General features: G+C 36.2%; 1 protein-coding gene across 3 annotated transcripts; it reads left to right on the forward strand.

Annotated features, from left to right (window-relative positions):
* Positions 1-16,344: 16,344 nt before the first annotated feature.
* LOC127863582 (DNA primase small subunit-like) lies at positions 16,345-55,961 on the forward strand. Of its 3 annotated transcripts, XR_008041103.1 has the most exons (14): positions 16,347-16,546; positions 18,087-18,244; positions 19,911-20,017; positions 25,417-25,490; positions 28,970-29,106; positions 33,465-33,523; positions 33,737-33,849; positions 39,119-39,219; positions 40,387-40,519; positions 47,927-47,996; positions 52,090-52,151; positions 52,874-52,972; positions 53,673-53,799; positions 53,912-55,961. XR_008041103.1 is itself a non-coding variant. In XM_052403146.1 (13 exons), exons 1-13 carry the CDS (start codon positions 16,435-16,437, stop codon positions 53,690-53,692), a joined length of 1,245 nt encoding a protein of 414 aa, XP_052259106.1. In that variant the 5' UTR covers positions 16,347-16,434; the 3' UTR covers positions 53,693-55,961. The 3 variants fall into 3 exon arrangements, 2 of the variants coding, with proteins under 2 accessions (XP_052259107.1, XP_052259106.1); XM_052403146.1 differs by having other exon boundaries at positions 53,673-55,961; XM_052403147.1 differs by lacking the exons at positions 47,927-47,996; positions 52,090-52,151; positions 52,874-52,972; positions 53,673-53,799; positions 53,912-55,961 and adding an exon at positions 47,478-47,614 and having other exon boundaries at positions 16,345-16,546.
* Positions 55,962-72,089: the final 16,128 nt, after the last annotated feature.

Here is a 72,089-nt window from a genome sequence, read left to right on the forward strand (position 1 = left end):
CCACAGAGAGAACTGAACAATGAGAGAACATAATGAAGTTATACGCGATTATTGAGAGAAATTAGGTTACAACTTAGTTAGAACTTAACACGCGATCACAGAGACAAATTAACACGCGGTCAATAAGGGAATTTAACACTGAAAGAACTTAGCTTACTTATACGCGATAACTGAGAGAACTTAAGACGCGATAATTCAGAAAACTAAACATTTAGAGAACTTAGAGATCTTATACGCGATCACTGAGAGAACTTAACTGCGAGGAGAACAAAAAAAACTTATACGCGACCACTGAGCAAACTAAACAATGAGGGAACATAATGAACTTATACGCAATTATTAAGAGAAATTAGGTTACAACTTAGTTAGAATTTAACACGCGATCACAGAGACAAATTACCACGCGGTTAATGAAAAACCTAACACTGAGAGAACTTGACTTACATATACGCGATAACTGAGAGAACTTAAGACGCGATCATTGAGAGAACTAAACACTGAGAGAACTTATACGTGATCATTGAGAGAACTTAACACTGACAGAACAAAAAAAACTTAAACGCGACCACTGAGAGAACTGAACAATGAGAGAACATAATGAAGTTATACGCGATTATTGAAAGAAATTAGGTTACAACTTAGTTAGAACTTAACATGCGATCACAGAGACAAATTAACACGCGGTCAATGAGAGAACTTAACACAGAGAGAACAAAGAAAACTTATACGCGACCACTGAGAGAGCTTAACAATGAGAAAACATAGAGAACTTATACGCGATAATTGAGAAAAATTAGGTTATAACTTAGTTAGAATTTAACACGCGATCACAGAGACAAATTAACACGCGGTCAATGAGGGAACTTAACACTGAGAGAACTTAGCGCACTTTTACGTGATAACTGAGAAAACTTAAGACGCGATCATTGAGAGAACTTAACACTGAGAGAAATTAGAGAACTTGTATGTAATTACTGAGAGAAATTAAGACACGATCATTGAGAGAACGTAACACGCAATCGCAGAGAGAAATTAACACGCTCTCAATTAGAGAACTTAACACTGAGAGTAATTAAAGAACTTATACGCGATAACTGAGAGAAATTAAGACGCGATCATTGAGAGAAAATAACAAACAATCACTGAGAAAACAAACACTGAGAGAACATAGAGAACTATACGCGATCACTGAGAAAAATTAAATGCCATCATGGACAGAACTAACACTGACAGAACAGAGAGAACTTATACGCGATTACTGAGAGAAAATAAGACGCGATCAGTGAGAAAAATTAAAACCCTATTATTGAGAGAACTTAACACTGAGAGAACTTAGAGCACTTATACGCGATAACTGAGAGAACCTAAGACCCCCAAATACCCCAAAAACGACCCACAATACCCAAAATAACCTGCCCAATTTATGAGTATTTGGGTTTTTGAGCGATTTGGGTGTATTTGGGTGCATTTCAGTTTTTTGGGGTAACTGAGAGAACTTAAGACGCGATCATTGAGAGAATTGAACACTGAGAGAACTTAGAGAACTTATACACGATCACTGAGAGAACTTAACACTGAGAGAACAAAGAAAACTTATACGCGACCACTGAGAGAACTGAACAAGGAGAGGACATAATGAACTAATACGCGATTATTGAGAGAAATTAGGTTACAACTTAGTTAAAACTTAACACGCGATCACAGAGACAAATTAACACGCGGTCAATGAGAGAACTTTACACTGAGAGAACTTAACTTACTTATACGCGATTACTGAGAGAACTTAAGACGCGATCATTGAGAGAACTAAACACTGAGAGAACTTAGAGAACTTATACGAGATCACTGAGAGAACTTAACACTGAGAGAACAAAGAAAACTTATACGCGACCACTGAGAGAAATGAACAATGAGAGAACACAAATACGCGATTATTGAGAGAAATTAGGTTAAAACTTAGTTAAATTTAACACGCGATCACAGAGACAAATTAACACGCTGTCAATGAGAGAACTTAATACTGAGAGAACTTGGCTTACTTATACGCGATAACTGAGAGAACTTAAGACGCGATCATTGAGAGAACTAAACACTGAGAGAACTTACAGAACTTATACGCGATCACTGAGAGAACTTAAAACTGAGAGAACAAAGAAAACTTATACGCGACCACTGAGAGAACTGGATAATGAGAGAACATAATGAACTTATACGCGATTATTAAGAGAAATTAGGTTACAACTTAGATAGAATTTAACACGCAATCACAGAGAACTTAACACTGAGAGAACTTAGCGCACTTATTCGCGATAACTGAGAGAACTTAAAGACGCGATCATTGAGAGAACTAAACACTGAGAGAACTTAGAGAACTTATACGCGATCACTGAGAGAACTTAACACTGAGAGAACAAAGAAAACTTATACGCGACCACTGAGAGAAATGAACAATGAGAGAACACAAATACGCGAACAATGAGAGAACATAGAGAACTTATACGCAATTATTGAGAGAAATTAGGTTAGAACTGAACACGCAATCAGAGAGACAAATTAACATGCAGTCGTAGAGAGAACTTAGCGCACTTATACTTAAGACGCGATCACTGAGAAAAAATAAGACGCGACCACTGAGAAAACTTTACAATGAGAGAACATAAGAGCACTTAAAACGCGACCACTGAGAGAACTAAAGACGCAATCATTGAGAGAACTTAACACTGAGAGAACACAGAGAACTCATAATCGGTCACTGAGAGAAATTTAGACGCGGTCACTGAGAGAACTTAACAATGAAAGAACATACGAGATTCTATACGCGATTACTGAGAAATTAAGACGCGATCACAAAGAGAAATTAACATACGGTCAATTAGAGAACTTAACACTGCGATCACTGAGAGAACTTTAAAATGAGAGAACATAAGAGCACTTATACCTAATAACTGAAAGAACTAAAGACGCGATCACTGAGAGAACTTACACTGAGAGAACATAGAGAACTTATAGGCGATTTCTGAGAGAAAATAAGACGCGAACACTGAGAGAACTAAAGACGCGATCATTCAGAGAACTTATCACTGAGAGAACAAAAGGAACTAATACGCGGTCACTGAGAGAAACTTAGACGCGATCACTGAGAAAACTTAACAATGAGAGAACATAGAAAACCTATACACGATTACTGAGAGAAATTAAGACGCGATCACTGAGAGAACTTAACACGCAATCACAGAGAGAAATTAACATGTGGTCAATGAGAGAACTTAACACTGAGAGGACTTAAAGAACGTATACGCGATCACTGAGAAAAATTAAGATGCAATCATTGAGAGAACTTAACACTCAATCACTGAGAGAACTTATAACTGAGAGAACATAGAGAACTAATACGCAATTACTGAGAGAAAATAAGACGCCATCACTGAGAGAAAATAAGACGTGATGGCAGAGAGAACTTAACAATGAGAGAACATAGAGAACTTATACGCGATAACTGAGAGAACTTCAGACGCGATCACTGAGAGAACTTAACAGTGAGATAACATAGAGAACTTATACGCGATTACTGAGAGAAAATAAGAAGCGACCACTGAGAGAACTAAAGACGCAGTCAGTGAGAGAACTTAACACTGAGAGAACAAAGAGAACTTATACGCAGTCACTCAGAGAAACTTAGACGCGATCACTGAGAGAATTTAACAATGAGAGAACATAGAAAACTTATACGCGATTACTGAGAGAAATTAAGACGCGATCACAGAGAGAAATAAACATGCGGTCAATGAGAGAACTTACGCGATCATTGAGAGAACTTAACACGTGATCACTGAGAGAACTTAACACTGAGAGAACATAGAGAACTTATACGCCATTACTGAGATAAAATAAGACACGATCACTGAGAGAAATAAAGAATAAAGATTTTATCATAAAGAGAACTTAACACTGTTAGAACTTAGCTTACTTATACGCGATAACTGAGAGAACTTAAGACGCAATCATTGAGAGAACTTAACACTGAGAGTACTTAGAGAACTTATATGCAATCACTGAGAGAACTTAATACTGAGAGTACTTAGAGAACTTATATGCAATCATTGAGAGAACTTAATACTGAGAGTACTTAGAGAACTTATATGCAATCACTGAGAGAACTTAATACTGAGAGTACTTAGAGAACTTATATGCAATCATTGAGAGAACTTAATACTGAGAGTACTTAGAGAACTTATATGCAATCATTGAGAGAACTTAATACTGAGAGAACAAAGAGAACAAGAGAGCTTATACATAATCACTAAATGAAATTTAGACACGATCACTGAGAGAACGTAACAATGAGATAACATAGAGAACTTATGCGCGATTACTGAGACAAATTAAGATGCGATCACTTAGAGACACGCGATCACAGAGAGAACTTAACACTGATAGAACTTAAAGAACTTGTACGCGATCATTGAGAGAACTTTAGACACGATTATTGAGAGAACCTAACACGCAATCACTTAGAGAACTTAACAGCAAGAGCACATAGAGAACTTATACCTGATCACTGATAGAAAATAAGACGCGATTACTGAGAGAAATTAAGACGCAATCACTGAGAGAAATTAAGATGCCATCATTGAGAGAACTTAACACTGAGAGAACTTAGAGAACTTATACACGATCACTGTGAGAACTTAAAACGCGATCATTGAGAGAACTTAACACTGAGAGAACAGAGAGAACTTATACGCGATTACTGAGAGAAAATAAGACGCCATCATTGAGAGAAATTAAGACGCCATCATTGAGAGAACTTAACATGCAGTAGTCAATTGTATTTAGTAGTCAGTTGTATGTAGTAGTAGATGTGTGTAGTAGACTCCGAAAAGCCACAATAGCTCAACATGAGCACTTTCTGCTCAGATGAGCAAAACACAAACATGACTCCCATGACACCAAAGAGAGCTTCAATCCTAATGAATTATCTCAAATAGTCCGAATCAGCAATCTCGTGGTAGCTTTCTTTCTTCATGAGAACGTGCACAAGATGATCAGGCTCAGCTCACAGCTACTGGTCTTGGTGAGACAGGATCATGTTCAATCAATCCAACTTGTCAGCTGCATATCTGAATCAAACATGTGAACATGTGAACATGGATATGACAAAACAACACCTGAAATAATAGGTCAAACATTATGTCCCTAAAACAGCAAATAAAGCAGTCGCAGTGGTGTAATAGATATAGTGTCCTCCTAGCGACCGGGAGGTCATGGGTTCGATCCCCACTGTGGGTGCGTTCTTTAGATCTCTCCCAAAAGACACCAAGTACTGGTTCTAGGCCCAGGAAACGGACTCTTAGAGCCTTTCAATAAGCCTGAGGCTTTCAATGCAATCGAGCTAAAATAAATATGTTTAAACTTATCATTTAAAGTCTCTTAAACAACATTACAAGTGTCAACAATCCTTTTACTGCCATTCTTTTCAACACTCAAGACTGTTACGGCAATTGCCTATGTATCGTGAACAAAATTAAATAATTTCCTATTAAATAACAGAATTAAAGTCTAAAAAAATGTTTAAAGTCTAAAAATCTTTCTTGCATTATTTATCAGACATTGAATGATACTCCAGTTCAAGTTATTTTATGGTCAAATTTTAAGTTTGCATTTGCCTAGGTATGAACATGTATAATACAGCACCATCATCAGGCATCAACTGCAGCAGCAGCATTTGACTGTCATCAGCAGCAGCATCACCACCTGACACCAACTGCAGCAGCAGTGTGTATGTCATCATCAGCAACATCATCACCAGGCACAAACTGCAGCAGCATTTGGCTGTTATCATCAGCAGCAGCATCACCAGGCATAAACTGCAGCAACAGAATTTGGCTGCCATAATCAGCAGCACCACCACTCTCTGAGTCACATCCTAGGCATAAGGCAGGTCAATAAGTATTTTTCCTGCTTAACCCATTTATGCCAAGTGGACTCTCCCATCCTTCTAAATTTGATCATTTTATTTCCAAAATTAGGGATGTCTAGTATATAACACAGTATTATGTGAAGTTGGAATAAGACATCAATTTGGGAATAAATAGAGTTTTTTCCACAGTTGTATTTATTTTGTTTTACAAATTATAATTAAAATATAAACTTGCATATATAATAACATCATTTAAATTGATTTTACTACAAAACTGGATTTTTATTGATTTTTTTAAAATCCGTATAAAATGAAACTGTGTCCATGTGGCGCATGACCACAGTTAAAAAATACGGTTCAAATTTTAAAACAAGAAATGTGTTTGTGAAACACGATGTCCCCATATATTGGACCTATGACCTTGAAGGATGATCTTGACCTTGACCTTTCATCACTCAAAATGTGCAGCTCCATGTGATACACATGCATGCCAAATATCAAGTTGCTATCTTCAATATTGCAAAAGTGTACATTAAATGAGCAATGTTGACCCATACATTTGACCTTTGACCTTGAATGATGACCCAAACCTTGACCTTTCACCATTCAAAATGTGCAGCTCCATAAGATACACATGCATGCCAAGTATGAAGTTGCTTATTATCTTCAATATTGCAAAAGTTATTGCAAAATGTTAAAGTTGTAGCAAACAAACAAACAAACAAACAAAGCAACAGACAGGGCAAAAACAATATGTCCCCCACAATAGTGGTGGGGGGTCATAAAAAACAATCACTGTTAATGAAAAAGTCATAGAAAATTGCTTATTAAGCTTGAAGTATAGATAAAATAGCACAAAAATACATTTAGATCATGAAATGAATAGTTTTGTTTGAAAAAATCACCAAATTGATGCCCATTCCCAGTTTGATGTCTTACTCCCAATTCACATAATACAGTGTATATATTTATTTCTATAATTTAAGATATTTTTTACATAAATTCCTGTAAGCAAACAGCGCAGACCCAGATGAGACGCCGCATCATGCAGCGTCTCATCTGGGTCTACGCTGTTTGCAAATGCCTTTTTCTTAGGCGCTTTTTGCAATTTAATAAATATCTCCTGCTCTGCTTTGTCACCATTGTCTTCAAATGCACTTAGATAAGAGTGCGGATCATCTCTTTGACATTTAAACTTCATGTCAATGACATATTTTATGTTGCAATTAACATGGCTTGAGAAATGTGGAAAAAGTTTGCTCCACAAACCTTGCACCCAATGTGACCTACTAACATAAGTGGGTGGGTCCAATATATATTTATGAAAGTTGATATAGATTGTCAAACAGTGCATCAATTCATCTACAACTGCTTTCCAAACTACTAACAAAGTACAGAAAATGTAATTAACAAAATTAACTACATGAATGTGTGCAAAATCAGGGGCATAGACAGGCGTACTCAAGTACTCAGTGAGTACGATTCGTTGGCATAAATGGAAAAATCAAGTAGTCAAAAAATGCAATAAAACATTAACCTAAGAGGGTCAGGTCCAAGGCATTCAATAAAGTCAGTAATATTCGACAAAAGTCACATGTTTTAAAGATCAGGTATTAATTCATTATTTACAATTTGCTCCATTCACTTAAAAAAAAAACACACACTAACCTACTGTAATCGTATGCGATTAAAGGGGCACAAACTGTGTTAATTAACGCGTAATTACTAATAAAATGCTGGTAGATCTATCTTTGTTACGCCCCTTGTATCCAAAAGTTTTTCACGCGGCTTGTAGTGTTTAAGGCGAAATGCTTGAACCGACTACTTATTGGCTGATATTAATGATTTAGGCTTAAACACTACACGGCAGTCTTCAAAATAGCGGATGAACACAAGCATAGCCCGCTGTATTGTGATGTTTTCGCAGAAGATTCCCGTACAAATGAAGAATTAATAAAGATAGGTTTTTTGACGAAAGAATGGACTGACATGCTACATTTCACATTTCCTACAAGGTAGATTTCTATTTTAAATAACTGAAAAAGTAAATGTAACAATTAATTGTCGCCAAACTTACGCCTTTAACCACAATTTTATCACAAGATCAACCTGTCCATGGAATGTTTGATTTACTGTAGCATAAAAGTAATTGTAGATCTATTACATGTTTTTTTTAATTACAATGTTGAATTAAAACTAGTCTATTATATTTTAATCATTAAATCAAAATATGGTTAAGCTGGGTTTTTTTAATTATATCAAGCATTTGATTATATATTGATTTAATTTTTTTTCTTACACAATTGCTTCTATGGCCCAGTGGTTAGAGTGGAAAACTAGTAATCTAGCGATGTGAGTTTGAATCCTACCACAGGCATATATTTTTAATAAAGGAAAATCATGTTTTTAAATCGAAGATAAATGGTATCATATCAGAGTTTATTACGCCATATTTTGTACGATAATATTGTCTGAAAACTCTAGAATGCACGTACAGCTATGAAGAGATAACACATTTCCGGACCCCCCTACCATGCAGTTTGCGTACACTGAAAATCAGCCCAGCTACGCCACTGAAAATGCAATGACAATGACCAGCATTTGGCTTCTGTACATATAACAACCCTTGATGTTTGACCAATTATTGTGTGCCTGTATTGACATGAATAAAGCATTTTGTTTAAAATTAATTGCTTGTCAGTTATTGGACCAGTTTGAGAAGTTCTTTACCATAATGTGACCCAATTCTAGCATCAAACTATGTTGTTTGACAAGTACAATAACACATATTGGTGAGAAGGGGCGGATACCCATCATAAGACTGGCCCGTTAAAGACCAGAGCGTCTGAAAACAATCTAGGGTAAGGCTCTGGCATTATATACAGTTATTGTTAATACAGGGAAATACCTTAAAATGAAAAAATATTGAATAAAACTAAATAAAATGAAGCATTTAAATGTCATGTGAAAAATATTTTATTTAAATGTGGTTGTATTGATAATTAAAAACAATGTTTGTCGATACTAATACATTTAGGCTAAAAACTATTATGATTTTCATTCTTTGTTAGTCTCAAACTCACAGTTTCAGGTACACTTATGTGTAGAGCAAATAAGGTTATGATGTGGGTCGCCATCATAACGCTGAAATTTGGCTACTCATTTTTTTCCTTAGCGCCAACCTTGAGTATGTAAACAATTTCGGTGTAGAATGAAAACATCTAAACAAATTACAGTACTGACTATCATTTGCGCATTTATAAAACTCTGATTTTTTTAAATTGAGGATTGTGTATCAAATATTGAGTCCTGTGCATCGTTGTGAGATGTTGATTACAGCAAAGTTTCATTGACGGTCGAGTCTACTGACGTAAACCTGGTTCATTTAGAGGCAGATTATCCTGCCGGACATGAGGCTCAGAGTCCTGATTAAGACAGTTCATACTTTCAAGCACAGCGTAAGTTAAATTTTAGAGTGATTGGTTTAATAAACTAATTGTTTAATGTTGATAGAAACAGGGTTTTGAAGGAAATCATTTACCACTTTGATGTTTAAGAGGCCTTTACACAGATTTTGGCATGCATTGAAGTTTGTCATCAAATGCTTTATATTGATAAATGTAAACATTGGAACTTAAGTCTAGTGAAAAAAAGTATATAAAAAAGTAACCCTCAACTGGGCTCAAACCACTGACCCCTGGAGTAAAAGTCTATCGCTGACCACTATAGGTCATCTAGCTGTGCTCATACTATGATGTTTTTTATACTTTATATGCAATCCTCGTAGTGTCACAAAATTTAACCACAAAAAACTCTTTTAGAAATTATTTAATCGTTTCGTGTTGCAATGCTTTATAATTGTCAGGTCCTAAAAAGATGCATATAATGAATATTTTATAGCATGGTCAATGTTCTGTATTACTGTTCCCTCACGCTTATCAGAACTACAACGAAAATATGCTAATCTGAAAAAAAAACATTTTTTTTAATTTGGTCAATTTACCAAAACGTGAAAAGATCCCTTTAATATGCAACTTTTAAATTGTACATCTACATGTTTTATAAAGTTTTCAGCATAATAAATAATTTTCTAAATTTGGAGGAAAACGCCGGTGTGATCACAATCCATCAAGTAATGCCGATAAGCTTTACTTACTGTTACAAGAACAATGTTTACATTGATCTTTAAATGCCGTGTTTTTCTTTCCCGCGTTTTATCATCTCGAGCAGCAATCGTGATACATCGGCTATCTCGGATTCCTCCGTAAGATAGGCTTTAGATTGATATATGAAATAAATCGTCTGCTGATCCAGAGTGCTCGAGCAGGTCGGGCGTTAGATGATCACGTGATGACAAAGGACAAGCTGAAATGGTCACTACTTATCACTTATACTTGTACATGTAACGGCCTAAGTTCAAATGGTCTCAATTCATTAAACGCTCGGTTTTAGATCAGCGTCATAAATAGGGCACCTGTCAATAATATCCGCAAGGGGAGTTAGACACAGTATAGATAGATAGATAGATAGATAGATAGATAGATAGATAGATAGATAGATAGATAGATAGATAGATAGATAGATAGATAGATAGATAGATAGATAGATAGATAGATAGATAGATAGATAGCTTACTAGCTAGCTAAATAGCTAGCTAGCTAGATAGCTAGCTAGCTAGCTAGATAGATAGATAGATAGATAGATAGATAGATAGATAGATAGATAGATAGATAGATAGATAGATAGATAGATAGATAGATAGATAGATAGATAGATAGATAGATAGATAGATAGATAGATAGATAGATAGATAGATAGAAAGATAGATAGATAGATAGATAGATAGATAGATAGATAGATAGATAGATAGATAGATAGATAGATTGATTGATTGATTGATTGATTGATTGATTGATTGATTGATTGATTGATTGATTGATTGATTGATTGATTGATTGATAGATAGATATATAGATTGATAGATAGATAGATAGATAGATAGATAGATAGATAGATAGATAGACAGACAGACAGACAGACAGACAGACAGACAGACAGACAGACAGACAGACAGACAGACAGACAGACAGACAGACAGACAGACAGACAGACAGACAGACAGATAGATAGATAGATGGCTTGATAGATAGATAGATGGCTAGCTAGCTAGCTAGCTAGCTAGCTAGCTAGCTAGCTAGCTAGCTAGCTAGATAGATAGATAGATAGATAGATAGATAGATAGATAGATAGATAGATAGATAGATAGATAGATAGATAGATAGATAGATAGATAGATAGATAGATAGATAGATAGATAGATAGATAGATAGATAGATAGATAGATAGATAGATAGATAGATAGATAGATAGATAGATAGATACCAACAGTGTTATTTGTTATCAATTGGAATAAACTATTTTATTGTATGTTTACTTGTTTTGGTTACCGAAACGTTATCTTTAAGTTAATGTGCTTACTCATTACTATGGGCTCTTTGTATACAGGTATCGGGATAGCGGTGCTTACGGACAACTGCTTCTACATTACTTTTACAACCCGGACAATTGTCACTATGTTATGTTAGTTTAAACCTTTTTATTTTAGCTCGATTGCATCGAAAGCCTTAAGCTTATATTAACGCTCTCGAGTCCGTTTCCTGGGCCTAGAACCAGTACTTGGTGTCTTTGGGGGAGATCTAAAGAACGCTCCCACGGTGGGGATCGAACCCGTGACCTCCCGGTCGCTAGGCGGACACCATATCTATTTAACCACGTTGACCTGTTAATAACTATGTTATGTTGACAACAAGGACAATGGTATATCAAATTTTTGACATCCCGGACAATTGTTTATACGTTATTTGTATAAAGCCAGGACAACGGTTCATACAATATTTTAACAGCTTGCACAATTGTTCCAACATTATTTTGACAACCGGACAATGGTTTTACGTTATTTTGACAGCCAGGACAACGGTCCCTACGTTATTTTGACATCCAGCAGGCCCGTAGCTACGGTTTTCAAAAGGGGGTGCGAATTTTCCCATCAACGCTTGTTATTGAGCAACGAAGTGGCGAAGGGGGTATTTTCGGGAGGGATTGTCCCCCTCCTGAAATCGGGGGTGGGGGCTTAAGGTCCTACCCCTAAAAGTTATAGAGCATTTTAAAATGAAATTTCACTTTTATGGACCATACTCAGTGACTGATCGACACGAATATGATGTAACATACATATATTCCCCACTACCGTTTTTCAAAAACCACCTTTTTCTATCAGTCACGAAAATACATAATTTTATACGGTTTTAACTATGGAACCTGGATAGTGCCATCTATATTCAGGCACTTCTTTCATCAAGGGCGACACACAACACACGAAGCGATACACGATATTTTGCGCGACACACGAATCGACACATGCTATTTTACACGAAGCGACGCGCGAGAATGTACCACGAAATATTGCCCTCGTGTAGGTAGCCCAAAAGGTGAAATATCGCGCTAAATATCGCGTGTCGCTTCGTGTATCGCGAAAAATATCGTGTGTCGCTTCGTGTATCGCGCAATATATCGTGTGTCGCTTTGAGTATCGCGTAAAATATCGTGTCTCGCGTTCAAAGGGTGACACACGAAACACGAAGCGATACACTTTTGCGCGACACACGAAGCGAAACACGATATTTTATTATTCAAATATCGCCCATATTATCCGAATCTCGTGTAACGCGGTCTAATTTCAGACCCTAACACACGAAGCGATACTCGATATTTGCGCGATACACGAAGCGACACGCGATATTTGTACTGTTCAAACATCGGTGTACAATGATATCGCCTGTCGACTCTCGCGTTTTATAAAAAATCAGGGGAGACAAAAAGGGGATATTTTTTCGTCACAAAGCATGTGCATCAAGAATTAATGTGTCGAGGGCAGCCATATTGATAATAAATGGTTAAAAATTAATGAAACACAGTTTTAAAAACGCGAGAGTCGACATATATCCTGTTTCTGATAAATATATGGATCAATTAACTTGACAGGAAGGCTATCTACAGAGCATGCTTGATTTAATCCACGAAATCGACTAACATTCCTTTGATTTGGCTTAAAGATATGTTTTTTAGGAGATTACATCTTTCAGTCACTATAAAGCAGTATAAGACAGAAATGCTATAGTTACGTATTATAATTAGTAAGAAACAGCATGAATGTATGTTTATATATATATCTATATCTTATTTTTTAATTTACAACAATTCTTGAGAAGCCTTAATTAAAGCGTGAACACATGTATTTTGAGCACAATACATGTATATACAATATTACTGGATAATTTTCAGATAAACTAAGAAAAAAAATATTGCAAATTTATTCGGCGGAATAAAGACGCACAACCCGAAGAAATGTTAATTGAAACTCATTCTGCTATTTAACTCGACAATTTCCAAGTCTACAAAATATTCTATGAACAAAATACATATAGTCCACAAGATACTTTAGTCCGATCTCTGTTGCAGTCTGACGTGTTATCGAGCTCAACTTATCATGATTCCAATATCAGAGGGTGGGGATTTTATTTCATGACTCTTTGTCATTTTTTCTCTCATCTCTGATTTCATATATTTATTTGAATATATTGGGCTCCTGGGTCTATATACTATCCAGGGTACGTTACTTCCACCTGTGATTAAGTTCATTTAGAATAATGTTTTACTTAACAATATTTTCGTTCTTTTAATTGAACTGATTGCGCATTTTATCTACTATTTTGTAGACATTTCTGTATTAATTGTTTGTTATATCTAGACCGAAAATCACATTCCAGGATTTCTTGATATCAAGAAATCGAGCCTATTTTTGTGTGATCAAGAATTCGATTTCATTATGACAATAATTAATTTTTAATATCATTAAATCGATTTCTTGATAAAAAAGGAATTTCTGATGTAAATTATTCATTTTCTTGATATCAAAATAATAATCTTGATATCAAAAATTCGAATTCTTGATACAAATAAAATAAAACGATTACCTTTAAAATAATACGAAGAAATCGATTTTCTGATATCAAAAATTATATTTATTCATATAAAAAAATATGTTATTTATATCATTTATTAACATTAGGAATTATTTTATGATAGCAACAAATATATTGATATCAAGAATTCGAAATATTGATATACTGTAAATAAATATCTCAATAATAGCACAACGGCGCTCGATAGATTTCTTGATAGGAAGAAAAATTAAATTCTTTATATCATCAAATACATTTTTTATCAGAAAAGCACTTTTTAAATTAAAGAAAAACGGCGCCCCAAATTGTATGAATTCTATCACGTGACATAATTTCAGTTACGAAACGCCTAATTTGATATATACACTCAGGATTCTAGGGAAAGCATTTCAAGCGTTTTTGTTTTTAATAGTAAACTATTGAAAGAGAAATAGATAACTACGCTTTGCATAAATCCAAAACATGTTTCGGAGTGTTTGTTTTCATGCAAAATTGTAAACTACAATAGAAATAGATGACATCGATCTTAATGGTCATTTCGAAAATCCTGTTTTGGCCAGAACGGTAAGCATTCGATACATACGTATCCAAGTATAAATAGAAGAACAGAAAATTGAAGATGATATCGTTGTACTTTTTATTGTTATAAGAATTGTATTTAAGTTGGCATTGAATTAAGCTTGTCGTGCATTAAATCGATACTTCAGTTGTAATGGAAATTTTGATTAAACCGATTATGTTTTGCGTATTTTTTTTTTATTGTTTTTTCGTTTATGTGTGACTATATTTTATGCATCACTATTGGCTAAGAATGATAAGGACGCTATTTTGTTCAGTTGGCTTTTTTGGGATCGGACTTTTGTACAGGCTTCGAATATCGGCCGATTCTATCATATTGGTCCGGCATATACGATTAACTATCCGTTGGGGATTTCAATTTGTTACTTCTTATACATGTAGTAATGATATGTATTAAATACGGAATCCGGATAGTGCAATCTATAATCTCGCCCTTCTTTCATCAAGGGCGACACTAGACACACGAAGCGATACTTGATATTTTTCTTGACAGTCGCGGCGACGCACGATATTTTTGCGCGACAGTCGCGGCGACGCACGATATTTTTGCGCGACAGTCGCGGCGACGCACGATATATTTAAGACGATATATCGCCCTTGTGTAGGTAGCCCAAAAGGCGATATCGATATATCGTGTTAAATATATCATGCGTCGCCGCGACTGTCGCGCAAACTATCGTGCGTCGCCGCGACTGTCAAGAAAATTATCGTGCGTCGCCGGGACTGTCAAGAAAAATATCGAGTATCGCTTCGTGTGTCTACTGTCGCGGTCTGAAATAAGACCGCGATTCACGAGATTCAGATAATATGGGCGATATTTGAAAAATAAAATATCGTGCGTCGCCGCGACTGTCGCGCAAAATGTTGTGTATCGCTTCGTGTACCCTTTGTCGCCCTTAGTGTATGACCTTATACTCGCAAGCAGACGAACTCAAAAAGGGAAAAAGTTGAAAGGAAAAATTCCATTTTAAGATTGATTTTTCATTATTTTGGTTTTAACTCTTTCCCTCATAAGAAGCACAGTGGCAATGGCTTATGCAACCGGCATAAAACCAGAAAGTAACTTGCGTGCTTCTTAGGTTTTATGCTGTTTGCTGCTCATCAGTATCTTAATTAGGGTTGGAAATGAAGCTTTTGAAACTTGAATCTAGTTAGAAAGGTCTTTAATTAAATTTAACAGCACAAGGGACTACAAACGCGTCAAAATAGGTAGCTAAGTGGTAAAGGGTTAAATGATGTTTTAAATCGCTTTGGGGTATTTACTTACCAAAAATCGAAACATTTCTGTCAGATTAAACAAGTAGGTCACACAGGTTTGTAAATTAAAAAAACCAAAGGGCGCTTATGAAATACCGCGAGACAAACCGACCCGAGAGACAACCAGGTTTGAGTAAACTACATGGAGCTCAGTCTAGCCAGTATTTTGTCAAAAAATTATGATTTTAATGCAGTTTTCATTGTTATGTAGATCTACAATAATATACATTTAACAAAATATTTACATATAACACATTCGTATGTATTCATTAAACCTTCCCAAATCAGAATCAATATGAAAATGGCTTTGTGCAAACAGCATAAAACAAGAACAGCCTGCGAGCAACTCGCAGTCTGTTTAGGTTTTATGCTGTTTGATGCCAAAGACCTATAGAATACAGTAAAGCTTGAATCTAGTTAGAAAATTATTTAATTAAATTTAACTTTCTAAGCCTAAGGGACTACACGTTTGTCAAAATACGTAAAGTTATGTGGTAAGGAGTTAAGAAGGCCGATACAACGGATAGACGTGCTAGTCTTGGGACGATTGATGTGCATTGTGTAGATTTTGGTAATTCGTGGGCCGCCGTAATTCGTGTCATGGCTATTTGGCGCCAAATTGTACTTTCATTTTGTTATTGACAAACAATTTCAACAATGCCGGAAGAGAATGCTTACGACGCTGAGTGTCTACCAGACCTCCTTCCCATATATTATAAGAAATTGTTTCCCTATGGTCCATACTATAGATGGTTGAACTATGGCGGCGGTATGTATTAGTTTAATTTGTTATTAGATCGATCGTCCCCAGGCAATCTCGAACCATTCTTCTTCCCATTAATTGCAGGGTTCCTTTAGAGCGTCGACGCGATATGATTATTCAAGAAGTCTAAGGCCTAGATAGGACCAGTACTTGGTGTCTTCGGGGGAGATTTACAGGATGCTCCCACAAAGGCCGAGTGGGGATCGAACCCGTGACCTCCTGATCCCTGGCCTAGGCGGATCTAAGTACTACGCCCTGCATGACAGCATAATGTTATAATGTAACGTCATTGCAATTTTTCATCAGTTATTTGTGAGCGTATCATTAAGTTTGATATTTCAGGGCCCTTGCTACACTTTGGGGGATTTGGGCCGGGGCCCTTAGAGTGGGGAATTTCGCGTCGTTTTGGGCGATAAGGGGAAATTAAGAATATCTTTTAACCAACCTTTCAACACTTATAGTAGCTATATTTTTATGTAATATACATCAATATACATTTAATCAATGATTAATAGCATGATACCAGCTGGCAACATTGGTATATATGTGTTTTGGAAGGGGGAATTTTTAGATTTTAAGGGGGAAATGGGGCCGAATTTTGGTTCCAAAAACGGCCAAATTAGGGCCCTGTTATTTTGACAATTAATAATAAATTTCAAAATTTGTTTACGAAATGATATACAATTCCCTCTTATCGAAATGCTGGTAATATCGATCATTTTTTTTTAAAAATTTCGAATTATGAAATCATGGTAGAATCTAGCATAATTAAAGAGCGCACATTTCGTCAGGGGATATACACATGATCAGTGGGAATACCATTGTTCCAATTGGAAGTTTATTATATAAAATCTCAAAATGGTTAAGTGAACCAAATTTTATAAGTTGCATTGGTCTAATAAATGCTCATTGCATTCAAGCACACTCCTTTTCCAGTATGACGCCGCGATACCAGGTAAACACCCGCATAGTGGATGTAATTGCGGGTGTGTTAGGAACTATCTGCTTTGCGCTGATTATCACCCTTTAAATAAACAATTTTGACATGGATTCAACGGGCAAATAATACATTTTTAAAGGTAAATTTGTTATTGCTACATTGTTTGCATTAATTCGTTAATGCTTTTACTGGTTTCCTTATGTTAACCTCTTGATACATGGTAAAAGCATACATGCCAGACATCCCGATCATAGCGGGACAGTCCTGTTTTTAGGGTGTTAATCCCCTCGTCCTGATGCAAGAAATACAAAAATCTAATATACTGATGAATAACTACAGTTAAGTTGGCATTATTGGTAAAGTGTCAATTTCACAAATCTGAAGTCGTCAGGCTTGTATCATGAAATTGGTTTCTTTTCAATTTCTAGAGATCTATGGATTATATTTATTAGTATGCTGGTAAGTCTTGACGAAGAATAACTCCTGATGATTTTCAAATCAGGAGATCTGAGATAAACAGCATATGGACGACTTTGCTGCGAGTCAGGGGCCATACATGTGTTACAAACATTGCTTGATTAATAAAGACTTTATTTAACTTTTCAGTTCCTAAGGATTACTTTAGTAAGCGTGAATTCTCGTTCACGCTTAAGGATGACATCTACATTCGTTACCAGAGTTTTTCCAACCAAGATGAAATGGAGAAGGAAATTCAGAAAAGATGTCCGTACAAGATAGATATTGGAGCTGTCTTCTCTCACAGGGTATCATGGTTTAACCCACTAATGCCTAGTGGACTCTCCCATCCTTCTTAATTGGATCAATTTATTTCCAAAATTAGATGTCTAGTATATTTATTTCTATATTTATAATATTTCTTACAGGAATTCCTTTAAGCAAACAGCGCAGACCCAGATGAGATGCCGCATCCACGCTGTTTGCCAAGGCCTTTTTTCTAGACGCTAGGCATAAATGGGTTAATGCATCACTTTTCTTTTTATGTAGTTTTTAACAGTGACAAGTAATAATACAGTGTGCTGAATCAATGGGGTTTAAAGAGGATTTCACACGGGCTGGGCAACCGTTAAGAACTTAATTTTTGAAAATATCTCGACAAGTTATTGAAATACAATTGGAAACATCTTAAGTGCATAAAAGAAGTTTTTCTTGCAGTTTGTGTATCCTTGAAAACGTCTGAAATCGGTGACAACATTTCATGTTGCGTTAACCATAACCGTATACATGAATGCAGTAAAAATAGAATTTAAAACAAGAACACGTGCGTTATATTATATAAAGTAATTCTGATGTTTTTCACATTGCCATTAGCAGCTTAAAAATCTGTCTTTTATGCACCAGTTGAAATTCTAAAGAAAACGTTTTACTGGTGTGTTTACAATCAATTTACATTTAATTGGGAACCCCACAAAGGCATGTGATCCTGCACCGTGAATAACTATTCATATCATAATTCATTTATTTTGATTAACATGAAATTTCATGGATTCATAAAATGTTGCATTTTTTATAAATCTTAAATTCATGGAATTTTAACGAATGACTAATTCATTAAGACTCTGGGCATTCATTTTTGTGATTAAGGGCACCTAAAAAGTCCACGAAAATTAGTATTAATATTAGTACAAATTTTATAATATTTATTATATTTTTTGTTGAAAAGAAAATGGTGCCAACTTTTTTCTCTTCATTTGGGTCAAGTGCCAGGACTTATAGCTGTTATTTGCTCATCTTTTCATTAAACATGTACAATGTATCTTTTACCCCAAATCCAGTCCCCCGGCCCCCCCCCCCCCCCCCCCCATCTTTAAATACTTAAATACTTTTTAAAGCAGTAATAACCATTTTACTGACAAATTACCGAGTAGATATTATTTGAACTTAAAATTATATTTATTCAAATGTTATTTATAAAACAAATATTATTTTCTCTAATGTAAAAAAAAATTGATGGGGAAGATTGCCTTTGGATTAGGAAAAATTGTGTTGTTTTGACTAAAATTTGGAGTTAAGTATTTAATTTTTTAACAACAAATTTAAAATTGAGAGTGAAACTGATTTCAGTATTATATTTATATATTTTTTTTTTAAAGAAAAAAATATGTATACTTATTTCCACCGAGCATTGGTCACTACTATACCGGTCCTGTATCAGGGCTTTTTTTCCTTCTGTGTGAATGGCCGTTTTTCACAAGTTTGGGAAAATCACGACTTAAATTTTCAAAATAACAACCAGTTAACGACACAAATTTTCACAATTTTAGAAAGTTCGTGACTCATTTTTGACAATTTTAAACAGTTTGCGACTCATTTTTTCACAAAATAGGGGGGCCAAAGACGCTTCGTAAAAACATGAAAAAAGGCCTGATTATGTATTTGAAAGAAAATAAACACTGTGTTGTCTTTCGGCAGCCCAAGGAACACAAGACTGTGAAGGCTGCGGCCTTCCAGGCACAGGAGAAAGAGCTCGTCTTTGATATTGATATGACCGACTATGATGATGTGAGGTCATGTTGCTTGTACGTATACGGAATATTTGAGCCTTGTGTCTGGGATATCTGGGCTTAATGCATGTGCGTGAAATGTCTTTCCAGATTAGCCTGTGCAGTCCGCAGAGGCTAATCAGAGACGACACTTTCTGCTTTTATTTTACTTTTGTTTAAGGGATGAATAATCATGACCAAGATCCAATGCAGGCAGAAAGTTTTGTCCCTGGTTAGCCTGTGCAGACTGCACAGGCTTATTTTGGAAGACACTTCACGCACATTGATTTAATCCCCTGTGCACAAAGTGAGACACTTTTAAAGAAGAAGGGGGCATATAGTAATCGAAACGTCCATGTCGATCGTTCCATCCGTCATTCTGTCCGGCTTCTTGTGCACAGCATTACTCAGGAAGTAGTGAAGGGATTTTTATGAACTGCATATACAAATGTAATCATTGAGCAGGGAAGTGCTGAGTACAAAAACCTTAACTCTCTTAGGATTTACAGTGTTATTTTCCTTGACTTGTGTGTTGTGCAGTGAATAACTCCGTTTGTATTTAAGGTATTGGCATAAATTTTGGTACATTGTGAAAAAAATGCCGATTTCAAATAGCACAACTCTTTAATCAATTTTCAGGGTGGCATATAGCATTTGAACTGTCTGTCTGTCTGTCTGTCCGTTCATTAGTCCGCCTGAAAACTTTAACATTGGCCATAACTTTTGCAATATTGAAGATAGGAACTTGATATTTGGCATGCATGTGTATCTCATGGAGCTGCACATTTTGAGTGGTGAAAGGTCACGATCAAGGTCATCATTGAGGTCAAAAGTCAAGAAATACAATCCAAGGGAAGTAATAAGCTTTAAAAGGGAGATAATTACTAAACCTGCAAAATGATATATTGAAATTTTATTTCAAAGCGGCGCTATAGGGGGCATTGTGTTTCTGACAAACAAATCTCTTGTTTTTACCTTGTTAACACTCTTGACATCATAGTTTAAGTCCAATCTTCATGAAACTTTGTCAGAACATTTGTTCTAATTATATCTGAGCTGAGTTCAAAAATGGTTCCAGTCTTTTGAAAAACATGGCAGCCAGCGGGCAGGGAAGTTTTCCTTATGTGTCTGTAGTAAACTTTGTTAACATTCTAGAAGTCACATTTGTTTTCCGCTCTTCATGAAACTTGGATAATACATTTGTTCTTATATATTGGCTAAGTTTGAAAATGGGACCAGTTCGTTAAAAAACATGGCCACCAGTTGGCAAGGTATTTTTCCTTTATAGCTAAAGTAAAAGCTTTTTAACACTCTAGAAGTAACACTTTTAGTCCGGTCACCATGAAACTTGGTTGGAAAAATTGTTATTTGATATCGAGCCGAGTTAAAAAAATGTGCTTTCGATCTGTTACAAAGATGGCCGACAGGGACTGGGCAGTTTTCCTGATATGGCTATAGTTTAACCTTGTTAACATTCTAGAAGTCAGATTTGTAGTCCAATCTTCATGAAATTTTGAGATAATATTTGTCGAAATGAAATCTTAGCTAATTTTTAGCTCATCTATTTTTTGAAAAAAAATTATGAGCTATTGTCATCACCTTAGCGTTGGCGTCCGGTTAAGTTTTGCGTTTAGGTCCATTTTTCTCAGAAAGTATCAATGCTTTTGCATTCAAACTTGGTACACTTACTTACTATCATAAGGGGACTGGGCAGGCAAAGTTAGATAACTCTGGCGTGCATTTTGACAGAATTATGTGCCCTTTTTATACTTAGAAAATTGAAAATTTTGGTTAAGTTTTGTGTTTAGGTCCATTTTATTCCTTAAGTATCAAAGCTATTGCTTTCATACTTGCAACACTTACTAACTATCATAGGGGACTGTGCAGGCAAAGTTATGTAACTCTGACTGGCATTTTGACAGAATTATGTGCCCTTTTTATACTTAGAAAATTGAAAATTTGGTTAAGTTTTGTGTTTAGGTCCACTTTATTCCTTCAGTATCAAAGCTATTGCTTTCATACTTGCAACACTTATTTACTATCATAAGGGGACTGTGCAGGCAAAGTTATGTAACTCTGACTGGCATTTGGACGGGATTATGGGCCCTTTATACTTAGAAAATTGAAAATTTGGTTAAGTTTTGTGTTTTGGTCCACTTTACCCCTAAAGTATCATAGATATTGCTTTCATACTTGGAACACTCGCAAACTATCATAAGGGTACAGTAAAAGGACAAGTTGCATAACTCTGGTTGTCATTTTTACGGAATAATGGCCCTTTTTTGACTTAGTAACTTTGAATATATGGTTAAATTTTGTGTTTCGATCCACTTTACTTCTAAAGTATCAAGGCTATTGCTTTCAAACTTCAAATACTTTCATGCTATCATGAGGTTATTGTACCTGGCAAGTTGAATTTTACCTTGACCTTTGAATGACCTTGACTCTCAAGGTCAAATTATTAAATTTTGCTAAAATTGCCATTACTTCTTTATTTATGATTAGATTTGATTGATACTTTGACAAAACTACTCTTACCTGACATACCACAATAGACTCCACCCAAACCATCCCCCGTGCCCTCCCCCCCCCCTATTTTTTTTTGTCTTTTATGCACCAGTTGAAAGATCATCTCACAAATGACCACCACACCCTCACACTTTACCCCCCACCCCATACCCCCCAAATTTATTTTTTTTGAAACGGTTAAAAAACACAAATATTTATTTTTATTATTTTATTTTTGAAATACCGTCTAACCATCGCACCCAAGAATCCCCTCCCCCCCCACCACCCCCCACCCCCTGCACCCCCGAATTTTTTTTTTTTTGCATTTTTTTTCCGCATTTTCGGAAGATTATGTAATAAATGTCCACACCCCCACACTATACACCCCTCTTCACTCTACCCCTCCCTCCTTTGTGATTGAAATAGAGAGTCCCTTCACCTTTAAAAGAAAATAGATGAGCAGTCTGCACCCGCAAGGCGGTGCTCTTGTTAAACTGGGTCATTTGAAATATAAAAAAGTTGGTCACAAGGTCAAATGAAAGAAAAAGCTTGTTTATATCTAGAAGTCTCAATTAAAGTCAGAATAGCTTAGTTCTTTTGTTTCTCAGGTGAGCACCTTAGAGCCCATGGCCCTCTTGTTTATAGTTCGTTTTTTGGTAGTGCATAATTTAGGAAGTAAAAAATGGATCTAATTAGAAAATCAAATAATGAGGGCATTAGGTAAAATTTCTGAGTACAATGATTGTAACTCTTTCATTGGGTTATACATTTACAGAGTTATTGCCCTTTTGCAGATTTTCTTGTTTGGAGCAAAATTCTTTCAGTATTAAATGTATTGAAATAATTTTTATATAAACTGCGGAGGTATTCAGCTCTTACAATGACAGAGCTTGATTGAATTGTTCATGGCCCTCATTATAATAAATCTACAAAATTTCTTAACAGACATTTCAGGGTTCTCACTTCAAAATGTATTGCTTATCAGACATTTCAGGATTCTTTACTTCAAAATGTGTGGCTTTTCATACATTCCAGGGTTCTCACTTGACAATTCATGGCTTTTCAGACATTCCAGGGTTCTCACTTTAAAATGTGTGGCTTATCAGACATTTTAAGAGTTTTCACATGAAAATGTTTGGCTTATCAGACATTTAAGGGTTCTCACATGAAAATGTGTGTCTTTCTTAACACTTTTTTGCCATTTAAAAAAAAACACTATCATATGTTGTAAATAGGAGCCATTTTGTATCATACCATTATAAAATACCAGACAAGACAAGCCAGCTTTTAGAGATTGAACTTTGCTTGTAACAAAAAATTAGTTTTCAGCATGTATGGAATTTACAAGGTAAAAAATAGATAATTTTTAAAACTGCTGTCTGTATTTCCTTCATGTAACTTGCCATGCTTCTCAATAACAAGGGGGTGGGGTGGGTTCTGTATGCTTGCAGGGGTGCTGATATATGGGAGAGATGTTGGCCACTGTTCTGTTTGCTTGCAGGGGTGCTGATATATGTGAGAGATGTTGGCCACTGTTCTGTATGCTTGCAGGGGTGCTGATATATGTGAGAGATGTTGGCCACTGTTCTGTTTGCTTGCAGGGGTGCTGATATATGTGACAGATGTTGGCCACTGTTCTGTATGCTTGCAGGGGTGCTGATATATCTGAGAGATGGTGGCCACTGTTCTGTTTGCTTGCAGGGTTGCTGATATATGTGAGAGATGTTGGCCACTGTTCTGTATGCTTGCAGGGGTGCTGATATATGTGAGAGATGTTGGCCACTGTTTGTATGCTTGCAGGGGTGCTGATATATGTGAGAGATGTTGGTTCTGTATGCTTGCAGGGGTGCTGATATATGTGAGAGATGTTGGCCACTGTTCTGTTTGCTTGCATGACGATATATGTGAGAGATGTTGGCCACTGTTCTGTTTGCTTGCAGGGGTGCTGATATAGATGTTGGCCACTGTTCTGTATGCTTGCAGGGGTGCTGATATATGTGAGAGATGTTGGCCACTGTTCTGTTTGCTTGCAGGGGTGCTGATTTATGTGAGAGATGTTGGCCACTGTTCTGTTTGCTTGCAGGCGTGCTGATATATGTGAGAGATGTTGGCCACTGTCCTGTATGCTTGCAGGGGTGCTGATATATGTGAGAGATGTTGGTCACTGTTCTGAATGCTTGCGGGGGTGCTGATATATGTGAGAGATGTTGGTCACTGTTCTGTATGCTTGCAGGGGTGCTGATATATGTGAGAGATGTTGGCCACTGTTCTGTTTGCTTGCAGGGGTGCTGAAATATGTGAGAGATGTTGGCCACTGTTCTGTTTGCTTGCAGGGGTGCTGATATATGTGAGAGATGTTGGCCACTGTCCTGTATGATTGCAGGGTTGCTGATATATGTGAGAGATGTTGGTCACTGTTCTGTATGCTTGCAGGGGTGCTGATATATGTGAGAGATGTTGGCCACTGTTCTGTTTGCTTGCAGGGGTGCTGATATATGTGAGAGATGTTGGCCACTGTTCTGTATGCTTGCAATGGTGCTGATATATGTGAGAGATGTTGGCCACTGTTCTGTTTGCTTGCAGGGTTGCTGATATATGTGAGGGATGTTGGCCACTGTTCTATATGCTTGCAGGGGTGCTGATATATGTGAGAGATGTTGGCCACTGTTTTGTTTGCTTGCAGGGGTGCTGATATATGTGAGAGATGTTGGTTCTGTATGCTTGCAGGGGTGCTGATATATTTGAGAGATGTTGGCCACTGTTCTGTTTGCTTGCAGGGGTGCTGATATATGTGAGAGATGTTGGCCACTGTTCTGTTTGCTTGCTGGGGTGCTGATATATGTGAGAGATGTTGGCCACTGTTCTGTTTGCTTGCAGGGGTGCTGATATATGTAAGAGATGTTGGCCACTGTTCTGTTTGCTTGCAGGGGTGCTGATATATGTGAGAGATGTTGGCCCCTCATGCAGATTGCTATCAAGATCGTCGACAGGGCGCTAAGAGGTCAGTAAAGTGGATTAGTCAGTACACATGAGACATCAGTAACAGGTCTTTGTTAAAAGCACTTCAAAACAGAGCTATTTTAGAGATAATTATGGTAACAGTAATTTTCTCATTTGACAAAATGTTAGGCATTAATCAAAACACCTCATGATACACCAAAAAGTGGTCTTTGTAAAAAAACAAAACAAGCTACAAACAGAGTCTTTTCAGAAACATTGAAATTTTATTATCGTGACGAGTTACAAATTAATTGTTACCCATCAAACGACAGTTAGTGGTCTTTGTTGAAAAACAACTACACTGCAAAGCCAATATATCGCGGTTGGTGGGGTCCAAAGATTGCGAGCGCGATATATAGGACGCGCGATATAACTCGAGAAATGTCTAACTTATTTGTATTGCGGTTAATTTGTCAAATTTCCCCAATATTTTCATTTTATATATGGCGCTGCTACATATTTGTATAGTAATAATTGCAAACCAATTATACAATAAACATTTTCATAACTACATACATATCTGTATTTATCATAAAAACCAAAATGTAAATTATATTTATTTTTTTTTCATGTATGATCGCTCGCGAATCAGCTAAAAAGAATTCTTGCCGTAAAAAAAATGTGTAAAAAATAATTGTTCATAGATTTGAATTTACCCTTATAAATAGTCCTAATGAAGGAACTGAAACAGCGTAACTGTAACGATACAGCGTGTTTGAATTTTATTTTATTACGAGGAAATGTCAATGCCACATAATTCACGAGATACCGCGGTTATACTTTAGTTTAAATTGACAACAAAACTTTTAATGGAAATTAAATTATCTCAACGTTGTACCCGCTACAAAATTTGTATTTACAAATAAATACACCCACACCAATCTTCACGCGCTTTTTATCAGGACAAAGAAATTCATGACTAGTACCGAAATTTAATGATTTATATACCAGAAAACTGCCATTATTACCTTCGCAATAACACTAATTGGTTATTGTCCCCTACCGGTTTCACCGGAGGGTACTTATGGTTTGCACTCCGTCAGTCAGTCAGTCTTTCAGTCAGTCTGTCTGTCACACTTTTCTGGATCCTGCGATAACTTAAAAAGTTTTTCATATTTTTGCATGAAACTTGAAACATAGATAGATGGCAATATGGACATTATGCACGTCATTTCATTTTGTTCCTACGTCAAAAATTATGGTTGCTATGGCAACAAAAAATAAATAAATTCTGACAATGATGAAAATTTCTGACAATGGTGGAGCCGGTAGGGGACATATATTGCTTGGCAATAGTCTTGTTTCTTAAGTGTTAAAAACAACCCCAGCTGTGTGTTAAACAACATTGTCAATAATCAACTGTTTTTCACGCTTCACTGCGTGCCATAGTAAGCCATGAAATATAGAGTGTAAATACTAGCTAGAACCTTTTTTTGCTTAAGTTAGCGAATTCTCAGATAAAAACATGTCATTTAGTGCTCATGCTTGTCGGATTTTTGGACAGCGCGATATACAGATCCGCGATATATCGGCATTGCAGTGTACAAAACAGCAGTTTAAGAGATACGGTAACAGAATTTTACGTATGTGACAATTTAGGGATAGGATTTTCACATCCCAATTAGATCACTGGAGTCTATTTTTTAATAGCAAAATCTTATAATGGATTAATAATTATTTTCCCTGTTGTCATTTTCAGATGACTTTGGGTCAAAGCACCAATTGCGGGTGTATATTCAGATGATATGGGGTTAAGACACCTATTGCGCTAGTTTTTTCAGCTGACTTTGGGTTTTAAAAACCTATTGCGCTTGTAATTTCAGATTATCTTGGGGTTTAAGCACCTATTTCACTTGTTTTTATGCCCCAGGTAGGGTGGCATATAGCAGTTGAACTGTCCGTCAGTTCGTCTGTCTGTCTGTCAGTCTGTGTGTCTGTCCGAAAACTTTAACATTGGCCATAACTTTTGCAATATTGAAGATAGCAACTTGATATTTGGCATGCATGTGTATCTCATGGAGCTGCACATTTTGAGTGGTGAAAGGTTATGGTCATCCTTCAAGGTCAAAGATATAGTTTCAAAGCTGCGCAGTAGGGGGTATTGCGTTTTTGACATACACAGCTCTTGTTTCAGATTATCTTGGTCTTAAGCACCTAATGCGCTTGTATTTTAAGATGATCTTGGGTTTAAGCACCTATTGCGCTTGTATTTTCTGATGATCTTGGGTTTTAGCACCTAGATTGTGCTTGTATTTTCAGATGATCTTCGGCTTAAGCACCTATTGCGTTTGTATTTTCAGATTATCTTGTGTTTAAGCACCTATTGCGCTTGTATTTTCTGATGATCTTGGGTTTAAGCACCTATTGCGCTTGTATTTTTTGATGATCTTGGGTTTAAGCACCTATTGCACATGTACTTTCTGATGATCTTGGGTTTAAGCACCTATTGTGCTTGTATTTTCTGATGATCTTGGGTTTAAACACCTATTGCGCTTGTAATTTCTGATGATCTTGGGTTAAAGCACCAATAGGGCTTGTATTTTCTGATGATCTATGGTTTAAGCACCTATTGCAATGTATTTTCTGATGATCTTGGGTTTTAGCACCTATTGTGCTTGTATTTTCTGATGATCTTGGGTTTAAGCACCTATTGCGCTTTCTGATGATCTTGGGTTTAAGCACCTCTTGCGCTTGTATTTTCTGATGATCTGGGGTTTAAGCACCAAAAGGGCTTGTATTTTCTGATGATCTATGGTTTAAGCACCTATTGCGCTTGTATTTCTGATGATCTTGGGTTTAAGCACCTATTGTGTTTGTATTTTCTGATGATCTTGGGTTTAAGCACCTATTGCACTCGTATTTTCTGATGATCTTGGGTTTAAGCACTTATTGTGCTTGTATTTTCTGATGATCTTGGGTTTTAGCACCTATTGTGCTTGTATTTTTTGATGATCTTGGGTTTCAGCACCTATTGCACTTGTATTTTCTGATGATCTTGGGTTTAAGCACCCATTGAGATGACTATTGGTTTAAACAAGTATTGTGGGAGTATTCCCAGATGATTTTGGGTTTAAGCTTCTATTGCCAGTGATATATTGTGCCCCAAATTACAGCCTCTTAGATGCTGTTTCCATTGGCAATAGAAACATTTTTTCCCCTTAATCTGACCAAAAGTCAATTGACCCCACACCCAACAAAAAACAAAACAAACTTTTCCAATAAACTCAATAAAAAATTTATTAAGTTTATTATGAGTTTATTATACGGAGTTATAATTTCATTGCACTTTACAATACAAATATGATTATGCAGTTTAACATGTGCTTATAAACTTTTTTAAATACTCTTATTAATAATCATGTGAAAAATGTTTATTTTTTCCCCAATTTCATTGTGTATTGTGCTATTTTTCCCAATCCAAAAGGCACATGCTATAAAATATTTACTTTTGTAAGCATTGTGTTGTGGTTGAACTTTCAGATGACTTTGGGTTTGAGCACCTATTGTGGGTTTACTCCAGGCGTCGTGGTGTCCACTGCTGGGTGTGTGATGAGACTGCACGTAAACTGTCCCAGCCAGGGCGTACAGGGATAGCAGAGTACCTGAGTGTCGTCAAGGTGATTTGTTTAGAGTGCCATATAATTGTTGCTCACCTGGGCCAATACATATCATGGGGAGCTTTTAGGATACGCTGTTTTTTGCCATCTGTTATGAGACTGCACATGAGAACCTTCATGTCGCAGAATACTTTTGAGTGTTGGATTTTATTTTGCTCACCTGAGCTCATAGTTATCATTAGGAACCTGCAGGATACTGTGTTGTCTGTATCCTATTTTGTGGTTTAACTGTTATGGCCCCCTTTGAAGAAGAGGGGCTGTAATATTTTGCTGGATGCGGGTCGAGATACCAGTTTGTTTCCGATCAATAACTCGTCAACAAATTTACCGATTGACTTGATGCTTCACTTTTGAATTGGCCTTGGATAGTAGATGACCCCTATTGAAATTGAGTTCACTAGGTCAAAGGTCACTGTTACAATAAGTGTGAACATTGTTTCCGATCAATAACCTGTCAACAAATTTACTGATTGACTTGATACTTCACTTTTGCATTGGCCTTGGACAGTAGATGACCCCTATTGAAACTAACTTCACTAGGTCAAAGGTCACTGTCACAATAAGTGTGAAATTAGTTCCCGATAAATAACTTGTCAACAAATTTACTAATTGGCTTGATCTTTCCCAGTTTCATTGGCCTTTGAGACAGTAAATGACCCCTATTGAAATTGGTGTCACTTTGCAAAAGGTCAAGGTCACTGTCTCAATAAGTGTGAAAATCGTTTCCAATCAAAAACTCGCCAAAAAAATTACCGATTGGCTTGATACTTCCCATTTGCATTGGCCTTGGACATTAAATGACCCCTATTGAAATTGGGGTCACTTGGTCAAAAGTCATGGTCACTGTCACAATAAGTGTGAAAATGGTTTCCGATCAATAACTTGTCGATGAATAGAATGGCTTTTTACTTTACATGTGCATTGGCCTTGGACTGTTAATGACCCCTATTGAAATTTGGGTTGCTAGTTCAAATTTCAAGGTCACTGTGACATTAAGTATTAATTTGGTTTCCGTTCGATATGTCATTGAAGGATTGAGTGATTATTGTCAAGGTCCTGTTGGGGTGGGTCATCTGTCTTCGACCACAGAGCTCTTGTTATTCTTATGACTTCTCCTCCTTAACCCCGTCACAGATAAATATGAAACATCACAGGAATGATTCTTGAGTGATCCTATTGGGAGGCGGAAAACTACAACGGGCGAGGCATGGTATGGTATTGCGCAAGGGGGGGTTAGAGGGTTAGGGTTTGGGTTAGTGTTAGGGGTCGGGTTAGGGTTTGGGTTAGCCTAAACCCAACCCTAACCCGACCCCTAACCCTAACCCTTACCCTAACCCTTTTTTGGGGTTATCACCCCTGACCATGCCTCGCCCATTGTAGTTTTCCGCCTCCCGATCCTATTTTAAAATGTTTTGAATTGTTTGGGTCTATAGCATTTGAAGCTAAAAATGTATTTTTAATGGAAACTTAAAACTGTTCTTAATATTTTCTCTAAGACCACAAGCGTCAGGGCTTTAATATTTGGTCCGTAACATCATGTAATGGGCCTCTATTAAGTATGTTCAAGTATGCCCTCGGGGATAAAACTGGCCACGCCATATTAATCACATGTTTTATACAGATTTAAATAGTAAATTACTTTAAAAGGAATCTATGAAACCACAAGGGTCATGGATTTGGTATTTGGTGTGTTACATTGGATAATGATCGTCTACATTTGTTAAAAGCATGTCATTGGGGTGAAAATTATCCACCCCCCCCCTCCCTCCTCTGTGGGGGTTACTTGGTTTCCTGATTTGTATGTAGTAAACATTATGGAAATCATCTCAGAAACTGTAAACCCAAGAGGTATGATAGCTGTATTTGATATTTGGCAAGTATAATTGTTTGAAAGATTAGTCCTCCACCAAGTGTATACAAATCATGTCCTTGGGATCAAAATTGTTCACACCCAAGGGACACGATATATTTATGTGTAAAGTAATCACCTTTTTAAATGGTCTTTGAAGCCACCAGTTTCAGGTTTATTTTTTATGTCCCCCACCCACTTTAGTGGGGGACAAATTGTTTTTGCCCTGTCTGTTGGTCTGTACGTTGGTCTTATGGTCTGTTTGCTCCAACTTTAACATTTGCAATAACTTTTTCAATATTCAAGATAGCAACTTGATATTTGGCATGCATGTGTATCTCATGGAGCTGCACATTTTGAGTGGTGAAAGGTCAAGGTCATCCTTCAAGGTCAGTGGTCAAATATATGTGGCCAAAATCGCTCATTTTATGAATACTTTTGCACATTGAAGATAGCAACTTGATATTTGGCATGCATGTGTATCTCATGGAGCCACACATTTTGAGTGGTGAAAGGTCAAGGTCATCCTTCAAGGTCAGAGGTCAAATATATGTGGCCAAAATCGCTCATTTTATGAATACTTTGGCAATATTGTACATACCAACTTGATATTTGGCATGCAAGTGTATCTCATGGAGCAGCACATTTTGAGTGGTGAAAGGTCAAGGTCATCCTTCAAGGTCAGAGGTCAAGTATATGTGGCCCAAATCGCTCATTTTATTAATACTTTGGCAATATTGAAGATACCAACTTGATATTTGGCATACATGTGTATCTCATGGAGCACATTTTGAGTGGTGAAAGGTTTAGGTCATCCTTCAAGGTCAAAGGTCAAAAAAAAAAAATTCATAGCGGCGCAGAAGGGGACAGTGTTTCTGACAAACACATTTTTCTTGTTTTACTTGGTGGTTAACACACAGTGTTGTTTTTTCATTCAAAATCATTATCGGTAATCAGCCCCATTTCAATGGAAGAGATTGTATATTTTTCTCAAATGGGAGCTAAACATTCCTAATGGAGGATTAACAAAAAAAAAATTTTTTTAGATCTCAATATTTTGTTCATCTCCCATCCTTATAAGTTTAACCTTAGTAAATATAATACTGAAAACACTTGTAATCTCAATTTTTTAGAAACACAACAACAACACTAGTTTCCCAGTTTTAGGGAAAACAGCGCAAATTTTCCCAATCCAAAGGGACCTGGCCCTATTCCCAAAAAGGTGAAAAAATCACTGAAAGGGTATACTAGTCCACTACCAAGTTTCTAAATTGGCCACTTATTTTTATTTGTATGCCCCCAGATCGAATGATCAGGGGGTATATTGTTTTTGGCCTGTCTTTCTGTCATTGCATGTGTGTGTCTGTCCCTAAACTTTAACCTTGCTCATAAAATGAAAACTCTTGGGTCTATGTTCTTTTAACTTCACATGTGCATGCATCTCATTGAGATCTACAATCAAACATGGTTTGAGGTCACTAGGTCAAAGGTCAAGGTCACTGTGACCTTTACATTCAAAATATAACCTTGTTTCTAAAATAGCTGCCGTGTGGCTTCAAAGTGCAGTACGGGGGCATTGTGTTTCACAAACACAGCTCTTGTTTTTACATGTATACAGGGAAAACTTCTTCCCTTAAACTTCTAGATCTGTAAGTCATTTGGAACGTAAGGTCATATAGTGCTCCTTTGCTAAGTTTGTTCAAATCATGTTTGAGGAAATAAAATCCTCTCCTTTGGGTCAAATGATTGAAAAAACTTTTGTTAATACAGATAAAAAAGAGTCAGGGAATAAATGCATACTTTGGTGTGTAACATTGTACAGTTTCGCTTTTTTTATCAGTTTGTTCAAACCATGCACCTGGTATCAAAACTAACCATGCCTCAGGAATCACATGATTTATTGTAGAGTTATGTAAAAAATATAGTTAGAAATCTGATTCTCTGAAAACGCAAGAGCTAGGGGCTTAATGTTTGGTGGTGGTCCTCTACTCAGTTTGTTCAAATCATGTCTGAGGGTGGAAATTAGCCCCACTCTAGAGGTTACTTGTTGTTAATTCATATGTTTATAGAAGAAAAAGTTTACTGTTCCAATACTGTCGCAGACCAATTTCACCAAAATAAGTCTGTTTCTTACAAGGTAAAAAAAAACTAGATAAAAACCCTATTTATTGCACAAACATCACAAAATCTGTTCAAACCAGGTTAGTTTTTACAAGTCTGAGGTGAGCGACCTAGAGCCTTCAGACTTAATTGTTCGGAAATTCAGACAAAATAAAATTTCTTGGCGTAAGGTGTGATATTGATTTGAGTTTTATTAAAAGTAAGCAAAATCTCTACACAAATAATTGTATAAATTGAGTATTATATTCGGTAAATAAAATATTTTCAGAAACCATGCAGAACTGTTTTGTTCTAAAAAGCAAAATTTCAAGCAAAATGTTTCGCACAATTTGTATCACATGCATTAAATAAATATTCAGAAATCCTTTAGAAGTGTTTTGTGTTTCAGGGTGGGGAAAATCAAACAAAGAAGGTTTCTTTGGACGATAGGCCGCATCCATCCATCACGTATGTGCTCATAAGTGTTGATGTCCATTGATATAGCCCTAGCAAAGCTGTATGTGTGATAGATATGTTTTGTTTATGTAAGTGTATGTATTTGTGGGAAATTTTATGATTAACAAAAGGGAAGACTCAGTTAAGTCTTGGAAATAAGTTTACTCTTGCTATTGTTTTTAAGAAGCTCTCTGGAGAAAATGGGTTCTTTCTTTTGTATTTAAGGAGCTCGCTGGAGATAGTGCGGTCCCGCTTCAAGGACTATGCAGTGAAGAAGCAGGACTTCCTTGGGAATGAGGACAAATACAAGAAAGTCCTTCAGCTTGTTCCGGATGAAAATATCCTTTTATGAAGAATTGTCAATGGTGTTTGTGATATGAAGAGTGTGAATTTGTATGGCATATTGAGGATTTACCCTTTCCTTCTCAGAAGCGAAGTGAAAATGGATATGTGCAAACAGCATAAACCTGAACAGACTGCGAGTAACTCGCAGTCTGTTTAGGTTTTATGCTGTTTACTTCTCATCAGTATCTATGGGTTGGGAATGAAGCCATTAAAACTTGAAACTAGTAAGAAAGGTCTTTCATTGAATTAACTTTCTAAGAGACTACACGTGTACAAATAGGTATCTACATGTATAAAGTGGTAAAGGTTTAACTTATGTAATTTGTGTATCTTTTTCAGCCTAGTGAAAACAGGCTTGCATGATTGTTTTAGGTGAGCAATGTCTGGCCTTTTACCCTCTTGTTTTGAAATAAAATGCTATTTTTGATTTGCCTGTCTGTATTTCTGTCTGTGCTTCTGTCATACAAGGTTTTGCATTACTTCACTTTATTATTAATTCCTTCAAAGCTTTGATACTTGGATGGACGTTACAGTTGAACACTTTCAACTTGCCTTTCCCTATTTTGACCTTGATATTTACCTGCTTTTTAGCTTGACTATGAAATATATATAGTGGAGCTATCTTACTCACCCTGCCGTCGGCGTGACCGTCTGCATTAGTGTTTGCGTTAGCGTTTGGTTAGCGTGCAGTGTTAAAGTTTTCGTACTACCCCAATTATTTTCATTGTCCCTTGACATATTGCTTTCATATTTTGCATACTTGTTTACCACTATGACCCCAACCTATAAACAAGAGCAGACATCTCTATCAAGCATCTTGTCATAATTATGGCACCTTTTCCACTTAGAATATGCAGCAAATGTTAAAGTTTTCGTACTACCCCATTTATTTTCATTGTCCCTTGACATATTGCTTTCATATTTTGCTTACTTGTGTACCAACATCAGCCCAACCTATAAACAAGAGCAGACAACTCTATCAAGCATTTTGTCATAATTATTGCCCCTTTTATACTTAAAATATGCATATTATTGTGAAATCTATGTTAAAGTTTGCGTACTACCCCAAATATTTCCTATATCCTTTGACATATTGCTTTTATATGTTGCATACTTGTTTATCAACATGACCCCAACCTATAAACAAGAGCAGACCACTGTATCAAGCATTTTGACATAATTATGGCCCCTTTTACACTTAGATAATTGAACATTTTGCTTAAATTGCCATAACTTCTTTATTTATGATCACATTTTATTATTACTTTGACAAAACAACACTTACCTGAATACCACAATGGATTCCACCCAAACAATACCCCACGCCCCTACCCAGAATCCCTCCCCCGCCCCCCCAACCCCCGCCCCCCCCCCCCTCCCCGATTTTTTTTTTTAAACATCAACTTATAAATTACCACACCCCACATTATACCCCCCTCTAACCCCCCCCCCAATTTTTTTTTCTTCCTTTCTTTATTTTTGAAAGAAAGCTCGTCTAATAAATGACCACACCCCACATTATACCCCTCTCACCGCCCCCCCCCCCCCCCGCCCCCCCCCCCCTCAAAAAAAGAATTTTTTTTTTATATTTTTTTTTAGCTCACCTGATTGCTCAGGTGAGCTTTTGTGACCGGTCTTTGTCCGTCGTATGTCCGTCTGTTCGTCCATCTGTTAACATTTGCTCGTAAACACTCTAGAGGCCACATTTCTTGTCCCATCTTCATGAAACTTGGTCAGAAGCTTTGTCCCAATTAAATCTCGGCTGAGTTCGAAACTGGTTTATGCCTGGTCAAAAACTAGGTCACAAAAAATAAAAACCTTGGAAACACTGTAGAAATCACATTTCATGCCCAATCTTCATGTAACTTTGTCAAAATGTTTGTTTTAATGATATCTTGGTTGAGTTCAAAAGTGTATCCGATCCTTTGATAAACATGGCCCAAAGTGGGCGGGGCAGTTTTCCTTATTTGGCTATAGAGAAACCTTGAAAACACTCTAGAAGTCACAATTTTTGCCCAATCATCATGAAAGTTGGTCAAAACATTGTTTCAATTGATGTCTCGGACGAGTTCGAAAATGATCGAGATTGGTGAAAAAACATTGCCGCCAGTGGGCGGGGCATTTATCTCTATATGTATATAGCGTCAGTTTTCCCTATTTGGCTATAGAGAAACCTTGTAAACCCTTTAGAAGTCAGAAATTTTGGCCAATTATCATGAAAGTTGGTCAAAACATTGGTTTTATTGATATCTCGGACGAGTTTCAAAATGGTCTGGATCGGTGAAAAAACATGGCCGTCAGTGGGCGGGGCATTTTTATGTCCCCCACTATAGTAGTGGGGGACATATTGGTTTTTGCCCTGTCTGTTGGTTGGTTGGTCTTTTGGTTGGTTTGCGCCAACTTTAACATTTTGCAATAACTTTTGCTATTTTGAATATAGCAACTTGATATTTGGCATGCATGTGTATCTTATGGAGCTGCACATTTTGAGTGGTGAAAGGTCAAGGTCATCCTTCAAGGTCAGAGGTCAAATATATGTGGCCAAAATCGCTCATTTTATGAATACTTTTGCAATATTGAAGATAGCATCTTGATATTTGGCATGCATGTGTATCTCATGGAGATGCACATTTTGAGTGGTGAAAGGTCAAGGTCATCCTTCAAGGTCAGAGGTCAAATATATGTGGCCCAAATCGCTAATTTTATGAATACATTTGAAATATTGAAGATAGCAACTTGATTATTTTGCATGCATGTGTATCTCATGGAGCTGCACAATTTGAGTGGTGAAAGGTCAAGGTCATCCTTCAAGGTCAGAGGTCAAATATATGTGGCCCAAATCGCTTATTTTATGAATACTTTTGAAATATTGAAGATAGCAACTTGATTATTTGGCATGCATGTGTATCTCATGGATCTGCACAATTTGAGTGGTGAAAGGTCAAGGTCATCCTTCAAGGTCAGAGGTCAAATATATGTGGCCCAAATCGCTTATTTTATTAATACTTTTGCAATATTGAAGATAGCAACTTGATATTTGGCATGCATGTGTATCTCATGGAGCTGCCTATTTTGAGTGGTGAAAGGTCAAGGTCATCCTTCAAGGTCAAATATATGGGTCAAAATTGCTCATGTAATGTCACTTCTGCAATATTGAAGCTAGCAATTTTATATTTGAAATGCATGTGTATCTCATGGAGCTGCACATTTTGAGTGGTGAAGGGTCATGGTCATGGTCATGCTTCAAGGTCAAACATCATATAGGGGGACATTTTGTTTCACAAACGCATCTTGTTCTCTATATGTATATAGTGAAAACATGTGAACACAGTAGAGTTCACATTTTTGGGGCCCAATTTTCATGAAATTTGCTCAGAACATTTGTTTCCTTGATACGAGAGTTGAGTTCAAAAATGGTTCCGGTCAGTTGAATAACATGGCTGCTGGGAGTGGGGCAGTTTTCTCATTATGCCTCCCACCCGTTTCGAAGAAGAGGGGATATATTGTTTTGCACATGATGGTCCGTCCGTCCACCAGATGGTTTCCGGATGATAACTCAAGAGTGCTTATGCCAAGGATCATGAAACTTCATAGGTACATTGATCATGACTCGCAGATGACCCCTATTGATTTTCAGGTCACTAGGTCAAAGGTCAAGGTCACGATGACCCGAAATAGTAAAATGGTTTCCGGATGATAACTAAAGAAAGCTTATGCCTAGGATCATGAAACTTCATAGATACATTGATCATGACTCCCAGATAACCCCTATTGATTTTCAGGTCTCTAGGTCAAAGGTCAAGGTCATGATGACCCGAAATAGTAAAATGGTTTCCGGATGATAACTCAAGAAAGCTTATGCCTAGGATCATGAAACTTTATATGTACATTTATCATGACTCATAGATGACCCCTATTGATTTTCAGGTCACTAGGTCAGAGGTCAAGGTCACGGCGACCCGAAATAGTAAAATGGTTTCCAGATGATAACTCAAGAACGCTTTTGCCTAGGATCATGAAACTTCATAGGTACATTGATCATGACTCAAAGATGACCCCTATTGATTTTCAGGTCACTAGGTCAAAGGTCAAGGTCACGGTGACCTGAAATAGTAAAATGGTTTCTGAAGGATAACTTAAGAACGCCTATGCCTAGGATCATGAAACTTCATAGGTACAATAATCATGACTTGAAGATAACCCCTATTGATTTTCAGGTCACTAGGTCAAAGGTCAGGGTCACGGTGACCTGAAATAGTAAAATGGTTTCTGGATGATTACTCAAGAACCCTTAATCCTAGGTTCATGAAACTTCATAGGTATATTGATCATGACTCGCAGATGACCCCTATTGATTATCAGGTCACTAGGTCAAAGGTCAAGGTCACAGTGCCAAAAAACGTATTCACACAATGGCTGTCAAGGTTACGGTGACTCAACTTAGAAAAATGGTTTCCGGATGATAACTCAAGAATGCTTACGCCTAGGATCATGAAACTTCATAGGTACGTTGATCATGACTCGCAGCTGAAATAATGATGAAATTTGACCAGGATGTTTGTCTGGACAATATCTAGGTCAAGTTTGACATTTGGTAAATATTAAATGAACCGACTCCTCTCAGGTGAGCGAACTAGGGCCATCTTGGCCCTCTTGTTTTTGAAATATCGTCTAATAAATTATTGAATATGAACAATTTCTCCATGATGGCTTACGTTATTCTGTCAAGCACTCGAATAGTCGAGCGCGCTGTCCTATGACAGCTCTTGTTTTTAGACCTTAAAGAATTCAGAAATTCCAAAGTTTTGTTTTACCCAATTTAACAATTCAATTTAAAACAATATGTCTTAATAAAAAGCTTTAAAGTCTTCATTCAACCCTGAGCCGACTCACATCACCTGACCTAATTTTCGCCTTGAGATTGACCAAATTGTTTTACTAATACTTATTCATATAGGTCAATAAATGGATCCTGATAAGGCTCCCGACGGTGGTATGAGCATTTATTGAACAAAGCATCTTTTCTTCAACACTGGCAACCTAGACCTCCTTGTGTGTACAATAAAAAAACAAGCATTTCCTTTTACACATAATTTTTCTCAGATATTGTTTGCATTTCATAAAAGTTCAAAATAAGGTTGAGTGTTTTTTTTTTACATATGTGGAGTTTTAAGACAAAGTCCAATGAGTGGGTGTCTGTGCACTATGGACATATCTTGTTATACAATTACAATGACCCGATTTCTTTAACCCCTTCTGTACAGCTTGCTGAAACACTGGAGAGGGAGTTTGAGAGTACAATAAACACAACACATAAACGCTGGCTCTTATTTGAGAAAATGTGTGAGGATCGCAGGCAGAAGGTGACACAGTTTAAAAGCATTGACCCTACAGGGCTTTTTTTCCTTCTTAAAGAATGGCCATTTTTCGAAATTTTGAAAAGCTTTTTACTCTAATTTTCACAATTTTAAGAAGTTAGCAACTAATATTTTCACAATTTTTTACAGTTTGCTAATCATTTTACCTGCAATCACGTTTAACAGGCGATGGATTTTTTATGCCAAACTAGTGGAAAAACATTTTATAATAAAGAAAAACGTAAAATTTGACTTCAAAACAGCCTCCATTTTAATATTTCACAACCGGTTGATCATGTGACTGAAATATTGATAAGTATCACATGTAAACATGCAGTATAATTTGTCATAATATGGCTCTGAGGAGGGGGCTTCAGCTTTCAAAACTGCACTTCTCCACACTCCATACAATTGCACTTGAAATTTGGGCATTTTCATCACACAATGTAATTGATATTGGAATTACATCTCTAGGAATGAGTTTTATTTTGGAAGAATGTAAATTTTGGGGTCTGTGGACATATTGCCTATATTCAGTCGTAGCTATTGAATAAACAAAAGCCCTTGAACTATATTTCTGTAACAGCTAAAGTTTTTGTCTCATTTAATCACCTTTTTAGTTGCAATACAATTTTAAGACTGTCATTGTGTTTGTGAAGCTGTCATATTTGCTGTTAACATAAATGTTCCTTTCATATTTAAAATACTCACTTCAATATATTATATACCTACATTCATAAAGTCTGAAAAGGCTAGTCAGTGATTATACTTCTGCTTTCATAGTATTTTTCGTTTATAGGAATTTTCATCTTTGTAAAAAAAATCAAGGTGAGGCAGAAGGTGTCATCCCAAAGTAGCCTTTACCGTAGACACAGTCTAATCTGGGACGACACCTAAGGGTTGAGCATTAAGACCCTTTTTCCAGGAGCAAGGCTTAATTGAATATTGGCATGGAATCTTAAATGCTATCCCCTTTTACTGTCTGGACAGGCTTATATGGGACAACACGTCAAGTCTAAACTAGATTTTCATTTAGAAAAAGCTTCATGTGAACAAAATACTTCTTAAAAGCAAAAGGTATCATCCCTGATTAGCCTGTAAGAACTGAACATGAATTAGGCCCAGTTCAGCAAAAATTAAAGCTTTAATGCTATCACCCTGTCCTATCTGCAGAGCGGGGCCAAAAAGTCTCCAAATCTGGAGGACGAGGTTATGTTGCAGTACTGCTACCCTCGCCTGGATGTCAATGTCAGCAAGGGAGTGAACCACCTGCTCAAGAGTCCCTTCTGTATACACCCCAAAACAGGTCAGAATGATCTCCCTTTTGTATACATCACAAAACAGGTCAGAGTTATCTCCCTCTGTATACTGTGAAACCATTATTTTTCGTCAGACATTAATTTTCGTCTTTTTCGTCCTTCGACCGATGGACGAATTGACCAGTCGCCAAATTATCGATCGCTCCGCCCACATAGTCACGTGGTCTAGTGATAAGAAAACTCCGACAAGCAGATCGCAATTATAGCGGATTACGTGAGCGAAATACTATATTTGTAACGAGGTATCATGCTCTTTTCTATAATATAAATTATTTAAAGCCGCACAGTAAACTAAACTGCTTTGTAAAACTTTCATACAATCATAAATGCTTTAGAGAAAAATGGCGTAATCAAAATAAATGAGTTAACGGCAGACTGACTATCAGAAACGTTTCTTATACATAATATAGGAAGTTGATGAAAATCCGTTGTAAAAATGAGCATTCATTTTATATTGATTTTGAACTTGTATTAAATCGTCTGACAGTGAATCCGGTGGCTATTCATATATAATTTTGAAAATATTTTTTATTAAATGCAAATGACACATCCATATTATGATGGGGTTTTTGTTTATTACAAATGTTTAGATCTTTGTTTTATTGTGTTATTTTTAAAAAGACACCAATTTTTTTATTTAGATATAAATTAAATTTTGATTGTAACCATAATTTAATACAGGCCTAATTTCGTGGTTTCATTAACAGATAGTCTAATATGCATTTTATTTCATTTATTTTTAATGCGAACCTGTTACATTTCACTATCGAAAAATGAAATGTTGGTATCACGGTGCTGTTCATGAACATTCCAATTGAATACATTTAGCATATTATGCATGTCTTTATTTATAACAAGATGGCCCTTATATGTTAATTGCAATTTTCATATTTCTCCCCGTATCAATATATGTTGTATTATAAATGTTGTAATTGCATTATAAGCCGTACATTTTACACTTGAAGTCGCTTTAAGCTGGCTAAGTCGCGTTGAAATCACCTTTTTGTTGTTTTTACTTTAGTTAAAACAATATTTAAGTTAACAATTTATAATGATTTCCCTTGTTTATGATCCACTGAAAATAAATATATAATTGGAAATCATTTAAGTAATTAAATAGTTTTCTTTTCTTGTGTACAGTACCTAACAATGCCTTAATGTTCCTTCATTCTGAGATCCACGCAACATACTGTCATTTATTAATCATCGACAATTATGCTGAGATTAATTAGCACGTGTGGCAATTATTATGTTGCCCAAACTGCTTAATAATATTGTGCATCAAACGGTATAACACGTTTTTATAGAACACACGATTTATTGTGTTTGATTTCTCATTACTCGTTCATATGTTCAATAAATAAAGATAAAATAATAACCTTTTATAAAGTATGTATAGCACCTACAATTTTGAATAATGATCGAACAGTTATGATCATGCATGTGATATAAAATCTGTGTAAACTCTTAAAAATTACGTCCATTCCATATGAACGACACGCTTTGTTTGTCGGACAAAATGGCGGCCAGATAAGCGTTGCTGAGGGGTGTGTGAAAAATCGATATCTGATTGGCTGATCGACAAAATGTGGGCGGAGTTGGCGACTAGTCAATTCAAGATCCTAACGAACAATCATGTCCCATATTTGAAACAAATAAGACTGAATTACCGTAGGTATGAGGCATTTAAATCCAGCGTAATCCACGCATTCACACAGGGCTCGAAATTAACACTCGCACACTGCAAAATGCGAGTTAAAAAAGATTGCAAGGTAAGTTATAAGCCACTAGTATTTTTTGCAAGTAAAGAAATAGTGAAAAAAAAACGAGTAATATTGCTAAATGCGTTCGACGGCGTGAACGCTAAACCGTAGGTCAATTTTTTGAACGTCCGAATACCCATATGCGGAAGCGCGCACCTTGTTTGTAGACTGGTATACTTATAGTACAGATACCCGGATGGTATTGATACAAAGAACATGAAACAGTCGACTATTCACACTCAAGTTTAATCTGGTTTTGACACAAAGGGGTGTACATTATACAGTGTACTGACGACTGACATTTCCTGTAAAACGCGAATGCAATAAGGCTGTATCGAATGCGTCGACTTGGTTTAGTTATAATAGTGTTGATTAGCGCTAATTGTTAACAACTTTATTACTCATTGTGTGTATTGTGTTTTTCAGGGGTGTTGCAGATTATACAGCCAACACGCGGCGAATACGGATTAAAAAGACAATACTATTAAACGCAATTAAAATATGACGATGTGTGATCAACACCTGACTGAAATATATTCTGCGCTTTTATTACAAATTAATAAAGAGCATATTGATTTGTGTTTGGTTGTTTGGTTTTAACTGCATCTACTATTTTTGTACATATACATAAAAACCCGTACCTTTGTTTATTTTATAACAAAAACATTTTTTTTTATAGATTTAATACTGTTGTTTATCAATAAATGCAGAGTTCCATTCAGAAAAAAAAAACACTTAACAAACTAGATCCTCTTTCGTATAATAGAACAAGTTTGATAACTGCATTGACCAAATTTTAATGAAACTAAGGTCATTCAGACTTAATCCCATACTCATGAAAAATGCACAAGTGTTAATTTTGTTTTATTTGTAAAAATGGGATTTTATTTAGGGAACACGAAACAAACAACAGCATATAATAGTGTTCGCACCTTCTCTTATTGGCACCGATAAAGGTAAGATTGTTTTCAGTTTGACCGTCATTGTAATGGAAAAAGACTAATTGGCAATTGGCTTTGTTGTTTAAAACACTCTTAAACGGTTATTCAGTCCTACTTATCCGCTAATCATAACAAAGAATGTGTCAATGACATAAAATAATAAGGGACAGTTACTATCACCTGAATTAACAGACTTGTTAATTGGCATATGCCAAACAAGGCCCACCTTCTGCAAGTGACTACCAAGTGTCACCCCTCTTTCCCCAGCACGATTTTTTCGCAACCGCGTATTACATGTATTACAAACATTACAAACAAATCGGACGCTTTTTTTTTCAAAACCAGAATTTGACGAATTTAAGTGCTGACGAAATAGTCTTTTTTTTTAAAAGGACGAAATTTCGTGCTGACGAAAAAAAATGGTTTCACAGTACATCCCAAAACAGGTAAGAGTAACCTCCCTTCTGAATAAATTCCACTTCTGGACTGAATGATTTCCCTTTGGGTGACGATCACCACAAAAGACCCTTCTGTTTGCACCCAAAACAGTTCAGAGTTAATTCCCTTTGCTTGGCCTATGACCACCTAAAAAGTCCCTTCTGTATCCACACCAAAACAGGTAAGAGTTATCGCCATTATGTATACATCCCACTTCTGGTCTGAGTTATTTCCCTTTGGTTTACGATAACTTCTTAAAGAATCCCTTCTGTTTTACCCCAAAACAGGTCGGAGTAATTTCCCTTTTGTCTATGACCACCTCAAAAGTCTGTATACACCCCTAAACAGGTCAGAGTTATCTTGCCTCTGTAGACACCCAAAACCAGGTAAGAGTTATCCTCTTTCTGTATACACCCCTAAACAGGTCAGAAGTATCTCCCTTCTGTTTACACCTCAAAACTGGTAAGAGTAATTGCTCTTTTCTGTATGAACCCCAAAACAGGTCAGAGTTATCTCACTTTGTTGTATACAACTCAAAACAGGTCAGAGTTATCTCACTTTGTTGTATACACCTCAAAACAGGTCATAGTTATCTCAATTTTTTGTATACACCACAAAAATATGTCAGAGTTATCTCAATTTTTATGTATACACCCCAAAAACAGGTCAGGGTTATCTCAATTTTCTGAATACATTTTAAAACAGGTCACAGTTTTCTCAATTTTCTGTACACACCCCGAAACAGATCAGTGTTATCTCAATTTTCTGTGTACACCCTAAAAACATGTCTGAGTTATCTCGATGTGCTCTTTACACCACAAAAACAAGTCAGAGTTATCTTTATTTTCTGTATACACCCCAAAATAGCTCAGTTATCTGAATTTCTGTAAACACCCAAAAAACAGGTCAGAGTCATCTCAATTTTCTGTATACACCCCCAAAACAGGTTAAGAAATATCTCAATTTTCTGTATTCACCCCAAAAACTTGTAAGAGTTATCTCCATTTTCTGTTGATACTCTTAAACAGATCAGAGTAATCTCATTTTTCTGTCACCCCAAAAAACATGTCAGGGTTATCTCAATTTTCTGTATACACCCCAAACATAGGTCAAGAAATATCTTAATTTTCTGTATACACCACAAAAACATGTCAGGGTTATCTCAATTTTCTGTATACACCCCAAACACAGGTCAAGAAATATCTTAATTTTCTGTATACACCACAAAAATATGTCAGGGTTACCTCAATTTTCTGTATACACCTTTAAACAGGTCGGGAGTTATCTCAATATTCTGTATACGCCTCAAAAACTGGTCAGTTATCTCAATTTTCTGTATACACCCCAAACACAGGTCAAGAAATATCGTAATTTTCAGTATACACTAAAAAACTGGTCAGTTAATTATCTCTATTTTGTGTATACACCCCAAAAAAGGTCAGAATAATCTTGCATTGGTCTCTTGTTTAATATATTTTAGCCTCACTCTTGAAAAAGTGGGTTTAAAGCGTGTGTGTAAGGTGTTGTCCCTGATAAGCATGGGCAGTCGACACAGGCGGAGTGAATGTGCCTATCGACCTGAACTTGATCTCTTTCACAGGCACAGTGCGTGAGCCTATTGACCCTTACTTGATCCCTTTCACATGCCGAGTGCGTTTGCCTATTAACCCATACTTGATCTCTTTCTCAGGCAGAGTGTGTGTGCCTATTGACCCATATTTGATCCAGTGTCCGACAAATCCATTGCCCGGAGCCCGGGGGCTACCAAATTTTTTCATCGGGCTACTGAAATTGTTCAGCTCACGCCCTCTGGGCTACTATAAATCTATATTAGCCCTGTTTATTGTTAGACATACGTAGAATAAACATGCCGACCTTGTGTTTGTACACTGTGTATTGCTTATAATCCGATAACAAAGTGCAATCAATTATCTAATCAGTCATCAATCACTTGCGGTAATGTCGATTGTAAACAGCAACAGTGTATTTTAATCATCCAATCAGAATCAACATTTGTCGTCTGCTAATAATATAATGAGAGCTGATTGGATAGTTTGCGCAGGTGATGCAACGTCATTTTGCAATTTGGAATTCTCTGTAAACAACAACAATGAGTAATAGCGAAGTTTTTGATGTCGTTAAATATCCAAGGAGGCGGAACATTAAAGAAATCAAAACAATAACCTATTCTTCAAAATGGTAACGAAACCGAAAATGAATATTAATTGCACTGGTGTGAACGCGGTTTACACCTGCTAATTAGTTTGCATTGTCGATTAATGATTGGATTAAAGGAGCGACTGTTGATAATTAAGGTAGGTTTGATTTCAATTCAGGCTAATAGTGTTTTAATTATTTGATCCAGTTGTATATAAGATGCACTGATTTTGTATCTTTTATTATAATGTATTAAATTAGTTTTGAAGGTGAAATGCGATATGTGACTGGAATTATATTAAGTGATTGGATTTATGATCTATTTAATTTGGATTAATGTGCACATGTGTTTAAACTATATAAACTCTAGGATACTGGTGTAAATAGATTGAATTACAATAGGATGGACTGTGGACCTGGGACACGCCACCTCGCAGGCCACAAGATATTGTCAGCTGACTAGAAATGATATTGACTGTATACTAAAACTATAACTGTGAACTGAGTGTTGTATTATCAGAACATGATAACAACCCTGTGATAAACCATGTGTTAAGGGTTCCCACTAAAGCCCGCTCCGGCGATAAGGCCTGCTAACAAGCTATCTAGCAACACAACTGTAGAGACGCTTATATGCTACATGTAAATATGTTTAATAAAATTGTAGAATAGAAGTTTGTGTATCTTGTGATATCGCCTTCACATTAGTATCAACATTCATGTACCAAATACACAATATACAACACTGAGTGCAGTATAATAAGACTATATGATATTGGACTGAATGAAATTATTGTGTCTGTGGTACTGTGGATAAGTGATGTGTTATGTCTACTGCATGTCACATCAGACTTCTTGTTGTATTATGTGTATGTAAATGAATAAATAAAATAAAGATGAAAACTTGCCTGTTATCATTTTGTAGGTAAATTTGATGGGCTACCAAATATTTTTACTGGTAGCCCAGTGGGCTACCTAAAAAATAAATGTTTCGGACAATGCTTGATCCCTTTCACAGACAGAGTGTGTGTGCCTATTGACCCATACTTGATCCCTTTAAGAGGCATAGTGTGTGTGTCTATAGACCCATACTAGATCCCTTTCACAGGCAGAGTGTGTGTGCCTATTGACCTAAACTTGATCCCTTTCACAGGCACAGTGCGTGAGCCTACTGACCCGTACTTGATCCCTTTCACAGGCAGAGTGTGTGTGCCTATTGACCCGTACTTGATCCCTTTCACATGCAGAGTGCGTGTGCCTATTGACCCATACTTGATCCCTTTCACAGGCAGGGTGTGTATGCCTATTGACCCATACCTGATTCCTTTCACATGCATAGTGTGTGTGCCTATTGACACATATCTGATCTCTTTCACAGACAGAGTGTGTGTGCCTATTGACCCATACTGGATCCCTTTCACAGGCAGTGTGTGTGTGCTTATTGACCATCTTGATCACTTTCACAGGCAGAGTGTGTGTGCCTATTGACCCATACTTAATAACTTCCACAGACAGAGTGTGTGTGCCTATTGACCCATATTTGATCCATTTCACAGAAATAGTGTGTGTGCCTATTGACCCATACTTGATCCCTTTCGCAGGCAGAGTCTGTGTGCCTATTGGCCCATACTTGATCCCTTTCACAGGCAGAGTGTGTGTGCTTATTGACCCATACTTGATCCCTTTCACAGTCAGAGTGTGTGTGCCTATTGACCCATACTTATCCCTTTCACAGACAGAGTGTGTGTGCCTATTGACCCATATTTGATCCCTTTCACAGTCAGGGTGTGTGTGCCTATTGACCCATATTTTATCCCTTTCACAGTCAGAGTATGTGTGCCTATTGACCTATATTTGATCCCTTTCACAAGCAGAGTGTGTATGCCTATTGACCCATAATTGATCCCTTTCTCAGGCAGAGTCTGTGTGCCTATTGACCCATACTTGATAACTTTCACAGACATAGTGTGTGTGCCTATTGACCCATATCTGATCTCTTTCACAGACAAAGTGTGTGTGCCTATTGACCCATACTGGATCCCTTTCACAGGCAGTGTGTGTGTGCTTATTGACCCATTTTTCATCCCTTTCACAGGCAGAGTGTGTGTGCCTATCGACCCAGAGAACATTGACAGCTTCGACCCTTTCCAAGTTCCAACAGTCAGGTGAGATCTTGTCAACTTGTAAGCACATCATTTTATTTCCAACTCAACGCTTATACATATATTATTTCATTGATATTATTGCTTAAATGTATATAATAATGTTGTGAGGTTTTTAATTGACTGGGGTGGGGGGCATACTTAGACTGGGGACAAATTTGTTATGCCATGGGAATTCTTGTTTGATATTCATATTATATTCACAGATTAGTTTTTAAGCTCACCTGAGCACAACATGCTCATGTAGAGCTTTTGTGATCGCCTTTTGTCCGTCGTCCGTTGTGCGGCGTCAACATTTGCCTTGTTAACTCTCTAGAGGCCACATTCATTGTCCAATCTTCATGAAATTTAGTCAAAAGGTTGGTCTCAATAATATCTTTGGATGAGTTCGAAGATGGATACATTTGCTTGAAAAACATGGCTGCCAAGGGGTGGGGCATTTTTCCTATACTATATGGCTATAGTAAAATCTTGTTAACACTCTAGAGGCCACATTTATTGCCTTATCTTCATGAAACTTGGTCAGAAGATTCATCCAAATTATATCTTGGACAAGTTTGAAAATGATGCAGGTTGGTTGAAAAACATGGCCGCCAGGGGGCGGGGCATTTTTTCCTTATATGGCTATAGTAAAACCTTTTTAACACTAGAGGCCACATTTATTTCAGATCTTCATGAAACTTGCTTAGAAGATTTGTCCCAATGTTGTCTTGGATGAGTTAAAATATGGTAACCTTTGCTTGAAAACATGGCTGCCAAGGGGCGGGGCATTTTTCCTTATATGGCTATAGTAAAATCTTGTTTACACTTTAGAGGCCACATTTATTGCCCAATCTTCATGAAACTTGGTCAGAAGAACCATCCCAATAATATCTTGAAAGAGTTCGAAAATGATGACGACTGGTTGAAAAACATGGCTGCCAGAGGGGGGGGCATTTTTCTTTATATGGCTATAGTAAAACCTTGTTAACACTCTAGAGGCCACATTTATTTTCTGATCTTCATTAAACTTGGTCAGAAGATTTGTCGCAATGATATCTTGGATGGGTTCGAAAATGGTTTTGGTTTCTTTAAAAAAAAGGCCACCAGGGGAAGGGGCATTTTCCCTTATAAGGCTATATAATAATGGCTTTTGTAAAACCTTTTTAACACTCTAGAGGCCACATTTATTGGCCAATCTTCATTAAATATGGTCAGAAGATTTGTCTTATTGATATCTTGGATGAGTTCGAAAATGGTTACGTTTGGTTGAAAAACATGGCTGCCAAGGGGCGGGGCATTTTTTCTTATATGGCTATAATAAAATCTTGTTAACACTCTAGAGGCCACATTTATAGTAAGATCTTCATGAAACTCTGTCCGATTCATCCCAATCATATCTTGGACGAGTTCAAAAATGATGCCAGTTGGTTGAAAAACATGGCTACCACGGGGGCGGGGCATTTTTCCTTATACATGTATGGCTGCAGTAAAACCTTGTTAACACTCTAGAGGTCACATTTATTTTCCGATCATCATGAAACTTGGTCAGAAGATTTGTCCCAATGATATCTCGGATGAGTTCGTAAATGGTTTTGGTTGCTTTGAAAACATGGCCACCAGGGGCGGGGCATTTGTCCTTATATGGCTATAGTAAAATGTTGTTAACACTCTAGAGGCCACATTTATAGTACCATCTTTATGAAATTGGGTCAGAAGATTCATCCCAATAATAACTTGGACGAGTTCAAAAATGATGCCGGTTGGTTGAAAAACATGGCCACCACAGGGTGGGGCATTTTTCCTTATATGGCTATAGTAAAACCTTGTTTACACTTTAGAGGTCACATTTATTTTCCGATCTTCATGAATATTGGTCAGAAGATTCATCCCGATTATATATTGGACAAGTTAAAAAAAGATGCCGGTTGGTTGAAAAACATGGCTGCCAGGGTCGAGGCTTTTTATGTCCCCCACTATAGTAGGTCTGTTGGTCTGTCTGTTGGTCTGTCTGTTGGTCTGTCTGTTTGCGCCAACTTTAACATTTTGCAATAACTTTTGCTATATTGAAGATAGCAACTTCATATTTGGCATGCATGTGTATCTCATGGAGCTGCACATTTTGAGTGGTGAAAGGTCAAGGTCATCCTTCAAGGTCAGAGGTCAAATATATGTGGCCCAAATCGCTTATTTTATAAATACTTTTGCAATATTGAAGATAGCAACTTGATATTTGGCATGCATGTGCATCTCATGGAGCTGCACATTTTGAGTGGTGAAAGGTCAAGGTCATCCTTCAAGGTCAGAGGTCAAATATATTTGGCCCAAAATCGCTTATTTTATGAATACTTTTGCAATATTGAATATAGCAACTTGATATTTGGCATGCATGTGTATCTTATGGAGCTGCACATTTTGAGTGGTGAAAGGTCAAGGTCAAGGTCATCCTTCACAAGGTCAAGGTCATCCTTCAAAGTCAAACATCATATAGGGGGACATTGTGTTTCACAAACGCATCTTGTTTCCTTATATGGCTATAGTAAAACCTTGTTAACACTCTAGAGGCCACATTTATCATCCGATCTTCATAAAACTTGGTCAGAACATTTGTCCCAATAATATCTTGTTATCTCAGGTGAGCGACTTTAGGCCTTTCAGGCCATCTTGTTTAAGGTTTGAGTTGTTTTAGTAATTTTGTAAATACAATCGAAGCAGCAAACATTGTTCAGGTCTTTTAAAACTTATGTTATGTTTGACAGTTATGTTGCAGTTTAACAATAGATTAAAACGTTTTATTTAAGCTCTATTGCATTTTAAGTATTTACTACTTAAAACGCTCTCAAGCCTGTTTCCTGGGCCTAGAACCAGTATTTTGTGTCTTTGAGGGAGATCTAAAGAATGCTCCCATAGTGGGGATCAAACCCGTGACCCCCTGTTGCTAGGAGGACACCATATACATCACACCACTGCGACCATTTTTTTTTAAATAAGTGACACCTTCACTGTTGATGGCGCATTTTCTAAAGACGATTCGCACAAATCCACATGTTTTAAGTAACATACAGTGAACATTAATAATAACACTGGTTAAAAACAGGAACATTATATCCTCTTATGTATTTTTTGCTTTGTTATTGCATTGAATTACTTTTCATACATTATAACTTTATGAGTTTTTAATCATTTTGTTATTGACTACAACTGATCATGTCGAGTGATACAATAAAAATGTGTGCTAAAAATAAGTAAAGCACAAGTGGACAAATTCCCATCATAAGGTCTGGTTACATTGAATTTATTGGCTATGATAAATAATTATTGTCCTGCGCCAAAGGCGGAGGGAAAAAGTTATAGTGTTTTCCGTCTGTCCGTCTGTCACAAACTTTAAGATTTCAACGACATTTGTGTGGTAGGGGGGGGGGGGGCTTCAAAGGTTGGTACAGCAGGGAGGGGGTATAGCAGATATTTGGCTTCTACTTATCACTAAAAGGGAAATGTTAAAACTAAGGTTGTGAGAAATGTATGTATGTAGGTTCAGCAGGGGGGGGGGGGGGGGGGGGGTATGTAACCGATTAACGATTGAAGCTATATTGAATTTTATACAAAATATTGTCACGAAGTGTTGTAGAAACTTGTAATGACAGAATCCATTGATTCAAGTTGCGCAACAAAATTCTGACTGTTTATGAATATTGTTTTTAAGAGAAATTAAGAACTTTGGTTGATAAAAAATGTAGGTTAGGTTACTACTTATGAATAAAAGGACAAGTTGGTTGCTACATGACAGTAAACTTGTTCAGCCAATAAGAATTAATTTATTCAACTTGCAGCACAGTTGTGGCTGTTTGAACCGGTTACTAGTGTTTTTAACCCTTTGCATGCTAGGAAATTTGTCGTCTGCTAGAATGTCGTCTGCTGAATTTCTAAAATAAGCATTTTCTTCGATTTTATTTTTCAAAGAATACTATCAGAATAGCAAACAGTTTGGATCCTGATGAGACGCCACGTTCTGTGGTGTCTCATCTGAATCCAAACTGTTTGCAAAGGCCTTCAAAATTCGGTTCCAGCACTGAAAGAGTAAAACCAATCCACTTACATTATCAATGTTGTATTTCAGTGCTATTGTGGAAGAGCTCAATAAATCTAATGTGGGCGGTGAGGAGGTCAAGAAAGCCAGAGGTGGGTGTACACGAACACCACAAGTTCATGTGTTAACCCTTTCCCTTCTCAGAGGCAAAGTGAAAATGGCCATATGCAATCAGCATAAAACCAGAACAGCCTGCGAGTTACTCGCAGGCTGTTCAGGTTTTTTGCTGTTTGCTGCTTATCAGTATCTAAGGTTTGGAAATGAAGCCTTTAAAATGTAAAATCTATTTAGAAAGGTCTAAAATTTATTTTGATTTTCTAAACTACAAACCGCAAAATGTGCATTTGTATAGAGATATCAGCATGTGCTTCTGTAATTAAGGTTTTGTACTGATAGAAGCCAAGTATAATGTTCATAGTTTGTGTATGTTACTGTTTTTATTGGACTGAAAGGTCGAGACAATTTATGGTTTGTTTCTCTTATTGTGGATAGAGCTCTTTGTACAAATTTATTTTGAAATATTATAATCTACATGTAGTGGTATTATTTTAGACAGAGATATAAAATAGGGCATTTAAAAGCTCCTGATGTTAAATTAATTGTACGGGAAAACAGAAAGAATGTATGAAATGATGCCACCTTAAAATGACCGCCACTGAAGATAGTAAAAAGCCCTGCTTCAGATGTTGCAAACCTCTCAAACAGTTCAGTGAGCATGAACAGTTTTCAAGAATGAGCACAACGTTTGTAGATTATAACAATATGTCTTTCAAGTATCAGATAGACATATTCATGCATGCCAACTATGTTGCAGATTACAACAACACATCCCTCAAGCCATGCATTGACGTGTTTATGCGGTTTCTGGTTGCTCTGGAAAAGTCCTGGAAAGGGAAGCTCATTGAGCAGAGTGGTGTGTAACCTATTACATCAACTTGACATTTGTCTGTTCCATTGTTGAGGGACAATTTTGCATTCAGTCACATTGACCTGTATAACTTGCTTCATCTCGGTAATCCAGTTTGTTGTTGGAAGTTAATATAGGGTTTTTATGCCCTCGAAGGAGGGCAAATAGTGATTGGACCATCCGTCTGTCTGTCCGTCTGTCCTTCCATCACACTTTGTGTTTAGGTTTCCCGTTTCGTTTAGGTTTCGAAAAATGCTCATAACTTCTATGTCGCTTCAGATAGCAACATGATATTTGGCATGCATGTGTATCTCATGGAGCTGCACATTTTGAGTGGTGAAAGGTCAAGGTCCTCCTTCAAGGTCAAATATATGGCTTCAAAGCGGCGCAGAAGGGGGCGTTGTGTTTCTGACAAACACATCTCTTGTTATGATGATAGTTTCAAATAATCTTACCATGATGATGGAGCATGAATGAATGATATGTATTCAGTGCCTTGAAAAAGAGCCTGGTTACACTCAGCCATGTCCGTTCAATTTTTGAAATATATTCCAAATCATTCAGTATTTATTATCCAAGCATAAAATACTTAAGTACAATTATGGCTCCCTTGAGTTGCAACATTTCACTCTGAATATCATATATATGTTCATGTGGATTCTTTTAAAGAGGTTATACATTTTACTTTACTGTTTTCCTTTTTCAGATATGAAAATGGAGTTCTAGAGACCACAGCCATGATTTCACCAATGTGTGTTCAACATTCAGTGTCATTCAGTATCTCACCTGCCCCGTACCATTACGATGTGAAGTCCTTGAGGCGAAGAGCATACCTGTTTACATGACAGTCACAAACATTCAGTATCTCACCTGCCCCGTCCCATTAGGATGTAAAGTCCTTCAGGTGAAGGGCATACCTGAAAGTCCTTCAGGTGAAGGGCATACCTGTTTACATGACAGTCACAAACAGCTTATGATTACATCTGAACATATTTATACCAACAAAATTGATGTGTTACCATGAATATGAAACGTTGTCTGTGAACACTGGGTCTCATTCATGTGCGTAAAGTGCCGCCACTTATTAGCCTGTGCAGTTCGCTTTCCACTTAATGGAATTTTGTTTAAAGGTAGTCTCTTCTTAAAGAAAGTCCAGTTTATGCAGACATGAAAGTCCAGATATAGTTGTCCATGATTAGCCTGTGCAGTTCCCTTTCCACTTTATGGAGTTTTTAGCTCTACTGGCCGAAGGCCTGAAGAGCTTATGTCATGGCGTGGTTTCCGTCGTCTGTGCGTAAGACTTTTTCTTGTTTACGCGATAAAGTCCACAGTTTTCATCCGATTCTTTTCAAACTTGTTCAGTGTCTTTATATTAATGAGGACTCAAACCCTATCGAAAATGGGTTACATCAGAGTAAAAAGTCCAGAATTATCTCCCCTTGAATTTGAGAAAATTGTGAAATAAGGCTTGTTTATGCAATAAAGTCCACAGTTTTCATTCAATCATTTCCCAACTTGCACAGTGTCTTTATCTGAATGATGAGTCAAACCCTATTGAAAATGAGCAATATCGGAGTTATAAGAGTCCAGAATTATCTCCCCTTGAATTTGAGAAAAAAATGAAAATCATTTACATTTTGCCATAACTTTTGCAATATTGTATATAGCAACTCCATATTTGGCATGCATGTGTATCTCATGGAGCTGCACGTTTTGAGTGGTGAAAGGTCAAGGTCATCCTTCAAGGTCAAAGGTCAAAAATAACATTAAAAGCGGCGCAGAAGGGGAGATAGTGTTTCCGACAAACACATTTCTTGTTTGTTTACATATAAAGTTCTTTCCTTTTGAAACTTCAACAGATGTTTTATATCATAAAGGGCCAGAACCCCATTGAGAGTGAAGAAAATGTGTCCAACTTATTGTTGAAAAGGAGCCATTTGAAGTTTAAATTTTACGTTTCTTCTTGTTTATGCGATAAATTTCCAATTTTGGGTCTGTTTATTGAAAACTTACTCAGATTGTTCATACTATCAAGGGCTTGAGCCCTATTGTTTCCAGCCAGTAGAGCGATTCAGGCCCTCATGGGCCTCTTGTTTGTTTATAGGTAATCTCTTGTAAACAAAAGTCCTTTTGATGCTGACATTGTTGTCAATAATTAGCTTGTGCGGAATGCGTAGGCTAATCAGGGACTTCATTTTTTACGCAGATGCATTTAACTCCATTTTGCCATAGCAAGGCTCATATTTATTTTTGTATTTATCATTGTCTAATTTATACTTATGATTTGAAGTATGTAGGCTGCAGTGTCGACTTTGTACATGGAAACTGGCACTTGACATATTTATTTTGACAAACTTGACCTGAAAAAAACAAACTCCTATGATACTTGTTCACTTGTGTCCAATAATGAATTTATAATTCAATATACCGTAATGTTAACAGGGTAGAAATTTGTTGTTTTTTCTCTTAAGAATCAAACATCAAATAGCTGCCAGATAATAAAATGAGATATCATATACTCATGTGTTATTTAGGTGTTATCCAACTTATACATTCATTTCTATGGTGTATTACAATTATTGATAAACGTATCATTTGCTACCCTTGCATGTTAACGTAAGGAACAGGGTGTTGAAACTATATGTTTATATTATGTTTTGACTTAATATTATCATTTGTAACTACCGTTGTACCAGGTGATTGCATGTTACAGCAAAAGGACAGTACCTGAACGGAGAAGTACATTTTGGAATATATGGCTGCATTTTGTTGTTCTTACATGTATACATGTATGGATGAAATGTATTGAAACTGGCAGACGTTATCAAGAAAATCCTAATTTGATATATGAAATAAAATAAAGTTTATAAAACAAATAAATACAACACTCTTAACATATTTGAAAAAAGTATATTGGCTGTTCGGAGTATTTCAATAATTGTATGTAAACAAATTGATTTGTGGTGTGGAATATTGAAATAAAGTTTTAAAATTACCCCCACATTTTGTTGCACAGTTGGCTTTCGCACTTGTTAGAAATGTCCTACATACCTGCCTGCTAGAATTGGCATCATATTAAGTTCTGATGTAATTGGTTAAGATCCTAAAAGATCAAATCTAGCACACTTTGACCTCGGTATGTTTACTTATTTTCTTCTCCCTGCCGTCATGTCAAATAACTAAATTAGTTCAGTCCAATTTCTGCACCTGTCAGTATAGTGCCTAAACCATTTGTACACTCTTAGTGTGTAAGCGACATACATAACACTGCACGGTGCTGTTCTTTACTACACTATGCAAAACAAGGCTACACTAGACTAGACTTCTTTACGACTTATACTAGACTTAACATATATTATTCTTCACTTGACTAAACAAATCGTAGACTAGACTGCTACTAGACTAAACTTAAACTACACTAGACTAGACTGCTACTAAACTAAACTAATACTATACTATACTGGACTAGTTTTATGTAATTCTACACTAGACTAGAGTGCTTCTAGATGAAACTGATACTATAATACACTAGACTAGACTGCTACTAGACTAGACAAGACTGCTATTAGACCAAACTTATACTATACTAGACTAGACTGCTACTAGATAAAACTAATAGTATACTAGACTAGACTAGCTGATACTATAATACACTAGACTAGACAGCTACTAGACAAGGGTAATACTAGACTAAACTGCTACAATACTAGACTTATGCCATAATACACTAGACTAGACTGCTTCTAGACTAGACTAATACTACACAAGACTAGACAAATACTATACTAGACTAAGCCAATACTAGACTCGACTGCTACTCTACTAATACTATACTACACAAGACAGCTTGTAGACTAAACTTATACTAGACTAGAGTAGACTGCTACTAGACTAAACTAATACTACACTACACTAGACTGCTTCTAGACTAAACTAATACTAGACTAGACCACTATACTATACCTAGCAACATTATACTGTTCTTAACTGTATTGTGCTATGAGGGTGCCACTTCTATATGGGATGTATTAATAAATGAACCCATTCTACTTTCTGAGGTGGTGCTGGGGACCGGATGTTTTCATGGATATTTCTTCACAATGAGGTTTGGTTTTGTTTAGCATGTTTCGCATGTTTTAAAAATCAGGCAATGTAGGGCAATGCAGCGAAGATTAATTTATCCACAAAGGTACAGAAACATACAATTACAGCCCATTTGGAAACCTGCGTACATTTATAAGTTGTGGCATAGTTGTGTTTTTAAAATCAAATTGATGTATTTTGCCTGTGTGACGAGCACTTTACGATCGCATTCAACATATACTAGTTGCTACATGCACAAACGCGTTTGCTTTTTACAGATTTTATAGATAATTATGCCTTTTTCCGAAAACCATGGAGCTGATGCCAAAGAGGTTGCGCCCCGGACAAGAAGTGATGATAATTTAAGATATGTGAAGTAACAGTACATGACTGACATTTGATACATAATGTTACTTTTAAATTGCTTTCTGTCTTTTCATCATTAATACTTACACGCAAATCTTTACAGAACTTTATTCACATTAAATTTTTAAAAAATTATGTAATATTTTAATATATAAGCAACCAACTCAATTAAGAAGTCAGCAACCTGCATAAAACAGATTTTACAGTAAATAACCAAAAAATGTTATACTCAATATATGCTAAAACTAAACTCTCAACATTCTCGAAATAGTTAATCAACAACAAATTTGTAAATACAGTAAGGTACATTTGTTATTCACAAAATAATTCAAAGATGTTACTTCTGTTCAAAGTGATGAGTTTTGTCCCCTTATTACAGTTATAACATGGAAGGGGATCAATGGATGCAAACAGCCATTTAATGAATCACTTAAAACTATTAAATGCTTAATGTTCTTATCTTACAAAGAAGAACGTTTAAATCAATAAAGGCATAATAATATCAAAGCGCTGAAGGCACTGAAGTTTTTCGCTATTGCATAATTTAACACGCAATTCATTTTTCAAAATCAATCACAAGTTTGAAATGAACACACGCCATTCAACGTTATAAAGTGTGTGTCAAAGCGCACGAGTCGAGTTTTGTGTGCACTTTTTATCATACTTATTATTTCATAGAAATAACTTAGACAAAATAAAAAACAACATGCTTTTTGGACGTTCTTAAAGCATAGAAAGTATGATGATAATGCTAATGAGAACTTAATATAAAGAAAATTTGCAGTCACCATCATATTAAAAGAATATTTTTCGGCGTTAGCTGTATACGCCAGCTTTTCACCTTACCTGACCTTTGTAACTGTCCAATAAAATTCAAATAAATTTCCCGCGGCTAGTTCAGAATGAATACACTTCAGTTATCCCATAGGCTGATATGAGCATACCATCAGAACATTGGAAACATGTCCGCGTCTTTGTAACACTGTTTTACTGCGTGTTCAGCATGAAACAATATTATCTCTAATGAAAAGGCTTAATAGATAGAACAATTTTACACTCAATCTCGACATCAATACAGTTTGTGCGTCCACCTTTTATTTTCAGAGGCAACAGCGTTTTTACTTAAAGGCTATGTTCTCATTTTAGTACTGACTTTCATATTCCTATCAACATGTTAACATGTAAAAGTATAAAAAGCAGTGGAAGCGTGGCCTCACTTTTATGCATTGCATTTCAACCCGCGAGTTATCAGGGTTTATTTACAGGTCATCGCTGCGTCCGAAGACGCTTATGTGCTGACCTGAGTTCGTGGCCAGTTTGTTATATAATATAGACCCTATCCGTGAACTAAGTTAACTGAGATTTTCTTTAGACCACAAAAGATGTTAAATGAAGATATTCAGCGATATAATTATGGTATGTCAATAATAGAGTCTTTATGTGTTTTCAACAATACCATGATAAATATTATTTTAAATTGATTTAACAAGAATTATTCCACCATATTGCCTAATGTATTAAGCATGAGCGCGATGATTCTCGATACTGTTAATAATCGAATCAAAAGCAATGCCCGACAAACCACTAAAACAGGTTTGTTCGAAGAACGCGCGTATAAATATTTAAAATATGTACGGATACTTCGCGTGTGGCCGGTTGACTCATATGTTTAAATTTCACTTCCATTCTTCATTTGGTTTTCTGTTTTTTATCTATAGGTTTATGACCAGCAATGTGTAATTATGTAAAATAAGCCGCGAAAACTCCGCGTAACATCCCGTATTGCGTGTGATCCAGCTAAGAACTGCACAGAAAAAGACATTCGCTATCCTTGGTCTCATTTTTTGAACTCTTTACCTTTCACAAACTCAAACCACAATCAACGCCGTATATCTTTTTAAAAGATATTTCTTGTTTCTTATATCAAATTACTATCTCACCAAGAATATAAATTCATAATGAATGTTCCGTGTACAAAACTTTTGATTTTTGACACCATATACAAATTCAAAATATACAAAAATCTTCGTATCTTGTATATGGAGGAATAAAAGTACATTGTATATAAACATTGCTGTTTATGCTTTACTTGTTACCCGAGCAGTTCACACGGTGTCAACAACGCTGACATAAACATAGGTATAGAGCACTAATGCGCTTTTAGGCATAGCTGTTTTACTCAGTTTTCATCTTAGTGACTTTTACATAACGCCAATAGACACGCATGAATATTTTCGAATATTTAATAAGCTGATTCGAGATACAACCTTTGAATTTTTGCTACATCACTGCGTATGTGCTCAATTCAAAGGCTGTAGCACTGTTCAGTGTAAGGAATTCCGGACTACTCTCTGTATGCTCAAACGACACAAATTGTGGTCCTGTTACAATTACGCGTTACAATCCATCTCGCAGAATTTCACTTTCGCCTCCAAAATGAGAAAACATTCATTAGCGAAATAGTATAGTGTCACGATAAGAGAAAATCGTTTAATTATAATACCACAATGTTTGCCGTACTTGGTCAGCACGTCTAGAAATCATTCCTTAATGTGTGGATAGGCTGCCATTATTAACAAGTTTGCTATTTTGAATTCATTTTTGTATCAAAAAGCGTTGTTCTTAAATGTGGCATTTTCAATTCGCAATGAGATTGGTAATGACCCTCGTCATGCGAAAATGGGTCTTATTCAGTATGCGCCCATCATATAAATAGCCCACTCAGCTATCTCTCTTTCTGGTAAGGAGAAACATAACATATTGGGTGATTTTATAGCGAACAGCATCGCCTATTGCCTGACTGTGCAAAAGCACATGCTGGGTTTAACAAACGCTTGCCGAAACGCATAAGACCCATTTTCGCATGGCGGCGCTATTGACGTGTGATTTACATGTGTCGAAAGAAAACTGCGTTTAAATCAAATATCAACATACGATATATTTCGATAGTGAAGAAAGATACTCATAACAAGGCATATGAGGACACATATGAAGTGCTCTCACGTAGTATATTTTTTATCTACTCACACTAATATGTGGTTTGACAATGCTAACACACATTTCATGCGTTGAATATGCAACTTACAAGTGAAAAACACAACACAATAGTTTAACTTTAGTTTAATTGTATTTATTATTTAGAAAAGTAAATTGCAAACTTTATTATAAAGTCAGCGTATACGCCAACTTCATTTTTAAAAGATAATTATTGTTATAAATATATTTAATATAATATATTTAGTTGTTTTCGGTTTTAGCGATTATAAAGCATTTTCGAGGTTGCCTGTAGTATGCTTTTAGTAATTGATGAACTCATATCCAACTGTCTATGTATTGAGAACTGTGAATATAAACAAGCTAAACCTTCTACTAACCTTCTACTATTGCGTTGCTAGCACTCGTAAGTACAAAAGATCGCCGCTATATGTTGAGAACCAAAGAACGTTTTCCAGAAATACCCGCTGTAGTAGCATGAACGAGGTTACGAAACAGGTCATTCGTATTATTATTATAAATTGTTTGTTATATTCGGGTTTAGCGATTATGAAACATTTATTGTTTTTGTCTATCGTATCGCTGAAGTTATTGTTGAACTTATGTTCAACGTTTTATAAATTGAAAATATAAATAAGCGTTAACTTTTTCCCGAATCTATTAATAGCCTCAATTTACGAATTACCTGTACTACGTCATTGAGGTGTATGTGATAGCGTAACCTATTGCGTTGTTATCGCCCGTGGACTTTCTTTGTTTATCGACATGCGCATCTATTAATAGCCTCATATTATGAATGGACTGAGCAAAAATACTACGTCATGAAGACGCTGCAGAAAGTGGACTATTTTATTCATTCATAAACAATCTCCCCCGCGACACGTACAATACGATCATTGTTTATTGATTCTTTTCTATGAAAGCTCCGTTCGAAACTATTGCATTTAACACGATATTAATATAATGTTTCCATTTGTGAATGAATATAATTGGAGAACTCAAACCTCTTGCATAAATTATACAACTCTTTCTCGCGCGGATACGCGTAGTAAGCGGGTATTGGGCTCCTAGTAGCTAAGGCGTATCGACCTGAATTTTTGACTTACCACCTTAGACGGTCGCTAAGCGACCATCTAAAAACTTATTGTTCTGATTACTTCTTGATCTGATTATATGTATGTCAAAAAGTATGCAACTCAAATTTGCTTATAGATTTGACTATTTATATAGTCATCTAACAAATATAAGTCCTTGAAACATTGTGTAGAAATCAGTACATAACATATGTCATATAGAATAGCTAAAGTGAACATTGGCCTCCTGTTCTTAGCGCCACCTCCTTGGCATTTTCTCTTTTTCTTTTGGAAGAATGGCCAAATTATCTATTATATCAACAAGATCCCAATGTAGTAAGCGATTTAATTGGGTAAAAATGTGCTCACCACACAGGTAAAATACACCTATTTGCTTTGAACAACACGATGATACAACTTAAAAAAGGTCCTCGCGTTACCAAATGGGCTGTAGTCCAGACTGGGATCAAACTCGCCATATTGAGAACGCTAAACCGACCGGGGATCAAACCCGACATATTGAGATCGCTTACCGACTGTGGATCAAACCGACATCATGAGAACAGATGCGGCGTCTCATCAGAGTCTGCGCTGTTTGCTTAAAGGAATTTCTGTAAGAAATATTCCAGATATAGAAATAAATATACTAGACATCCCTTATTTTGGAAATAAATTAATCCAATTTAGAAGGATGGTAGAGTCCACTAGGCATAAATGGGTTAATATTGAGAACATTCCTCGAATCCGGATCAAATCCAACTCATTAAGTACGCTCCTGGTATAGAGATCAAACCAGACATATTGATAACACTTCCCGAGTAAACCCGTCGCGTTCAGAACGCTCGGAATTGTTGATCAAACCTTGAGATTGATCCTTGAGTTATGATTGTACTCTTCACCTAAAGAACGCTCCCCGAGTAGGGATCAACCGCGTTGATATTTGTAGGACATAGATATGTGATTGTTTAAACGTGTGTGTAATTGATTAATGGCTCAATGTGCTGTGTATCGGCTATCTTTAACGTGTATCATACAATTATAAAAATATTGAAAGAATATAAAGCATATTTGTGTCCTTAAAAGATGCAAAAAATAATCTGTGTTTTACAGTAAATTCAACAATTAACAATATACCGGTAATATTATCAATTCAGCTTTTCTTCTGACGACCTCGACGTCGACCTCTCTCTGGTGTGCTCTGGAGAACAATCTTGCACAAAGAGTGATACCTGATGACATGTTCAAACCAAGCCAGCTTTTGTCGTTTTACGGTCAGTAGGACCAACAAGTGTTGCAGTGATGTTCCGGAATGTTCCTGGTATTGTGCTCCGTATAGGAGATGCAGAGCAGTCTTCGGAGACATTTATATTCAAATGCCTGTATCCTGCATTCTGTGTCCGCGCGAAACATCTGAGTCTCGCATCCGTAGAATAAGATGGAGACTACAATATAATACAATACAATTTTTATTTTAAGTCGGTGCATATATAACAATGTAACATATTAAGCTATGTATAGCTTTACGAGGGACTTGTAAAGTCTGTACTTGGTGGGGAAGCTGATGGAACTGCTAGGTTTTCCACAACCTGCTCAGTCTGGCCATAACAGCGCGGTCGCCATGGCAATTCTTATTCAGACCTCAACAGTACTTGTGAGTACATCCTTGGACAGGGTTGCGTCCAGTATTTGAGGTTACTGTATACTAAATACTCATCTTAATGTACAGCACTGTAAGATATTAGTTAAGTCAATGACTCTTGGTTTTTTAACTGTGTGCAAGGAAAGCGTTGATGTTCACCAAGAAATCGCGGTTAGTTACATGTTTTAAGATTGGAGATAGGAGACTTCAGCGATAAACCAGGTCCATTGGTAAACTTGCGCGAATGCAGATTAAAATAAACAAAAAGTGCCCGAAAACAAGTTGAACTTTGTTGCTCGTCAAGTTCTTTCTTGGAGATATATCTTTTTATTATTTTAATTAATTCAGCTCAGGCGCAGTCAAGAAAACTGTGAAGTATGAAATGAAACGCAATCCCTTGTCTAGCATTCTTTACGAAAAAAACGTGATAAAATTATATGAAGGGTTGTTATTTTCATACCCTTGTATGTACTTCTAATTAAATATTGAAGTGTACCGAATTCTCGTAGCATGTATACATTTTTTTCTTAAAGCTGGTTTTAAGACGCAATGTTTTAGACAAATATATTAGTGAGTTTCAAAATCCGTTGTCTATGTCATTTTCCTGTCAAAACAAACTCAATAGAAGCGCACTATTATGTCAATCAGTCATCCTCTTTATAACCCATGGTTACGACTGACATGGCTTCGCGTGTTTCTCTGCCTTTATTATAGATAATATCAACCAATAGTTATGTTCTATTTATAAAATGTACTTTCATAATTTGAATCTATTACCGAGTAAGGAAAGAGAAATTATTATATTTCCCCCTGTGCAATAGACTAATGGATTCTCTTTTTATCACCCTTGGCAATAATTGCTTAGTGCTATTTTCTCTACAATGGTGTTAACTTGAAATACATTATTGATTAAAACTAATGATAGTATACAGAGGAAGAGATTGCTTGTTAGCAGTACATGTTTGAATGGTGATCTCTAGAATCCGGTGACATGTACACCACACATAACTTAATTAACGTTCATTTATGGACCACCACCGGCTCAGGTGCGTTACTTACCGTATTTTATTACAAACATTATAAGTTTCCCTTTACATTTAATTAAGCACTATATAAAATCAGAACGATGCTCATAGTTTTATAAACGCCAGTGGATCATATAGCATCATGTTCATGGTTGTTTTCTTGAGTGGTCGATATAACGTGATTCTGCTCTGAAGAACAAAATTAAGTTATGGAAGTGTTATTTGCAAAGTGATATAAATACATAAACTATACTTGTTTGGTTGTTTGCCGTCTTAGACGTCAAACAAACGAATAGAATCACCGCCAGGAATACACGTCTTCTGTCGGAATCGCAGCTCGTAAAGGAAAGACTTATTTTAGTCTTACAATTTGGTTTAAATCCCCGATGCTTTGGATTGATAGTTAAAAGACCGTCACCACAGTTTTTATCGTTGTTGTATTCTTTATGTTTTGTGTTCTATATTGGCCTGAATATACACATGGCCTAATAAAGTATTAAAGGAAATTAACAATTATTTGTTTCTGATTAATGTCCCAATGCTTCTTTAGTCATAATCAAAAGTTGAGCTAATAACAGGTTAATGTCTCAAATGAAGTTATTTTTCTCATAATTTACATATTTCATATTATCAATGCAGTAAATTTAAATGATAACAACACTCTGTATTAAAATATATATTGAATAGTACTTGGTTATGGCTAGAAACGCATGCAACAATGTTCGAACCGAAGTTGTACAGATACAGATACAATCTGGCGTTCTTGAACTCTTAAAATTAAATACCAACACTGGTCAATCTGGACGAATTTAGTATTTTAAATTGTAAATAAAAGCAATTGTGTTTGTTTTTTCCTTAAGAAATAATAGATTGTAGTCAAATATTCCAAGGGTAAGGGTTTATATGCGAAGGACTTAAATAACAAGAACAACGTTTTTTGCCGACTTGCTTATAGGCATTTAAGACGCAACGAATTCATTCTCAAAACATTGGCACAATTTTGCAAAAAGATCGACATGGGATACGCGCATAGCAATTGACGTTTAAAGAAGGAAACGTTCGGATTTTGTGGTAATGAGGTTTAGTTGTGTTACTGCCTCGGGAAAAAAACGTATTGAAATGATGGTTTTGCCTAAGGTGTTCGGCTACATATTCTATGTGTATCAAACGTTTTGAGCACAGGCCGTATTTAATAATAATTACTAAAAAAATAATTAACTACCATAAAATAATAATAAATAAATTTTAAAAAGTAAACTATATATGACTTTGCGACTTTTAAATAAAATCAACAAGGCCAAATATGTGTTTGATAATTATAGTGTAATTTGATTAACGCAAAAATCAACATAGCAGACAACAATTGTTCCAAGAGCGTTTAAGCATAGGCAGTGTCTCTACACGAATTCATTGTTTGCTAACGTTTTTATACCACGAATTAAAGATATAAACAATTATATTATTCGAGCTGACATAGACATCAAATATGTCTTTGGATACGATGAAGATTGATATATATTTTAAAACGCGCGTCAGTTTGTTTCAGAATTACAAACTGATCATCGAAATCCAACAGTTGAAAAAAGCTCGTATTAATTGGTATATTATAATACAAATTGTTTTTAAGAAGAATGTATAAATATAATTAATCTGATTAAATCATTATGACATGGTGAAATTGTGAAAGTCGAAAACAACTAACATAGAGAAATCTTGAAAACCTTATAAACGCCACCAGAAGAGAAACAGTCGTAACTATCCGAAACTACTTCATTATTTTTTCTGGAATATACATGGTTATTATCGTATGATAACATATTGATATCGGAAGGGGATGATATCGACACGGGAAGACGAGGCTCGTTCGTGTATTGTGTTTATTTTGCAACAATTAAATTCACAAAAAGTGTTTTTAAAGAAACATATCCACGTAATAGCATTTAGCGATTTACAGAGCTGCAAATGAGATTTGAAATGTACAATGCACATGCGAAACAGTTTGAGGTAAAGTTAGAAATAAACCTTAAACACATATTTTATCAACACACATGCAATTAAGTATACACACATAAAATAACGCATTTTCTCAAATAACACACGCAGATGGCAGACTGCAGTCTACATGAACAGTTAATCGCCTGTAACACCCGTCTACCTGGCAGACTGCAGTCTACATGAACAGTTAATCGCCTGTAACACCCGTCTACCTGGCAGACTGCAGTCTACATGAACAGTTAATCGCCTGTAACACCCGTCTACCTGGCAGACTGCAGTCTACATGAACAGTTAATCGCCTGTAACACCCGTCTACCTGGCAGACTGCAGTCTACATGAACAGTTAATCGCCTGTAACACCCGTCTACCTGGCAGACTGCAGTCTACATGAACAGTTAATCGCCTGTAACACCCGTCTATCTACCTCATAGACCAATTACAAATTGTGGTCAAACAAGAGTTTGTCCGGACTACATCTAAGTCATGCAGCTGTAACATTAATTATCAAAAAAGACTGAGGTAACCATGTATCACGTGAAATTAATGTCTCCCTACAGCAAAGGTCTATGCCACACATAGAGGTAAACTGTCAAATATTGTCAAGCTTGTCAGGACTGAAAATTTGTAATTTATCATGCACAAAAAAACTAACTTATGTTTTCAGCACTAAACATTTTTTCTCAACACCTCGAAACAAGTGTGAACCTGGTGTATAGTTACATGGTAATGGGGTCGACAATCGTATCTGTTTATGATTTCGTATATTGATTATAATATATACTTTGTATTTTGGCGATGAAGTTTAAATGAAGGTTTTGCAGATTCATCGTGTAAATACATACATATACCTCAAAGGGCTGAGGTGACATTGAACATGCAATAAATCTCCATCTGCGTCAGGGGCCCTATTATTTCATTCTCTTTATGGGTACGTTATCGGTACAATGTTGTGTTAGTTATGGGTACGTTATCGGTACAATGCTGTGTTAGTATTTCATTCTCTTTATGGGTACGTTATCGGTACAATGCTGTGTTCATTCTCTTTATGGGTGCGTTATCGGTACAATGCTGTGTTAGTTGAATACAGAAACAGTTCATGGCGCCTGTTTCTTATATGTTTTAACATTTCAGTTATGCTGTCGGTGTGAATAGCGGAGATACAATTTACCTTTACTAATGGACAGAGGTCCAGACATAGCGATAACCAAGGGAGTTATTAAAGCTGAGGTAACATTCAAAGCAAATATAAAATACATTGCAATACAATTCCTCTAAAGGTATGTGCTCAAGTTTAAAATGAAAACTAAACTTAAGTCCATTGATGAGGATTGGCAACACTCGTGTTTTCAGTGATGTTTAGTAAATGTTTCCAATCTAAAAAAGAATATGAAACCAGACAAATAACACATGGACCTTTTTATTTTTTATTTATTTTGCTGCTTGCGCTTTATGTAGTATTTATACCAACTGACACAAAACATTCAAACAGACAAACATATTGTATCTTTGTTTTTGGAAATGTTATTGTAATGCATGGTCGCTTTCAGTCTGATTTTAAGCAAGTCATACCACACACGCAGCAGCGGATTGACCTCAATGCACACATTTAAAATCAACAATTAATATTATGACATTACGATTCAGATTATAAAATGCCAACAATTTCAACATACTTTAACAGTTACTTATATATTACCACATGATATGTTTATTTAGAAGTCTACTGATGTGAAAAAATGAAAACAAATTCAAACCTCAATCGGTATGCGTTTGCAACATCTAGCTTAATTTATTGTGTTCGAATCTTACCCATATATTCGTATACCTATCAATAAGTAAGGATTCTATTTTGTTATTTAAATGCCTATGATTACAATGACGAAACGTGTGCACCTCGTTTATAAACAAATCCTTACAAAGTTTGTGATTAGCGACAGGAAGACCTAACGCAGATTAACTTTGCAACAACAGATAATCTTCTGGTCCCTCAGATTGATCTCAATGTAAATCGATGAACAGATGACTCAGTCTCTTGTATCTAATTATTAAATAAGTAGAATATGCGTTAAAATGAAAACGCAAACTGATTCATATTTGCGAATGTGAGTAAGGCCGTCACATTTATAATTTCCAAAACTTGTAGTAATAACATTGGAAAATTTATGAGACGGTTTGCCATCGTAAATTGTTATTTAAAAAAAAAATCACTTTGATTCTCTATGTATACGTTTTATATGCATATCATTCGTTTAATCCAAAGGAAATATATTAATACAAGTGATAAATCTAACGAGTTATATACGTACATAAGCTATGAATAGCAGATAATGTAAGAGCTGCATTACGCTTTACTATTTGTCATTCTATTGTGTTGAACAGTATTGTTGTGTTGTTTTTTTTTTAATTGTTAATTAAGTTGTCTTCTAAAATGTCCCTTTTTGTCAGCAAACGCTGGTATTGGTTAATTTGCGATACATATTCATTCTTATTTATAGGACTTATATACTTGTTTTATTTTAGTGTTGGTATTTGTTATATTTTAGAAAAATCGTTTTTAAGTTCTATTGTGCGGTATTCATCCATACAGTGTATTGCTTATTTTTGCATCTCACATTCAGTTTAGTACTTCTACTTTGTGATTTATTTAACAACAATTTCAATAACCACTTAAAATATGATTTTGATTTTTAAATTGAAATTTTATTAATACACGTCAAATAAACAGTTACATTATTATAACAAAAGAAGTGTCCGTAAGGGTGACAGGCGACCGGTAGCTGTAGGATGCGACAGTCAGAGTGCAGAAATATCCTTTCACGTATCCTTTCAGTTAATGAAAAAAAGTATCTTTATGTTGCCAAAAAGTTGCTCATAATATCATTATAATTATTGTCTTAACCCTAGTTATATCAATTTATTATATAATATTTTGTTTTTCCTGTGTTTTAATATCGTAGCCTGTATTGTTTTATTGCTTAAGTTTCATACAGCATTTTTATTTATATCACACATTTTTAGATTATTAATCCTTTAATTAATGCTGCATAAAAGTATCAATCACTCTTATTTTTATCAATCGTATGTATATTTATATGTTTTGTACAACGCCATTGAATATAATTATATAAATAGGCGTTTCATCAAATTAGCAAGTTTCAAGTTTCATTATTTGGAACTTTATGTCAAATAGGTGACACCAATAACACACACCGTTTTCATGTATCTACATGGTCTGTTTCACTCAACTATCGTCCTGTCCTTAGGACCACTAGTACTCGCGCCGAAACTTTTGTCTGGAGAGCTTTTCCTGCTTTTTCGCACTGACCGGAGAAATGAAACTTTATTTTCAGGATGCCAGTGTGTTTGTCGCTTTGAGAGTTCGTATGTATAAATCAAGGGATGAACAACGGGAGTAAGAAAAGCTTGGCTGACCGTTTGAAGCATATCACTTGTGACACTAGCCGAGTTGAAGACCTGAATAACGGTCACCACTATGTGCGGACCCCAACAAATGAGAAACGACTTTAAAATGAGAAAGCAACACGAGTGGCTTTGAATTCTTTCTTTCGGAATCTGGAGCCGATGCTGGCGTTTTCCGTTGTGCTTGCAGTAATGCTGATAACTATTGTTTTCCTTGCAATGATTCGTTGTCGAACCACGCGTAGCACTGATCTATAGCAAACAAATACAAGTATCACAGCGATTATAAACCATATTATATAGTATATTTCGTATATATAAAACGGTTTAAATATCCATATCAATTTTCTGCAAGGTGATACCGTATTGTTGTGTGTAGTGTTATATGAGAAATCACCAAGACCCAAGCTTAGTGTCGGGAGAGTGAGACCGATTATGCCGACGGTTGCCATCATTATCTTGCACGCGAACACACAAGACTTTGTCATCACGTGCTCTGTTGGCTTGACGACAGCATGATACCGGTCGACGCTTATAAGCAGGACAGCGAAGGAACTACTGGAAGAAACGAACTCAACCAAGCATTCTTTTGCAAAGCAAAATCCAGTTTTTGTATTATTATCTGTCAGCAAAACCAGAAAAGTCGCTGGAATAACAAGTAGGCATATCATAACGTCTATCACCTTTAAACTAGTAATAAAACGTTGGCCAGTTTGGTTGGTCTGTGGTCTCATTCGTTTTTCTGACCACCAGCGATGTGTCATGTACGTGTTTAATACAATGCCTGCCATTGTCTCTAAACATAGAATGCATCCGACTATAATAATAAAAATGGTCGGATATTTGTTTTCCATCTTTTTTTCAATATCTTGCTTTACTCGTGTTTCATGAAAATCACAAACGAAAGTCTTTACAACAATTTTTTTAATAAGCAATTTCATAATATTTCAACGTCCGCGTAAAAAAACTTTAATATTCACGTGCGAGATCAAATATTTTAAACAAATCGATGTAACCGTTATTTTATCGAAGAACTGTTAAACAGCATGATTTTCAAATATTGCAATCATATACATATTATTGTATTCAAACTAAATCCAAAGAATGCATTACCATTTTAAAGAACCACTAATAATCCTCTTGCCTGACCTTATTGTGAGATATAGTGTGTGCTGCCTAGAAACTGAATAACCATGCAGATACGTTCACTTTCTCGTTGATATCTGCTATGAATGTATGCGTTTTGAGTTACTTTCAAATATTCAACGGCTCTGCGATGTTTTCATTCGTCTAAAGACTCGACCGATGCTGAATGTCAATTCTGCTTTACATGGGAAATGCAGTGATGTATTGAAAAGGTGTCTTTAGTATTTTGAAGCGTCATCATGCGAATCGAATTTTACGGTGTGGTCTTATGATTTTCAATACAAAACAATATACATTTTTCAGTGTACTTTATCGCAATTACCTTACCATATTTGCACTGAACTTCGTACGCTATATTTTACTTACAAAAAGTATGATGCGAAAATATTCACTGCGTACTTGTTGTTTTTTTATCAGTTAAACCACACGCATAATGGAAACTATAGCATGATCAAATAGAATGTTAAAATGAGCATTTTGATATATGGACATTTAACTATCAGATTTAATATAAAAATTAATATAATTAATGAAATTCAAGCAATATAAACGGGTGAAAAATTCGCTTGTATATCCACTAGTATTTTAGTGCATAATTACCTTAGCATTACAGGACGATACAAAGGTCATGACATTAAACACAACACATGTTTAAACATTGATGCCTTAGAAAGATCAATGTAAAGCATGTAAAGCGTTTAAAGCATGGCGATTCAATTAAATATTCAAAGAGAATATCAATTGCAATTTGACATTTCACTATTTATCAGACAAACATAGTTAAAACTTTCTGAGGAAATATCAGTGGACATAACAAGCATAGGTTCCAGCTTCTTTGTGTCCACAATTTGTTTAAACGGCCAAGATATAAGGAAAATATTTAGTTGAAATAAAAACAAAATGACCCTTGCGTATTTAACATCGAAAAAAGCTGGCCTAAACGTGAATTTATCAACAGGATAGGAAATTTCGATAAGAAGTTATCCATTCAACATCCGACAAGCTCATCCGACTTTTGAAAATAATTGGTATGCAAGGGTGGTGAGATCAAATCCCAAGTTGGGCGCTACGTTTGCAGATTTACCTGATTACATGTATATGCATGTTTGCTCGTTTATTTCTGCTTTCGCCGCGTCAGTAATTATCCACATACAGCAATATGTTTTAAAAGAGAGTATAAAATTTGCGTGTGCGTATGTCAGAGTTTATTTACAGGTCATCGCCGAGTCTTCACGACTACCTCATGTGCTGACCTGCCCCTGTGACCTATCAGGGGAAAATATTTAATGTTAAGTCAAAGTATTTCAAATTTACCCCGGTTGCCCGGGTTTGTGCCGAAGACATATTTATTTTTATTTTTTAGTACGAATACACAAGTGAAC

This window comes from Dreissena polymorpha, unplaced genomic scaffold (assembly GCF_020536995.1).
Source record: "Dreissena polymorpha isolate Duluth1 unplaced genomic scaffold, UMN_Dpol_1.0 chrUn017, whole genome shotgun sequence".
Lineage (NCBI taxonomy): Eukaryota > Metazoa > Mollusca > Bivalvia > Myida > Dreissenidae > Dreissena > Dreissena polymorpha.

Coding starts and splice junctions, on each gene's coding strand:
- LOC127863582 (XM_052403146.1), top strand. CDS start 16,435: ATGCCGGAAGAGAATGCTTACGACGCTGAGTGTCTACCAGACCTCCTT. Junction 29,107..33,464: donor AGTACCTGAGTGTCGTCAAG/GTGATTTGTTTA, acceptor TTTGTGTTTCAG/GGTGGGGAAAATCAAACAAA. Junction 39,220..40,386: donor GTGAGGATCGCAGGCAGAAG/GTGACACAGTTT, acceptor TCCTATCTGCAG/AGCGGGGCCAAAAAGTCTCC.